The sequence below is a fragment of the Triticum aestivum genome, chromosome 3A (genome assembly GCF_018294505.1).
Source record: "Triticum aestivum cultivar Chinese Spring chromosome 3A, IWGSC CS RefSeq v2.1, whole genome shotgun sequence".
NCBI classification, from domain to species: Eukaryota; Viridiplantae; Streptophyta; class Magnoliopsida; order Poales; family Poaceae; genus Triticum; species Triticum aestivum.
Genome location: NC_057800.1, coordinates 719,975,535 through 720,047,623, shown reverse-complemented (window position 1 = coordinate 720,047,623; position 72,089 = coordinate 719,975,535). Strand labels below are relative to the sequence as shown.

The 72,089-nt window shown below is 45.6% G+C and overlaps 5 protein-coding genes, 1 non-coding gene and 1 pseudogene across 6 annotated transcripts; 4 read left to right on the top strand and 3 right to left on the bottom strand.

Moving 5' to 3' along the window:
- Positions 1 to 3,737: 3,737 nt before the first annotated feature.
- LOC123059422 (putative calcium-binding protein CML19) lies at positions 3,738 to 4,296 on the bottom strand. Its single transcript, XM_044482000.1, has one exon. It carries the CDS (start codon positions 4,192 to 4,194, stop codon positions 3,748 to 3,750), a length of 447 nt encoding a protein of 148 aa, XP_044337935.1. The 5' UTR covers positions 4,195 to 4,296; the 3' UTR covers positions 3,738 to 3,747.
- Positions 4,297 to 32,862: 28,566 nt separating this feature from the next.
- On the top strand, positions 32,863 to 33,636 carry LOC123059421 (probable calcium-binding protein CML31). Its single transcript, XM_044481999.1, has one exon. The coding sequence runs from the start codon at positions 32,990 to 32,992 to the stop codon at positions 33,443 to 33,445; it is 456 nt and encodes a 151-aa protein (XP_044337934.1). The 5' UTR covers positions 32,863 to 32,989; the 3' UTR covers positions 33,446 to 33,636.
- A 5,979-nt stretch (positions 33,637 to 39,615) lies between these two features.
- On the top strand, positions 39,616 to 40,324 carry LOC123059420 (probable calcium-binding protein CML31). The gene has a single exon (XM_044481997.1). It carries the CDS (start codon positions 39,713 to 39,715, stop codon positions 40,169 to 40,171), a length of 459 nt encoding a protein of 152 aa, XP_044337932.1. The 5' UTR covers positions 39,616 to 39,712; the 3' UTR covers positions 40,172 to 40,324.
- Positions 40,325 to 43,615: 3,291 nt separating this feature from the next.
- LOC123063477 (probable calcium-binding protein CML31) lies at positions 43,616 to 44,403 on the top strand. Its single transcript, XM_044487269.1, has one exon. It carries the CDS (start codon positions 43,718 to 43,720, stop codon positions 44,171 to 44,173), a length of 456 nt encoding a protein of 151 aa, XP_044343204.1. The 5' UTR covers positions 43,616 to 43,717; the 3' UTR covers positions 44,174 to 44,403.
- A 9,868-nt stretch (positions 44,404 to 54,271) lies between these two features.
- LOC123057254 (uncharacterized) lies at positions 54,272 to 56,264 on the bottom strand (annotated as a pseudogene).
- A 104-nt stretch (positions 56,265 to 56,368) lies between these two features.
- Positions 56,369 to 57,156, top strand: LOC123059419 (probable calcium-binding protein CML31). The gene has a single exon (XM_044481996.1). The coding sequence runs from the start codon at positions 56,471 to 56,473 to the stop codon at positions 56,927 to 56,929; it is 459 nt and encodes a 152-aa protein (XP_044337931.1). The 5' UTR covers positions 56,369 to 56,470; the 3' UTR covers positions 56,930 to 57,156.
- Positions 57,157 to 59,942: 2,786 nt separating this feature from the next.
- Positions 59,943 to 60,015, bottom strand: TRNAK-CUU (transfer RNA lysine (anticodon CUU)). Its single transcript has one exon. It is a non-coding gene; the product is annotated as a tRNA-Lys (tRNA).
- Between the last annotated feature and the right edge of the window lie 12,074 nt (positions 60,016 to 72,089).

Here is a 72,089-nt window from a genome sequence, read left to right as displayed (position 1 = left end):
GTTCAGGCTTGGACTACGCATGAATTGCCTGGTGAACTTGGTCTTTTCTATATGTGGCCGCTTTATCTAGATACCAAGTCAGACTGGGACTACACACGAGTTGTCTGGTGAATGCATTGGAGTTGCACAAAAATACCGTAAAAATTGTTGGCTTTTTAAGTACCACTCCAGTGCATATAAGTCACATAGTATCGAGGTTTAATCATTGAGTTGTAAATAAATAGAAGTGTGATGATCATCATTAATAGAGCATTGTCCCAAAAAAAGGCCAAAAAAAAGAAGGCCCAAAAAATATAAATAAAAAGGGGCAATGCTACTATCCTTTTTCGACACTTGTGCTTCAAAGTAGCACCATGATCTTTATAATAGAGAGTCTCTTGTTTTGTCATTTTCATATACGAGTGGGAATTTTTCATTATAGAACTTGGCTTGTATATTCCAACAATGGGCCTCCTCAAGTGCCCTAGGTCTTCGTGAGCAAGCAAGTTGGATGCACACCATCTTAGTTTCTTTTGTTGAGCTTTCATACAGTTATAGCTCTAGTGCATCCGTTGCATGGCAATCCCTACTCCTTGCATTGACATCAATTGATGGGCATCTGCCTAGCCTATTGATTAGCCGCGTCAATGTGAGACTTTCTCCCTTTTTGTCTTCTCCACATAACCCCCTTCATTATATTCTATTCCACCCATAATGCTATATCCATGGCTCACGCTCATGTATTGCGTGAAAGTTGAAAAAAGTTTGAGATTACTAAAGTGTGAAACAATTGCTTGGCTTGTCATCGGGGTTGTGCATGATGAGAGCATTCTTGTGTGACGAAAATGGAGCATGTCCAAACTATACGATTTTGTAGGGATGAATTTTCTTTGGTCATGTTATTTTGAGAAGACATAATTACTCAGTTAGTATGCTTGAAATATTATTATTTTTATGTCAATATTAAACTTTTATCTTGAATCTTTCGGATCTGAGCATTCATGCCACAATAAAGAAAAATTACATTGAGAAATATGTTAGGAAGCATTCCACATCAAAAATTTTGTTTTTATCATTTACCTACTCGAGGACGAGCAGGAATTAAGCTTGGGGATGCTTGATACGTCTCCAACGTATCTATAATTTTTGATTGTTCCATGCTATTATATTATCTGTTTTGGATGTTAATGGGCTTTATTTTACACTTTTATATTATTTTTGGGACTAACCTATTAACCGGAGGCACAACCCAAATTGCTGTTTTTTGCCTATTTCAATGTTTCGTAGAAAAGGAATATCAAACGGAGTCCAAACGGAATGAAACCTTCGGGCGCATGATTTTTGGAACAAACATGATCCAGGGGACTTGGAGTGGACGCCAAGAAACAATCGAGGAGGCCACGAGGCAGGGGGCGCGCCTACCCCCCTGGGCGCGCCCTCCACCCTCGTGAGCCCCTTGTTGGTCCATCGACCTACTTCTTCCTCCTATATATATTGACATACCCCGAAAACATCCAGAAGCACCACGAAACCCTTTTTCCACCACCGCAACCTTCTGTACCCAAGAGATCCCATCTTGGGGCCTTTTTCGGAGCTCGGCCGGAGGGGGCATTGATGACGGAGGGCCTCTACATCAACTCCATGGCCCCTCCGATGATGTGTGAGTAATTTACCTCAGACCTTCAGGTCCATAGCTAGTAGCTAGATGGCTTCTTCTCTCTCTCTTTGAATCTCAATACAAAGTTCTCCTCGATTCTCTTAGAGATCTATTCGATGTAATCTTCTTTTGCGATGTGTTTGTCAAGATCCGATGAATTGTGGGTTTATGATCAAGTTTATCTATGAACAATATTTGAATCTTCTTTGAATTATTTTATGTATGATTGGTTTATCTTTGCAAGTCTCTTTGAATTATCAGTTTGGTTTCGCCTACTAGATTGATCTTTCTTGCAATGGGAGAAGTGCTTAGCTTTGGGTTCAATCTTGCGGTGCTCGATCCCAGTGACAGAAAGGAAAACGACACGTATTGTATTGTTTGCATCGAGGATAAAAATATAGGGTTTATATCATATTGCATGAGTTTATCCCTCTACATCATGTCATCTTGCTTAAGGCGTTACTCTATTCTGATGAACGTAATACTCTAGATGCATGCTGGATAGTGGTCGATGTGTGGAGTAATAGTAGTAAATGCAGGCAGGAGTCGGTCTACTTGTCACGGACGTGATGCCTACATATATGATCATAACTAGATATTCTCATAATTATTCGCTTTTCTATCAATTGTTCGACAGTAATTTGTTCACCCACCGTAATACTTATGCTTTCTTGAGAGAAGCCACTAGTGAAACCTATGGCGCCCGGGTCTATTTTCCATCATATATGTTTCCAATCTATTTTATTCTACAATCATTACTTTCAATCTATATCATAAAAATACCAAAAAATATTTATCTTATTATTATCATCTCTATCAGATCTCACTCTTGCAAGTGGCCGTGAAGGGATTGACACCCCCCTTATCGCGTTGGTTGCGAGGTTCTTATTTGTTTGTGTAGGTACGAGATGACTCGCGCGTGGTCTCCTACTGAATTGATACCTTGGTTCTCAAAAACTGAGGGAAATACTTACGCTGCTTTACTGCATCACCCTTTCCTCTTCAAGCGAAAACCAATGCAGTGCTCAAGAGGTAGCAGGTGGCAGTAGAGTAGCTTCCTCGGCAACCGCGTGTCAATAAGGTGGTCAGCAGACGGACGGACGGACGACCGTCGTGTCGTTTGAACACGGAGCAATCACCTGCATCGAAAAGCGGTATGGGCGACACTCTCTCGGTGGGCGCGCCGATTCAATGTCTGTGCCAGTGAGAGGTCGTGTGCGTTCTAAACAGGTATGAATGCGACATTGACGCTATGGAGCGCCGCTGAGCGTTTCAGATGGAAAGCGTGCGCAAGCGAGGGAGGTGTTTTTTTGTGGGTCAGGGTGATCAGACACAGGCTTGGCAGCGGTCTGAACGCACGCGATCCCCCCCCCCCCACACGTTTGTCTCTGATTTATGGAATAAAACACGTGTGAACCGCTCAGCGGACAGATACAAATATGTGTTGAATGACACAACACGTCCGGACGGCACCGCTCGAACGTAGATGCCCTAATAGATAACTCTACATTGTCGGCGTTTCTACTCCCGAGCTCATCTGCACCACCCCTGACGAAAAAAATCAAAACAAGTACTTCAAAAAATTACAATTTGTTGTGTGGTAGATAAGTTTATCCGTAAGGTGCGCTCCAAGTTTCAACTTATTTGGACATCTGAGCAACTCTCAGCAAAAAAGACAAAATCAGGGTCTGTAAAAAGATTTACTGTTCACACACTGTTCTGACCCGATTTGTTTTTTTGCTGAGAGCTGCTCGTATGTTCAAATAAGTTGAAATTTGAAGCGAACCTCGCGCACAAACTTGTCTACCACACAAAAAAAATTGGATTTTTTTGGTATTTTAAGTATTTGTTTTGAAATTTTTTTCTTGCCGGGTGCAGATGAGTCTGGGCACCGAATTGGTTTTCGTAGTACTTTATCCATTTCGGTTTATAAGATCCATGGCACTACTACTCCAACCAAACGGAGCAAGCCAACATAGTGCCAAGTATTAGATGAATCTGTTCAATATTCCCTGGCAAAAAAGATTAAGTACCTAAATTGTGTACGGGTTAAAACTATAGCCAAGTATCAGGATCTGTATTCAGTAGACTGGCCGATGGACAAAAAGCTGCTAGGCATCCATCATGACCTTGAACTCGTCGAAGCAAACCACTCCATCTCCATTCAGGTCAAACCTGCGGATCATGGCGCGGCACTCCTCGATGCCCTGCTCGGACCCTAGCCTGGCGAGCATCCGCATCAGGCTCGCCGGCGTGATGCACCCTTCGCCCTTCACCTCGTACATCGCGAACGCCTCCCTCAGCCCCCGGCACCGCTCCTCCTCTTCCTCTGGTTCCGGCGGCGCCACCAGCCGGAGGAACTCCTGCTCGTCCAGCAACTGGTCTCTGTCGGTGTCGGCCAACGCCACGAGCGCCTCGCCGTCCTCCACCGACACATCCTCGCCCAGCGCCGCCTTCATGCACAGCCGCAGCTCCGCCGCCGAGATCCTCCCGTCGGCGTCGCGGTCGAAGGAGGCAAACACGCTGCTGAAGCGCTCGGTCGTCGCGGCGTGCACCATCTTCGCTTGCTTGCTACGGTGATCACCTGAGAATCGTGGCTGTGGTAGCAGTGTGTGACCGTGTGTTAATGTGCGGGGAGCCTGAGATTACTGCAACGCTAGCTTAGCTTCTGGTTCTGGTGTTTAGCCTCAAGTGCCTATGCGTGTATATATATATACAGGCGGCACTAGTACGTACGGACAAGCGTGCAGCTAGCCGGTTGTGTTGATGGATTCAAGGCAAAATTATTGATGAGGCCGACGAACGGGTCGGTTGACGGTGTCAATTCGTTTTCAGCCGTCGTCGAGGAGGGAAACTGCAAAGTTGAACGAGCACATCGAAGTATATAATACTCCTGCATGCATGGGCCTTTTGTGACGGTATATTCCATGCAAGCCAAGCCAGCCAGCGACTTTCGTCGGTTGCTGCTGACATATAGGAGTATGTTATTGGAAGCCTATAATATCCCAGAGCTTTGGCGTGTCAGTATCCCCCCTCCCGGCATGCAAGGTGCGCATATAATACACTCACCTCGCCGCCGGCGACGACCAAGTCATGTTCGGGCCGTTCGGTCATGTTTGGTCTTTCCCCATGAGTAGGTAGCTGGAGTGCTGGACAATGATTCTCAGTTAATTTGTTTGAAGCTGTTCTACGGTAGATTTCATTAATCACAAAATGGTATGTACATAGCAACGCAAAGAGAAAAGAAACAACCCAAATTCTTAATCGCGCAGCTGCACGATTTGGTTGTGCTGAGCGCACGCGCTACCCGACAAGGCCGTTAGAGACCAAGCACGTCGCTATCTTCCGCTTCAGAAAAAAGCCTTATCCCGATTCCCTTTTCCTCGTTTCCATTTAGTCCGAGCAGGTGCTCAGGGGAGCTGAGGGCCTCCGGCGTCGACGCCCAGGCGGTCGTGGGGGAGGTAGTCCGCCGGAGGAGCTCGGCGAGCAGGTCCGTCGGGGAGCCGGAGCAGCAGGGCCGCCCCTCCTTCCCCCTCTTTTCTAGGAGCTGGAGCTGGGTCCGGCCCATAACTCTGTGAAGGAAGGGTAAGAACGGAGCCCACGCCGGAGGGCAGACTATGCTCAGGTCAGCTCGTCGCGGCGCAGCCGTGTAGTCTGCCGGCATCAAGGTTCGGTCTGTCACCGGGGTGCGCATCAGTAGCAAAGACAGCTTGGTGAGACAGCGTTCAGCTGGAGCTATTCGACTAGGCAGCGAACGACCAGTCACCTGACTCACCTCACGGTAATGCCATTCTCTAGTTCTACTCCTTCTGTTGCTTGCAATTGAATTGAGCCCTTTGTGATGTTAGGATATTCATGTGATGCATGCTGCTTGACATAGTCTTTTCACTGTGATGCATTGTTTTGGGCGAATTTGTTGCTGTTATGAGAGCGTCAGGACTAAAACATCTAGTTGATGTTAAGCCTCTGGCCTAAAACATTGTGGTCTGTACAAGGCACACATCCCATGTGTTAAGCCTCTAGCATAGAACACATATGATTCTGTTTATGAATTGATTTCTTGTCTTGTTCAATGGATTTTTAAGCTACAGCTATTGTGCTCGTAGTTTTTTTGTACAGTGTGCTATTCACTTTGCTGCATTAGGCTGGCATCCTAAGATTTATGCTATCTAAAGCACAGTGACAGCCGCAACAACTAACACACAAGCTTCTACTCTCGATGTGGGGTTGTTTTCTGAAATGTGTGCACATCTTGCAACCCCTGGGATTAGTAGTTGCTGCACATTTGCGAAGAGTTGCTCAAAATCAATCAGGGAAAATCCATCTATAAGTTTAGTTTTCTTTAGCCTCTCTTCTCAGTCAAGGTAGCAGATATGTGATTTTTTTTATGAGATGAGTGGTGAACTAGATTCAGAGATAGTTTTACACAGGTACAATCAACACACACCAAGCCTGATTGAAATTGGAGAGGAACTTTTAAGATTTCTTGATGGAATAAGCACAATGCCATGTTGATCTTGGTTCCAGCAGCCTTGAATAAAGGATTGTAGTGGGGCTTTTGTTTGTTGGAATGTATACAGATGTTTTGCAATCTCTGGAATGTACACATGGTGGCATAAGAGTTTCCCAAGATCAAGACATAGTGCACGGAGTCGTGTGTGTTGGGGAGATATAGGTGCAGGGCGGCGAGGTGTGAGATAGGGCGCGTGTGACGGGGCAGACGAAGGTGGTGGGCGGCGAGGCAAGAGAGAGAAAGTGTGTGGGGTGGATGAAGGTGGAGGGCACTGCCCAGGTTATGACTGGAGGTGCACAATTAATATGTTAAAAGGAGTTGCCTAGGAGTGGATCAGAAGTGACTCTCTATTTTTTTTCCTTTTTTGTTTGTCGAGTGGAGTTTCCCAACATTTATTATAAGTGTTTTGGCAGTGCTCTTCATGATTGGATAGGTTGGTTCAGACGAGTGTTCTTTTCGCCCTGCTATTCTTGGTTGCATATGTTAGTTGAGAATTTACTTTGGATCCTGCACATAGCCACACAGGTATTTCATTTATTTTTGCCTGGGGTCATCGACTGCATTGATGAATACATAGAACATCGTGTGATTTCGGAGAAACTATCACACAACAAAAGCAACAAAAACACACGGAAAAAGATACCATAGTTACCCTACATAGTTTGCATCCCTTTTTTATGCACAATACATGAGCCCACAATTAACCATACAGTTGCCTAAAATGAAGTATCCCGTTTCCCAATTCTCATGGACATAAAAATTACCAAGACCATGATTTGGCCAATATCTAATGATTTTAGATACCTTTCTATTAAGTCTGTGTCATAGTCATGCGTCAAGAATTTCTTCTCTTCGGGTGGGATCCCTTGGTATGATTCTAAACACTTTGTTGAATGATCAGAGAGGGTGGCGAGGTGGAGCTGCTCATGGGGACATAACTAAGACCATGAAGTTTTTTTAATGGGATTAAGTTTAACTGTGAACCCCTAAAAAACAAACATTTGTATGTTATTTATCCCTTTTTTTAGGAGTCATAGTTGCCCACAATCAGCCATACAGTTGCCTAGAACCATGTATCCAGTTGCGCAATCCTGACGAATACAAACATTACCAGGACTATAATTTGGCTAATATGTAAAGGTTTTAGATACCTTTCAATTAAGGTTGTGTCATAGAGATGCATCAAGAATTTCATCTCCTCTGGTATGATCGTAAATACTAGGTGAATGATCATAGAGGGGGAGCGGTGTGGAGCTGGTCATGGGGACATAATTAAAACCACGAAGAGTTATTAGGGGATTAAATTCATTTGAGACCACCTCCAAAAATGAACATGTGTATATTCTTTATCCCTTTTTAGGTGTCAAAGTTTCCTACAATCAACCATACTATTGCCTACGACCATGTATCCAGTTGCCCAGAATCAATCATACAGTTGTCTAAATCCATGTATCCAGTTGCCCACAATTAACCATACAGTTGTCTAAAACTATGTATCCAGTTGCCCAATCCTTATGAACAGAAACATTACCAAGACCATAATTTGGCTAATATATAAAGGTTTTAGATACCTTTCAAGTTTGTGTCATAGAGATGCATCAGGAATTTATCTCTTCGGGGTGGGATGCCTTGGTATGATCGTAAATACTTGGCGAATAATCATAAATGGGGACTACGTTGTAGTTGGTCAAGGGGACGTAAACTAAATTGTGAAGTGTTTTTAGGGGATTAAATTTATCTGTGAACCCTCCAAAATTGAACAGGTGTATTTTCTTATATCATTTTTTGAGGTGTCATAGTTTCCCACAATCAACAATACAATTGCCTAAAACCATGTATCCAGTTGCCCACAATCAACCATACAGTTGTCTAAAACTATGTATCCAGATGCACAATCCTCATTAACAGAAACATTACCAAGACTATAATTGGCTAATATGTAAAGGTTTTAGATACCTTTCAAGTTTGTGTCATAGAGATGCATCAAGAATTTATCTCCTCGGGGTGGGATGCCTTGGTATGGTCGTAAATACTTGGCGAATAATCATAAATGGGGACCATGATGTAGTTGGTCATGGGGACGTAAACTAAATTGTGAAGTGTTTTTAGGGGTTTAAATTTATATGCGAACCCTCCAAAAATGAACATGTGTATGTTCTTATATCCGTTTTTCAGGTGTCATAGTTTCCCACAATCAACAATACAATTGCCTAAAACCATGTATCCAGTTGCCCACAATCAACCATACAGTTTGCCTAAAACCATGTATCCAGTTGCCCAATCCCCATGAACAGAAACATTACCAAGACCATTATTTGGTAAATATCTAAAGGTTTTAGATACCCGCAATTAAGTTTGTGTCATAGAGGTGGAGTAATTATTTTCCTCTCCTCAAGTGGGATCCCTTGGTGCGACTATAGAGGGGAGGGGTGGAACTGGTCAGGTTTCCTAGATGGAGATGTGAGGCCCGTGACTGTTGTTAGCTAGATTAGCAAGAGTAGTATCTTAGTTCGGTAGTGCACACTCAGCTTTCAGGAAATATAGCTACAACCAATATGGCTAACACACAAGCTTATACTCTCGATGTGGGGTTCTTTGCTCGAATGTGTGCACATTTTTGCAACCCCTAGGATTAGTAGTTGCTGCACATCTGCAAAGAGTTGCTCAAACTCAATCATGGGAAAATCCATGTATAAGTGTAGTTTTCTTTAATCTCTCTTCTTACTCAAGCTAACAGATAGGTGCTTTTTTGTGAGATGAGCGATGGACTAAATTCAGAGATAAGTTGTACACGACAACATTCGCCAATGCACACCAAACATTACTGAAACTAGAAAGAAACTTTTTAAGATTTCTTGATGGAATAAGCTCTGCTTGATTGGATAGGTTGGTTTAGACAAGTGTTCTTTTGGCCCCTCTATTGTTGGTTGAATATGTTAGTTAAGAATTTCCTTTGGATCCTGCACATAGCCACATAGGTCTTCCATTTATTTTTGCCTGTAGTCGCCGGCTGCGTTGATGAATACGTAGAACATCGTGTGATTTCAAAAAAATTATCACACATCAAAAACACACAGAAAAAGATACCATAGTTGCCTTACATAGTTTGCATCCTTTTTAATGCACAATACATGAAAGATAACATAGTTGCCTACAATAACCATACAGTTGCCTAAAACCATGTATCATATTGCCCAATCCTCATGAATAGAACATTTACCAATACCATGATTGTTGGCCAACATCTAAAGGGTTTAGATACCTTTCAATTAAGTTTATTTGTGAATCCCTAAAAAGCAAACATGTGTATCGAAAATCCATCTCTGCACCCAAGCTCAAATGTGCCTGCACTGACGAAAAAAATCAAAGCAAATACTAGAACAATTCAAAAAATTCCAATTTTTTGTGTGGTAGACAATTTGATGCGTGGGGTATGCTCCAATTTTCAAATCATTTGGACATCTGAGGAGCACTCAACAAAAAAGACAAATTGAGAGTCTGTAAAAATGTTTACTGTTCATATACTATTTTGACCTGATTTGCCTTTTTGGTGAGAGCTGCTTAGATGTCCAAATGACTTGAATGTTGAGCGGGCCTCACGCATCAAATTTTCTACCACACAAAAATATTGTGGAATTTTTCGATTTTCTTTTGATTTTTTACGAATTATTTTCTAACCAAGTGCAGATGAGCCTAGGCACCGAAACACTACTAACGTGTGTATATTCTTTATTACTTTTTTAGGTATCATAGTTGCCCACAATCAGCTATACAGTTGCCTAGAACCATGTATCCTGTTGCCCAATCCTAATGAATAGAAACATTACCAAGACCATAATTTGGCTCATATGTAAAGGCTTTAGATACCTTTCAATTAAGATTGTTTCATAGAGATGCATCAAGAATTTCATCTCCTCGGGGTTGAATCCCTTGGTATGATCGTAAATACTAGGTGAATGATCATAGAGGGGAGGGGGCAGTGTGGAGCTGGTCATGGGACATAATTAAAACCACGAAGTGTTTTTAGGGGATTAAGTTTATTTGTGACCACCTCCAAAAATGAACATGTGTATGTACTTTACCCCTTTTTTAGGTGTCATAGTTGCATAAAATCAACCATAATATTGCCTAAAACCATGTATCCAGTTGCCCACAATCAACCATATAATTTTCTAAAACCATGTATCCAGTTGCCCACAATTAACCATACAATTGTCTAAAACAATGTATCCAGTTATCTAATCCTCATAAACAGAAACATTACCAAGACATTATGAGGCACATGACTATGTGTGGGTGTGCGTGCGCGCGTATGTGTGTGTGTTTTCTCCTCTGCTACTGCCTAGGTGCCCAAGGAAAACTCTGGAGTTGTTCAGGCTTGGACTACGCATGAATTGCCTGGTGAACTTGGTCTTTTCTATATGTGGCCGCTTTATCTAGATACCAAGTCAGACTGGGACTACACACGAGTTGTCTGGTGAATGTTGGAGTTGCACAAAAATACCGTAAAAATTGTTGGCTTTTTAAGTACCACTCCAGTGCATATAAGTCACATAGTTGTTTTTCTTTTCTACCCCCAACAGGCTCTGTTGGGTGAACTTAGTATTTTCTATATGTGGCTGCGCTTATCAATATTCGAAGTTGTTGTTTTCACCTCCTTGTTACAACAGAAATGGTTGGCATAGTGGGGACGACGTCTCCTCCTTTACATGGCATCTAGTTTTGGGCGTCGTGTTTGCTCGGGAGTGGCATAGAGGGCATCGTCAAACCGCGGTCAGAAGTTGACCGTTGGGTTGGCATCTCCATTTGTAGTGCAGACTCTTTGTCCATCGCTGGGACCTCGGCTAGGAGGGACGGATTCGACTCCTCTTGTCGTCTGAAGAGATGGGATCCAGCTTGATGTCGGAGGGAGCAATGGACACTAAGGGGCCATGAGAATGCCCCCTTGTCGTTCGGTTTAGAGGATTTCAGACATACGGACTTGCTCAAACAAATTAGGTGGCCGTCATTGGATGGTTATAAGTGTCTAAAGAGGCTGATCCCGACATTTGGGGCTATTTGGTGATCCGCGTTGGAATTGTCCTTATGGTAGATGACTTAGAGGTGTAAGTCAATTGGTAGTCATGGTAACAAACTTAGAAGGATCCTCCGTTGATAGGTAGTCATACTAGGGGAAAAAAGGAGTTGCTTTTGTATAGCACTTAAGTTGCCTCAATAGCACACAAAGTTGCTCGGAAAAAAAAATTCGTTGAAACCTGTTCATATGAGATCTAGTTTTGAAGAACTCGTCGCGAGAAACCCAATGATGAAAACGGATCTGGATTTTGACACTTGAATCAAAAGTTACAAATTTTTAAAGTTTTTGATCCCCCTAATAAATGCAAGCGAGATATATAGTGTGAGCACATGGGACCTGACGCTTTCCTTTTCAATTCAATTGAAGAAGACCAGGTGCTTTTTTTCCTTTAAAAGGAAAGTGTGCTCAATCCGACAAACGAGTGCATCGGCGCCGGCTAGCTATGTCCAACAAACAAAGAGGGTCCTGCTCAGCCAGTTCCTATTTTTTGGCACGTACTAAACTAGTGAAAGAGTGTTCTCAATCCAAGCTTTAAGAATTTCCATATAAATATCCTTGATTTTGTGACACACAATCTTAAGATCTTGTTTCCGAAATATCTTTCAGGAGTTGATATTCGGGGTAACGTTTTTGAAGATCTTGTTATTTTGTTGCATCCATATATTACAGTAGGCCATGATAAGAATGTCAATAGCAATTTCTGGAGGCAGAGCTACAACAACATATAGAATGAACAAAAGTACTAAGTACTCCTCCTCATCGCAATAATGTTATCCCAACAGTTAAGAGCGGGAGTACAATCCCACAATAAATGGATTGAGGACTCGGTACACCCACAGTTACAAATAACACATGAATAGGACTACAACCAAAATATTTTCTTTGAAACATATTCCTAGTGTTCAATCTGTCATGCATCAAAAGCCAGAAGAACACCTTGTATCTTAGGATCACAACAAATTTACAAAGCTTCCTAAAGAGAGGGTGCGCAGGGACTCTACTCTCGAGGACTTACATTTTGATGTCAAAGAAGTTCTGGGAACTACAAGAGTAAGCCCAAATATCCTTGGATGTAGAAAAGTGAGTATTGTGCATTAGATTTTGTAATTGCTGGAAGGCTTGCAAGGAGAGTAGCCTATGAAAGAGGTTTTCTAGATTGGGCGATTAGATGTCCTGCCTGACAGAAATTTGGTCAGTAATAGCAGAAGATCAAGTTTTGGGAATATTTCAGATCATGTTCTATGCCCTCCCCCCATTTATCAGACCAAAGCAAAACTGAGTCACCCCCATTTGGCATGAGGCCACAATTCTGAAGTGAAGCAGCGGCTTAAGGTCACTTTTCCACTAGAATGAGCTAACCAATCTATGTTGGGGTGGACCAGTAGATATAATAGAATTTCCAAATGAGATTAACCCACGGCAGATCACAATGATTGCAATATTTGTGCAAGTGCATCATTAATAGAGCTGTATTGTGAGTTTCCATCTCCAGCACTCCTGGACAAGCACATTCTTTAGAAAGACAAACTATATCACAAGCACTTAGGACAACACCTTCATTATCCATTCCATATTTCCTCCAAAAATAATGCTTCGAATATTTGTTGATTTGGTCAATCACGGACCAAGGAAGATCCAAAGAGCACATAAAGAAAGTAAGCAGACCTGTGGAGATAAATTTGACTAACTGAATTTGTTCTCCATAGGGAAAGATCATTGAACATATAGTTGTTCTTTTGTCAGTTCTCTGCATCACAGGCACTAAATCTTCCAATCTTGGCTTTGATACGTCTCCAACGTATCTATAATTTTTTATTATTCCATGCTATTATATTATCAACCTTGAATGTTTTATATGCATTTATATGCTATTTTATATGATTTTTGGGACTAACCTATTAACCTAGAGCCCAGTGCCAGCTTCTGTTTTTTCCTTGTTTTTGTGTTTCGCAGAAAATAAATAGCAAACGGAGTCCAATTGACGTGCCAATTTTTGATGATTTTTATGGACCAAAAGAAGACCCGGAGTAAAAGAGTTGGGCCAGAAGAGTCCCGGTCCATCCACGAGGATGGGGGCGCTCCCCCCCCCCCCCGGGGCGCGTGGGCCTACCTCGTGGAGGACTCGTGCACCTCCTTGATGTGAGACAAACGCCAAAGATTCTTGTAAATACAGAAACCTCCAAAAAATAACCTAGATCAGGAGTTCCGCCGCCAGAAACCTCCGTAGCCACAGAAAACCAATCTAGACCCGTTCCGGCACGCTGTCAGAGGGGGGAATCCCTCTTCAGTGGTCATCTTCATCATCCCGGTGCTCTCCACGATGAGGAGGGAGTAATTCACCCTCGGGGCTGAGGGTATGTACCCATAGCTATGTGATTGATCTCTCTCTCGTGTTCTTGAGGTGGTACGATCTTGATGTATCGCGAGCTTTACTATTATAGTTGGATCATATGATGTTTCTCCCCCTCTACTCTCTTGTGATGAATTGAGTTTTCCCATTGAAGTTATCTTATCGGATTTAGTCTTTAAGGATTTGAGAACACTTGATGTATGTCTTGCATGTGTTTATCTGTGGTGACAATGGCATATCACGTGATCCACTTGATGTATGTTTTGGTGATCACTTTGCGAGTTCCGTGACCTCGTGAACTTATGCATAGGGGTTGGCACACGTTTTCGTCTTGACTCTCCGGTATAAACTTTGGGGCACTCTTTGAAGTTCTTTGTGTTGGTTGAATAGATGAATCTGAGATTGTGTGATGCATATCGTATAATCATACCCATGGATACTTGAGGTGACATTAGGATTTTGGTTGATTTGTTTCTTAAGGTGTTATTCTAGTACGAACTCTATGATAGATTGAACGGAACGAATAGCTTCGTGTTATTTCACTACGGACTCTTGAATAGATCGATCAGAAAGGATAACTTTGAGGTGGTTTCGTACCCTACCATAATCTCTTCATTTGTTCTCCGCTATTAGTGACTTTGGAGTGACTCTTTGTTGCATGTTGAGGGATAGTTATATGATTCAATTATGTTATTATTGCTGAGGGAACTTGCAATATCGTTTGTGCTCACTATTATCAGTTGCCTTACTATTTTTATATTTTTCGGATTACAAAAACCATTATCTACTATCCATATTGCACTTGTATCAGCATCTCTCCGCCGAACTAGTGCACCTATACAATTTACCATTATATTGGGTGTGTTGGGGATAGAAGATACTATTTGTTATTTGGTTGCAGGGTTGCTTGAGAGAGACCATCTTCATCCTATGCCTCCTACGGATTGATAAACCTTAGGTCATCCACTTGAGGGAAATTTGCTACTGTCCTACAAACCTCTGCACTTGGAGGCCCAACAATGTCTACAAGAAGAAGGTTGTGTAGTAGACATCAGGCTTCATGGTGCATAGAGGCAATCTTGGATAAGTGAAAGGTAAATTACCCAGAACATAGCCAGGAATAGAAGTGAGCATCTAGATTTTGCTGCCGGGCACATTGATGGTCACCAACATGGATTTGTCGCAGTTGACTCTAAGCCCGATAAAGACTGCAAAATACATCAAAAGATTCTAAGTTCGCAGCAATTTCACAGGGTGGGCAGGCATGATGAGGATAGTCTGCATACTAAATTATAGGGAAATCCCGACAAATGTTGTTCGATGGAGGGTGCTGAATAAATTTTTTAGCCAAGGGTTCATTAAAAAATGGATTGCAACAGGTCTGCACCCAGCACAACAAGAGGAGAGAAAGGGAGGGTAACCCTATGCGACCCCTCCTTTACACAAGAATTATTTGCCTGGCACACCATTCAATCGGACATATGCGAATCTAGAGGAGTATATCATATCAATCCACTTAATCCATGAAAATGGATTCTTAGTTAATGAGTTTTCAGTATGTTTGTAGTAGTATGTTGCTGTTGAAGGCAAATGCCAAAGCTATCACCAATAGAAAAGGGGACCCTTATCTGCAAAATAATGACATTAACATTAGAACAAATAACTCTACATACTACTTGTACTTTCTCAATTTTGGTTTATAAGGCCCACACTACCAATGTTGCAACTAAATGGGGCAACTCAACATTGTACTGAGTACTTGAATCTGAAAAATTAAGTAGCTAACTGTGTATAGGTTAAGATTCACTAGTAGAAAAAGGGTCAAACGTGAAGCACATTAGTGCCGGTTTGAATTTGAGCTGGCACTAATGTGTACATTAGTGCCCGTTCCAACGGCTAGCCGGGCCGCTCTCATTAGTACTGGTTCGTGCCACGAACCGGTACTAAAGTGAGTGGTGGCAGGATGTTGTCAGTCCAGGGCCCCTCCAGCACCTTTAGTACCGGGTCATATCACGAACCAGTACTAAAGGTCGTCCTACATAGACCCTTCGTCCACCCGAGCTCGCTCTGTTCTTCCCCTGTCCCCTCTCCTCTCTGTTCTTTTCCCTCTTCCTCACACATTTTGCCCAAGATTTGAAGGCCCCCATCCATTCAAATGATCACAAAGTTTAGCAACTTTTTCCTTTCATCTCTCATTGCTAGATTAGCTCGTGCAATGCTTTATATAGTGATTGATTTTTGAGTTTAGTAATTTGGGAGGAATTATATATATGTGCTAGTATTTGATTTATATGCAATTTGAGGTCAAAAATAACACTTAGTTTTGCATATGTAGGTGTGGTTTACTTAGTACCTTCTAAATCTCCGTCGTAACCACCGTCGATCGCTCGCAACGTCCCGTCGCCGGCAACACCTTGTGGTGAGCCTCTTGTTCATGAAGTTTTATATAAAGAAATGATGTTTGTGTGATTTGGATATATAGTTACTCATATAATTATCTTACCCATACGTTGTTTGTTATGCATAGTGCCATGGTTTTGATATCCGTCCCCGTCGGCCCTCGTCCGGGTTATGATTCGGATGTGGTATATTCTCTTTTAAAACTATTCATTGCATTTCGTGTTTATGACAAATTATGCCCATCAAGTTGACATAGATATTTGTATGTAGGAGGTAGTTGAACCGGAAATTCCAACCGACCCTATTGTCGAGAGGTTAAATTTAGTTGAAAGAGAAAACGAGGATTTGAAGGAAAAATTGAAAAGAATTGAGGGGGAGAAGATGGAATTGGAGTTGCATGTTGCCGATGTCGTCGATGATCACAAGATTAAGATGGAGAAAATGCGCTTGAAGATTAGAAAGATTAGAAAATATGCCATTCATAGTGAGGCTTGGTATCATTATGCTGTTGGATCAATTGTTACCTTAGTTGCGATCTTGATCGCATTTGTTGTTGCATTTAAATTCTTTAGCTAGAGAGTTATTTGTTTGTTGCATTTAAGTGTTGTATGATCTTTATGTATGAACTTTCTGTATTGTATTAATTTGATGTTTACGGTGCTGTGTATTGAAGATGAGCCGGCAATGGATGTACGATGACCGATGCTCTCCCAAGTTCATTAATGGCGTGCGTACTTTTTTGCTTGTGGCTGAGGCAAACAAGCAAACGGATGGTTTTATGCATTGTCCATGTGCTGTCTGTAAGAATGGTCGCAATTACTCTACGTCAAGAACCATTCACGTCCACCTGTTTGAGTCTGGTTTCATGCCCCACTATAATGTTTGGACCAAGCATGGAGAAAGAGGGGCTATGATGGAAGACAATGAAGAAGAAGAGGACGATGACAGCTATCCTGGCCATGGATTCCCTGAATACGATGATACAACAATGAGGGAAGAAGCTGAGCCAGTAATGCGGGAAGAAGCTGAGTCGGCAATGCGGGAAGAATCTGAAGAAGAGGCATCGAATGAGCCCGTTGATGATCTAGGTCAGGCCATTGTCGATGCAAAGAGAAACTGCGCAAGTGATTTGTAGAAGAAGAAGTTGCAGCGCATGTTAGAGGATCACAAAAAATTGTTGTACCCAAATTGCGTAGGTGACAAGAAAAAGCTGGGCCACACACTGGAATTGCTGCAATGGAAGGCAGAGAATGGTGTATCTGACAAGGGATTTGGAAAGTTGCTGGTAATGATAAAGGATATGCTTCCAAAGGACAACGAATTGCCCGAAAGTACGTACCAAGCAAAGAAGGTTGTCTGCCCTCTAGGGTTAGAGGTGCAGAAGATACATGCATGCCCTAATGATTGCATCCTCTACCGCGGTGAGTACGAGGATTTGAACGCTTGCTCAGTATGCGGTGCATTGCGCTATAAGATCAGCCGCGATGAGCCTGGTGATGTCGAGGGCGAGTGCCTCAGAAGAAGATTCCTGCCAAGGTGATGTGGTATGCTCCTATAATACCACGGTTGAAACGTTTGTTCCAAAACAAATAGCATGCCAAGGCGATGTGATGGCACAGAGAAGACCGTAAGAAAGACGGAAAGTTGAGAGTACCCGCTGACGGGTCGCAGTGGAGAAAAATCGAATCTTCTTCTTTTTATTCTTCTTCTTTTGGTTTTCCTTTTTTTGGTTTTTTTCTTCTTCTTCTTTTTATTCTTCTTTTTTTCCTTTTCCTTTTCTTCATATTTATTTTTTTAAATCTACATAAAATTTAAAAATGTTGTATTTTCAAGTATTTGTCCCAAATTTAAGAATTGTTCCCGTTTTAAATTCTCTTCGGATATGTTAAAAAAATTGCTTATGAAAATATTCAGAAATAAAATAATACTCACAAAATAAAATAAATGCTCGGATATTTCAAAAAATGTTCTCGTTTTCCAATTTTGTTCATAAATTAAAAAATTATTCATGTTTAAAATTTGTTCGCAAATACCAAGAATGTTTGGTGGAGTTTGAATATTCTTTGGGAATTAAAAAAATATCCTTGTTTTCAAAGTTTGTACACAAATATCAAAACGAATAATTTAAAATTTGTTCGAAAATTTCATAAAACTCGGGGAATTTAAAAAATAACTCGTTTAGGAAAAAGTCACAAATTAAAAAATTCTGGATGTTTTAAATTTTTTCCATAAATTCAAAAAAACGAGGAATTTTAAAGAATGTTCACATTTGCAAGGAAATTCTCGTTATATTGGAAAATGATCTAGTTTTAAAATTTTGTTCCTGTTATTTAAAAATCTTGGAACTTTCCAATAATGTTCATGTTTTTCAAAAAATGTATAGAAATTTCAAATTTTATTCTGATTTGTTTTTCAGAAACCTGGTCATGTTTTCCGAAATGTTTGTAAATAATTCAAAATTCTGTACCATGCAGGAAGGAATTCTGCGACATTGAATGTGCCGTTAGTGTTAATTCATAAACTATTTGCGCCTATAATAGGTACTAGTTAGCATGCACGTGCAACGCACGTATTTTTTAAAAAGATAATACATGTTCATCCTAGTTAATAGATAAACATTAAAATAAAAAATATAGTGATGCACTACTTATAAATATTACACATTCAATAGATGATAATAATGTACTAATAATAAACTAACATTTTTCATTTAGCGGAAGAATATTGAATTTATTTGTTGTATTGAAGGGAGGATATTTTCTTTTTTTTAACACGGGAGGATATTTCCTTTGCGGAGAGGAGTAACTAACCTATACAAACTTCTGATGCAATAAGTTTATAGGGCACATCTAGATGTGCTCTAATTATTGCACATCTAAGTGAGTGAATCAAGTATAGAGAGGAAAAGAAAAAAGAAAAAAATATCCACACGAATCTCAACGTAAGATCAATGACATAGGACTTAGATGTGCAATAATTATGGCCATCTAGATGTGCTTTAGCAAAACTGTATGGAAGGCAGAGAATGGTGTATCTGACAAGGGATTTGGAAAGTTGCTGGTAATGATAAAGGATATGCTTCCAAAGGACAACGAATTGCCCGAGAGTACGTACCAAGCAAAGAAGGTTGTCTGCCCTCTAGGGTTAGAGGTGCAGAAGATACATGCATGCCCTAATGATTGCATCCTCTACCGCCGTGAGTACGAGGATTTGAACGCTTGCTCGGTATGCGGTGCATTGCGCTATATGATCAGCCGCGATGAGCCTGGTGATGTCGAGGGCGAGCACCCCAGGAAGAAGATTCCTTCCAAGGTGATGTGGTATGCTCCTATAATACCACGGTTGAAACGTTTGTTCCAAAACAAAGAGCATGCCAAGGCGATGCGATGGCACAGAGAAGATAGTAAGAAAGACGGAAAGTTGAGAGTACCCGCTGACGGGTCGCAGTGGAGAAAAATCGAAAGAAAGTACGGGAAGGAGTTTGCAGATGACGCAAGGAACGTATGGTTTGGTCTAAGCGCAGATGGCATTAATCCTTTTGGGGAGCAGAGAAGCAACCATAGCACCTGGCCTGTGACTCTATATTTGTATAACCTTCCTCCTTGGTTGTGCATGAAGCGGAAGTTCATTATGATGCCAGTGCTCATCCAAGGCCCTAAGCAACCCGGCAACGACATTGATGTGTACCTAAGGCCATTAGTTGAAGAACTCTTACAACTGTGGAATGGAACAGGTGTACGTGCGTGGGATGAGCACATGGGGGAAGAATTTGACCTAAAGGCATTGCTGTTCGTGACCATCAATGATTGGCCTGCTCTCAGTAACCTTTCAGGACAGACAAACAAGGGATACCGCGCATGCACGCACTGTTTGAATGATACCGACAGTATATATTTGGCTCTAAGAAGAATGTGTACCTGGGACATCGTCGATTTCTTCCGAGCAGGCATCCCATAAGAAAGAAAGGCAAGCATTTTAAATGTGAGGCGGATCACCGGACGAAGCCTCGCCACCGTACTGGTGCTGATGTACATGATATGGTCAAGGATTTGAAGGTGATCTTTGGAAAGGGTCCTGGTGGACAACCTGTTCCGAATGACGCTGACGGAAGCGCACCCTTGTGGAAGAAGAAATCTATATTTTGGGACCTGCCCTATTGGAAAGACCTAGAGGTCCGCTCCGCAATCGACGTGATGGACATGACGAAGAATCTTTGTGTGACCCTGCTTGGCTTCTTGGGCGTGTATGGGAAGACAAAAGATACACCTGAGGCATGGGAGGACCAGCAACGTATGCACGGAAAAGACGGCATACATCAGGGTCATGCAAGCTACGCTCTTACCAAAGAAGAGAAGGAAATCTTCTTTGAATGTCTGCTTAGTATTAAGGTACTGTCTGGCTTCTCGTCGAATATAAAGGGAATAATAAACATGGCAGAGAAAAAGTTCCAGAACCTAAAGTCTCATGATTGCCACGTGATTATGACGCAACTGCTTCTGGTCGCATTGAGGGGGCTTCTACCGGAAAACGTTCGATTAGCCATTGTGAAGCTATGTGCATTTCTCAATGCAATCTCTTAGAAGGTAATCGATCCAAAAATCATACCAAGGTTAGAGAATGATTTGGTGCAATGTCTTGTCAGTTTCGAGTTGGTGTTCCCACCATCCTTCTTCAACATCATGACGCACGTCCTAGTTCACCTATGCATAGAGATTAACGTTTTGGGTCCTGTATTTCTACACAATATGTTCCCCTTTGAGAGGTTCATGGGAGTCTTAAAGAAATATATTCATAACCGTGCTAGGCCAGAAGGAAGCATCTCCAAGGGCCATGAAAATGAGGAGGTCATTGAGTTTTGTATTGACTTTATTCCTGACCTTAAGCCAATTGGTGTTCCTGAAACGCGGCATAAGGGCAGACTGGATGGAAAAGGCACGCTAGGAGGGGAACAAATAATATGTATGGACGGACATTCTCTCACTGAAGCACACTACACAGTTTTACAGAATTCCGCCTTGGTGGCTCCGTATATGGATAAACACAAGAATTTTCTACACTCCAAACACACGGAGCGGTCTGATGACTGGATTACACGTGAACAAACCAGGAGTTTCGCCAGCTGGTTGCAGACACGTACCATGCATGACACCTCTATTGAAGATGACATGTACTTGTTGTCCCGGTTACCATCTTCGAATATAATGACTTTCAAAGGGTACGAGATAAATGGTAATACATTTTACACGATCGCCCAAGATAAGAAGAGCACCAACCAAAACAGTGGTGTCCGCTTTGATGCAGAAACCAAGATAGGAAAGAAAACATATTATGGTTATATACAGGACATATGGGAACTTGACTATCGACGTGGTTTGAAGGTCCCTTTGTTTCGGTGCAAATGAGTCAATATGACACGAGGCAGGGTAACGAAAGACCCGCATTACGGAATGACAATAGTGGATCTCAACAATCTTGCGTATGCAAACGAACCATTCGTCCTAGCCAATGATGTGGCACAGGTTTTCTATGTGAAGGACATGTCTACCAAGCCAAGAAAAAGAAAAGATAAGGAAGAGAATGCATCGTACGATGAGCCAAAGCGGCACATAGTTCTTTCTGGGAAGAGAAACATCGTGGGAGTGGATGACAAGACAGACATGTCAGAAGATTATGAAAAGTTTGATGAAATTGCTCCATTCACAGTGAATATTGACCCAAGCATCCCGTTAAATGATGAAGATTTTTCATGGTTACGGCACAAAGGGACACACGCGAAGAAAAAGTTTCACACCCAAAGATCTGGGATGTGATCGGCTTCACTATCATCACTTTCTTTTGTGTTTCACACCCAGGAGGGAATCTCTGTAATATTTAGGGTAGTTATGTGTTTTGTCATTTGAAACACGAAGAAATTTTATGTGCAAACAAATTCTTTCATGCCTTTACTGATTTTTAAAGTTAAATTATTCACAAACTAGTGATTCACAATAATTTCAAATAATTCAAAATTTAAACTATTCAAATTTGAAAACTATGGGCACTAACAGAAAGTTTGTAATTTTTTGTACCTAAAGCAAAAATATTCACAAAGAAACTCTAAATACACAAAAAACAACTCAAAAATAAATAAAGCAAAAAAATAAAAATAAAAAAGCCCGCCTACTGGGCCAGAGCGGCTTGCATACGACTAGAAACCCAACCTGTTGTTGGGCCAGGATGCAGGCCCGCAAGGCCCAGTAGGCCCACAGGTCAGCACAGAACATGTAGGCCCAGTAGGCCTGCTTTGGAGAGGAGCTCGAGAGAGCTACCGCACATAGGGTTATAAACCAGTGCGAACGCCCCTCAGCTAGCGAGGTGGGACTAAACTTGCCGCACAGCACCTTGCCAGCGCACTCCCTTTAGTACCGGGTGGTGGCTCCAACCGGTACTAAAGGCCCCCCTTTAGTACCGGTTGGAGCCACCACCCAGTACTAAAGGGTGTGCGGTTCCCGCCGCTTGGCCTGGCCAAAACAGGCCTTTAATATCGGTTGGTGGCTCCAACCGGTACTAAAGATACATCCTATATAACTAAACACTTCAAAAATTTCAGTTTCTCATCTGCTTCTTCTCCTCTGCCCCGTCGCCCGCCGCCCCCGTCTCCATATCCCTCGTCGCCGCCCCTGTCACCGTCCCGTCCCCGTCCCCGTCATCACCGCCGCGCCGTCCTGGCCCGTCCCGCGTCGTCCCCGTCCCCGTCATCGCCGCCCCGTCCCCGTCGTCGCCGCCCTGGCCCGTCCCCGTCGTCTCTGCCCTGTCCCTGTCCCCGTCGTCGCCATCCCCGTCGTCGCTGCGCCCATCGCCGTCCCCATCGCCGCCCCCCGTCGCCTCTCGCCTCGCCGGTGAGCACACACACACACACATACAATTTTTTAGTTTTTTAGTTATAGAAATAGTTATAAAAATGTTAGAAATTTTTCTTTTTTAGTTATAGAAATAGTTAGTTATATAGCATTGTTAGAAATGTTATAGAAATTTTAGAATTGTTAGAAATTTTTCTATTTTTTAGTTATAGAAATAGTTATAAAAAGTTAGAAATTTTTTCTTTTTTTTAGTTATAGAAATATTAGAAATGTTATACAAATGTTAGTTATATATATAGAAATGTTATAATTTTTTTCTATTTTTTAGTTATAGAAATATTAGAAATGTTATAGAAATGTTAGTTATATAGCATTGTTAGAAATGTTATAGGAATGTTAGTTATATAGAAATGTTAGAAATTTTAGTTATCAAAATCCAATCATTAAAAAAATGTTACTTTTTGCGGGCATATAGCTAGTATTTGTTCTCGATGATGCCCGGCCCGCATCCTCGCCGTCGACTCGTCCGCGACGACGTCCGGCTGACCCTTGTCCGGGACTGGGCTCCGCCGGGCTGGCACTGGGAGGTGCTGCCTGGAGGGACGCGCCGCTTGATTAGGAACCCGGCCCCGGTCGTCGACCCTGATCTCGTTTGGTGGCGTTCGCATGGGCCAGTTTTGGTGTGGAGGGAGCCAGCCCCGCCGGAGGTGGTACGTCGTCGTGTCAGGGAGGAGGACGAGCACGTCCATCGCTACATGGTTGCGTTAGAGGGCGGCAGGTTCTCCAATACCTGGCAGTTTCTTTAGGGATCTCACTTCAGCTATGATCCTGTGAGGGTTCCTTCTCTTTGGGTGTCCACCGCCCGCGCCGCATGATCCGACGATGTATTCGAGATTATATCTATTATTTGAGACGATGTATTCGAGATTATATCTATTATTCGAGACGATGTATTCGAGATTATATCTATTATTCGAGACGACGTATTCGAGATTATATTCGATGATGCTTATTATGTACTATGATTGATTCGGTTTTTCCTTATTAATTGATTGCATCCATGCATTGTAATTTGAATATATTTCTTTTGGATTAGTTAAACAAAACCTATGGCGGACAATACCGGCAGAGAGGGAGAAGAGGCCCTGTTAAATATCATACGCAATCCTCGCGGGCCAGATGATGATCAGAATGAAGAAGATTATGACGGCTCTAAATATCTAAAAAAACACCGGGGAGGGTGATATGATATTCGATCGCGACGACCGAATTGATGCAGTCATGAACTATGAACATGACGAAGAAAATGTTGATCTTGAAACAACAAAGACCGGCGAGGTATATATATTTATATAAGCAGGCATCTGGTGATCATCACATGTTTTAAATGACTTGAAGATATATTAACGAATCGATCTTTCTTCTTTAAGCCATCCGGATCGAGCAAATCTTCAGGCAACAGGACGAAACGAGGCCCGAACAAAAAGTTGAAGGAGGGCGTAAAGTACAATATCGAGGCAATCAAACCTAATGGCGAACCATTCGCGCCTAAGAAGATTGCGGACAAGTTCGTTCGTCAGTGCGGAGTTCTTGTGAAGGACCAACTCCCGATCTCCCTTCAAGAATGGAGAGAGCCAGCAAAGCCACGTCCAGGAGTTACTTTTGTCGATGACAGACAAAAACATTTGCTTTGGGAAATGCTCATGGAACATTTCACCCTACCAGATCATTTCACAGATGCAGATGTGGAGAAAGTCAAGGACGCTGCTCTTAGGAAGATGGCGGTTGCATTCAAGAACCACAAGATTTGTGAATGGGCCAAGTACGTCAACGGAGGAAGGAAGACTCCAGTATTCGAGGGAAAACTAGAGAACCAAAGTGTTCATTGGGACGATTTCGTGAAATTCAAGGATTCGGAATTATCTAAGGAATGGTCGAGAATAAACAAGGCCAATGCCGCAAAAAAGGATAAGTTCCATAAGCTGGGGCCAGGTGGCTATGCGGTGGGAATGCCTAAGTGGGATAAGTCTGAGAAAGAGATGTTGGATGCAGGTGTCACTCCAGAAATATTGAGCTGGCCCCCCAGGTGTAGGACTTGGTTCTATGCGCATGGGGGGGAGTTGGACCCGAAGACAGGCAAAGTTTCGAAGAAGGCATGTCTGGACGGAGCCGAAGATAAGCTACTTGTTGCAATAGAAGAGGCTCGATCTGGGTTGTTCGAGCCCAACAGAGAGAACGACGATCTTACGCGTGCCCTGAGAAATCCTGAACACCCGGGAAGAACACAAGGCATGGGCGCTATTCTGTGGTATGAGGGGTTTTCGGACTAGAACGCCGACTACAGAACCCATGCGAGAAAGAAGATTGCGGAGGAGAAGAAGAGGAAGATGGAGGAGGAGCAGAGGAAGCTAGACTATGAACGCCTTCAAGGCCTAGAATCAGCGCACGCGGACTTGGCAATCAAATTCCAGCGGCAGCAGGAGCAGATCGACTCACTTAGCCAGCAAAGGGGGTCTCAGCAGCTAGTGGATGATCCACCAATGGATAGCACCGTCCCATCCATGCCGAGAAGCAGCATGGGTTCCGCCCCGGGCGACGCATTGCTGGATAGCTACCAGTGGATGACATCATGGAGAACACTAACTGCGAGCTACACTTCAAAATGAAGAACATATCCATGAAGGTGGTGGACGCCCTTGCTTTTACAAATCCCCCCGAGGCAACCTTCCATTGCAACCCGATTCCAGCGGGCTATGCTCGTGTCTTGGTTGATGAGGTGGTGGACCAATATTCGGGGCTAGAGCTTGACATTCCTGGAGGTGGCGATGAGCACACACTAGGAGAGGCCAATCATCGTATCATCCTATGGAGAAAGGATTGCATCATCTTTCGAAGGCCACCGACACCGCGTCATCCGACTCCTCGTCGCAGTCCGCCACCGAGTCAGCTGACTCCCGCTCCTCCAAGTCCACCAACGCGTCAGGCCACTCCTCCTCCAAGTCTGGCACAGCTTCAGGCCACTCCTCCTCCAAGTTCGGCAAAGCGTCAGGCCACTCCTTCTCCAAGTCCGGCACAGCTTCAGGCCACTCCTCCTCCAAGTCATGCACAGCTTCAGGCCACTCCTCCTCCTCCAACTTAGCCACGTCAGCCGTCTTCGCCGCCTCAGCAATCACGGAAGAGAGCCACCTCAGCTATGGTGCATAGCGGTACAAGTCGAGGTAGTACTGCAGTTACAGGCGGAGGCAAGCGATTTCAATATGGTCCAAGCCTCCCGCCTCTTCTGCAGAGGCCTTACGACAAGTCCGAGGAGGAAAACGTAGCCATATCGAAGGCCGAGGTGGAAGCCCATTTTGCACCGAAACCGCCACCGCTGCCAAGGGAGAAAGTGCTTGTGGAAAAGATTGACCACTTCATTCGTATGGCTAGACCACCAGCTCCCAAGCCTGTTGACACAGACTATGAGCGCCACCTCAGGAATTTAAATCGAGCATGTCTATAGAAATAGGCGAGCTCGAGCTCGAGCAAATCAGCTGGCAAAAGGAGCGGTAAAACCGTTCCCCAGCTGGGAGAACAGGCGGCGCAATCATTCCCCCCGCTTATTGTGCCAACAACACATGAGAGTAGGCGCGCCCAATATTATTGTGGGCAAACCGTTAACGTTCCCGGGGTGGGCGATGTGGTAATAACCGAGGAGCATATTGCGCAGGCTGAATCGATCGGGATCACTGTTGGACAACTCCTCGATATCGAGCCCATGTCTCCGACTAGAGAGGAGAAAATAAAACGAAAATATGCCCGGGGCCAACCTTTGGTCGAGCCAGAGGAGGTCAATAAGCTCCCAACGAGAATGTATGAATTGCATCAATGGTACATGGACATTACCAAGATTTCCAATCGAGAGTCCCTCATGGTGAATGTCAACAAGGAGCAATACTACCATGAGAAAGCTGTGACCGTTGAGTATTCAGAACTATTTCAGCTATACAATAAAGACGCACTCGACAAATCTATCATCAGTTGCTATTGTCTGTAAGTGATTTCTTTCTGTAATTTAAGTCTCAAGCTAGCTGTAGTGATCATTTTGATCAATCATTACCTGTAATTATCCTCACTATATTCTTTTCTGTGGTATTATGCAGGATGAAGATTTATGAAATGAAAAAAGGTGGATGCTATGGCATTGGGTTCGTTGACCCAAATACCATTAATGAATACACATGGAAAATAGATCCATATCACGAAAAAAGTGTAGAGGAAAGCATGCTACAGTTCTTCAAGGAACTCAAATACAATGAAGATATACTACTTCCTTACAACTTCCAGTGAGTCACACTGTCTTGTACTACAAATTCTGTTTTTCCCTACTAGCTATAGCTACATGTTTTTGCTTACATATGCCCGCTTAATTAAGACATGCAAACGTGTGCGCATGCAGATTTCACTGGATCTTGTTAATCATTAAAGTTGATGAAGGAACAGTTGAAGTACTAGACTCACTACTTAAGAAAGCAAGTGACTACACCATCGTGAAGGGGATAGTCAACAGGTAATTTCAATCATTATTAACTATATCTCGGCCTATTTAATTAGTTCGTCATTTCCTGATAACAACTATTTAATAAGCCATTTATTCATTTTCTTTGTCGGCGGGCAGGGCTTGGGCAAAGTTCATCAGGGTCACTCCAGGCCCATGGAAACAAAGTCTGAAATGGTATCGACCCAAGGTAAGTAATTAAGTAGTACTAGCTAGCTGCCATCTCTTTAATTATCATGCTTGATTAATTATTATCTGATCAAATTCCATTCTCGTAAAGGCCCTGAAGCAGGCGCCGGGGAATGATCTATGTGCATACTATGTTTGCGAGAACATTCGCATGATGGCGTCAGAAAGGAGCAAATCTCAAAGACAGGAGTGGGTACGATATCGATTGTCAGAACACTATTCATAATTTTTACACCATTATCAATATCTAGTCACACAACTATAACACATGCATATTGATCTCCTTCTTAACAGTTCAAAGAGGTGCGGGACAAGCTCCTAGCACAGGACCGCATAGAAGCAATTCAAGAGGAAATAGCGGGATTTTTGCTCGACCAGGTCATAGATCCCAAAGGAGACTACTATTACCCGCTACCGCCCCCATGAACCACTTCCAATTGTTATCGTGCTCCGAAGGCATCAATTAGCTAGGCTAATGCCACTGGCTCCGAAGGCACCAATTAGGAGAAATTATATATATATATATATATATATATATATATATATATATATATATATATATATATATATATATATATTATGATCGTTTCTACTAGAAATTCTATTTATATATATGCATAACGTGTATAATATGTAGTATCGTAAAATACCAGCAAACGAAAAATAATTAAATGGAAAACACAAAATTAAATGAAAAAGAAATCATAAACCGAAACCCCCCCCCCCCCCCAACATTTTAATACCGGTTGGTGACACCAACCGGTACTAAAGGGCTCCCTGCCCCCGAAGCTGGCTCGTGCCACGTGGTTTCTCTTTAGCACCGATTCGTGCTGAACCGGTACTAAAGGGGGGGGGGGCTTTAGTGCCTACATTTTAGCGCCGGTTACCAAACCGGCACTAAAGGGCCTTACGAACAGGTGCTATTGCCCGGTTCTGCACTAGTGATTGTAGTCCTAATTCTTAGCCAATCAAAATTTCATGCCCTTGTTGTTATCCTATCGGAAAGCTTCGTGTTGAACTTAACCTAATTGCAGTATGTGTGCTCAACTGCATGTACAAACCGACTCCCCCGTCTTGATTTATAAGGCCTAATGTGTATTTCGAGATTTACTCACCATTTGTTCAACCAATAATCTACAGCATATATGCTATAGAAGTCCATTGTTTGGAAGTTTTCACATGTGAATTTGACGATGTACCTATTTGTTGCAAAATTATGTTGCTTGAAAATAAGATGGTACACTTGGGCATATTCGGAACATCCTAACATTATGCCAAGATAATGCTACTATGAGTCTGGAAATGTTCTTAATTAACACGCACAACCAATATCATTTCAAGAAGATCACATCTATTAAATTTTGTAATGTGTACCAACCAATGTGGTTGGATATGGTAACTCTTGTTTTTTCACAAAGTCCTTGCTTCCTCCACTTATTGTAGATTTCTGCAATTAGACAAGAATATAACAGAATTGCAATTCTCATTCTTATCTATTTGTGGTAAACTTTTTTATTCATCATATTTGATATTTTCACTAAATGTGTTATGTATTAGTTTACACATCATTATATATATGTATATAGTCCTAAGTAATAGTTTTATGTTTTTTGCGCGTAAAATTCTCATGTAGCATAATTAATAATGTAAGCATGCCCATGCACATTGTTGTTAAAAAAATTACGGTTCTAGCATTTATCATTATAAACTATATTGTCTTCTATTAAAGTGAAATTACATATTGTAAAAAAGGTCTTTTAACTTTATAGGTTGAGATGTTTAATGAGATTCTTTGTTATAGTGGATCACTCTAAATCTAAGCAAACCCATAAGTGTCGAATTACTCCAAAACTTAATTAGTGCCCCTTATTTATTAAAGTGAAACTCTACACTTACTTGTCTATAGTATCCTTATATATCTAGAATCCTGGTAGGGGTGTTTTAAAGTGTTTGAATCTAACAACTAATTTGGAGGTTTCCAATATATAAGACTATGAAGTTTATGTGTAAATAAAAGCATAGTTGTTATCTATCAAGTGTGAACAGTTAGATTTTCCTTGAAACCCTTATTCTGCCCTGGCTTGGAGATATGTTCCCGAGTAATTTTTCCTTGTTTTTGAGCATGCATTCTCCATTCCTTGTATGAAGATATAAGATCATATTATTTACATAGCATGCACAAGTATGTTAGAATACAACTCATGTATGTTGTTTTATTTATTAGTTTTTTTTATCTTTAAAAAATAAACGTGGTTATTCTCAAGTACCCAACTAACTAAGTACCGACGAATTAATCTCTCTCAAGTCAGCTCACAAACCAATCCAATGCAACCGGATTTGTATTACAAAAGTAACAACAACATAAACTATGAAAGTAAAGCCATACTAAATTTTCCTTGCAAAAAAAGTCATACTACAGTTTTTAGTTGTTTGGTGCTAGTGCTCGCTAATTTGTATGCATGCAGAAGTTTCATTTCGTTGGTGTCCTGTAATGCAACTGTCCGCATACATTCTAGTCAAAACTGGAAACATTAATTAGGTACCATGTCAGAGTTCCAACCATGTACTGTGGGAATCACAATCATGGTTGAGCAGTGTCTAATGCAGAAAAACTTACACGGTGAGTTTAAAAATGGCGTTGTTGAAATGGTTACAAACACTACACATTTGCAACACAATGTTCCTTTTTTCCAAGATTTTGATAGGATTTTTTCTTGCGTGGTTTAGGTTTGCTAACTATGTATAATCCTGGAAATTTCCACTCTCGCGTTTTTAGGTGAATTATCCGAGAATTTAACTCTTTTCCGACAAAGGGTGGACTTCATCGGCTTAAAATGGAGCATCAGGAAGATACATAACATGAGCACACACCCGACCTCTGCATAATTAGGATGCAAACAACCAACACAAACTCAGACACGTGAAAACACACCGACAACTAGCAAAGTCATATAAGACCAAAGCTATGTGTAGGCGACGAAAAAATAAAAAAGCCCAAAGTGGTCATATCTATGATCGGCAAACTACAACTGTGACCATATCTGCATCAACCATGTCATGACACAACATAGACGACGAGGTTCTTCAACAGCAACACCTTCAGAAAGGCTGTGAAAGTCGAGCACCACTGTCACCAGATCCAACCATAAGGCCAAAATCTAGGTTTTCAGTCTGAAAAATAAGTCCAAGAATATCCGAGCAAAGACGTAAGAATTAAACATTGCCATTACCTGGTATAACCACTCGGGTCTGACCTAGGCTTTAGCCTCGGAGCTCGAGACCGGGTGCTCCAGTAGCACCATCATCGAAGTCACTCAAGTATTGTCGCCATGACTTTTCTGCGATATCGGCAACTACATGCAATGAGACCGCCGCCACGGCACAACCATCCCTCCGTGTCAAGCCGTCTTCCATAATCTGTATCTCACCGCCAAAGCCAACTACTGGATCAGGAGAAATGACCCCTCTTGAAGACCTTTCGATGACCACCGCTATCGTGGAGCTGTAGGTAGTAATACAGTATAGTTTCCAGTCACCGCCATCCGACCGGTCAGATCTCGATCACCCGCTCCAAGTCATGTACCGAAGCACCGCTGGTCAGCCACCGCAGGAAAGCAAGGCCAGCACCTCGCTTCTGCAGTCCACATCCAACAAAGAGCACGATGCGCACCGGGCCACCGATGCCACTTCCGATCAGATCTGGCTGGAGACTACCCACACACGAAGGTCCCCGGGCATCACCACTCATCCCACCACGACTCCACGACTCCACATCCGCACCACCGTACCCAGCCATCAGCTCCAGGCGGACGCCCTATGCCATTGCCGGGACTAGCCGCCGCACCACCATGGATTAGGTCGGGAACACACCCCCGTGAGCCTGGGAGTCCCGTGCCACCTGACTGCCACGAGAGGGAGGTGTCCCACCGCCACCGTCATCGGCCTTCCGGGCTTAACCCGGCGGCTTCCTCCGACGGCGACGGAGGGGAGGAAGGGAGGAGCGGCGGGAAATGGCAGCTAGCGTTTTTGTGCCCTCCCGAGTCGCCCGCGCGGGGGACGACCCGTGGAGCTTATCAGAACTCTAGGATGATTAGTGCCATCTCTTGTTGATTTTATCGGTTCTGTGTCAGCAATACAACACACGATAACAACTATTTTTGCCAAATCCCTTTGGCTTAACCTCCCTTGGCCACACACACACCTAATTACTTTGTCAATGTCCAGTCTCTCAGCACACCAGCAGCTCTACCGAGGTATTGGTCTTTGGCTTCGCCGTTGTCGCACGGGCAAACCTAAATATCACACAATTTTTCTTTTGGGGAAGAGGACTTCCGATCTATTCATCAACCGTCAAGATAGTACAAAGAGCAGTAGAAATAAAAATTACATACACGTTTGTGGAGCATTTATTAACAACTACAAGCACTAGAGTGAGCCGAAGGCATGTCGCTGTCGTTGCCCCTCCATCACCGGAGTCTGGCAAACCTTTTTGTAGTACAAAGTCAAAAAGTCGTCGTGATAAGGCCATAACAACAACTGCTGCTGACGAAGAGAAGTTTAGATCAAAAGGATCCAACCAGTATACACACGAACATAGACCGAATCCACCGAAGACAAGCATCAATCGACTCCTACAAGATCCGCCGGAGACAGACCTCCACACGCCCTCCGACGATGCTAGAAACATCTCCGAGATGGGAGCTAGGCGGAAAGAATCTTATCCTATTTTCAAAGAGCTGTCACCGCCTCACCTTACTGAATAGGACACAAATCATAAAGAAACTGAAAAACACGTAGAAACGGAGTTCTCCCACTGGCTACGTGCTGGGTGAGCCTTGGTTTTGCATCAGCACTCCCAAGCAAACCGTTGATGAATACCACTTTTCCATCCGACGACAGTGGCACGATGTCGACATGGCATGAATAGCAAGGAATCCACGCACGCCAACGCGGAGGCGCCACCAGTTTCCCGGCAAAGGACACACGCGTGACTCGGACGTCCACCCTGCCAAGTCGGACCAAACGCGGGGCCAAAATCTAACTTTTCCGTCGCCGAAGCAGATTTCCCCCGTGCCTTCGCCTGCTTTTCTCCTCCAGGAGAACCATCTCGGCCGTCACGCCAAAGTCACGTACGCCCCCACGAAAACTTCGCATCCATTTCCTGGAGAAGACTACTGACCCGCCGTGGTTGACCACCCAGAAGAAAAACCTCCGCCACACGGCATGTACGTCCACGACGACGACCACCGCATCTCTCCCCCCGCCCTGCATGCTGCCGTGAAGCTTCCAAGGATCGCGTCGCGCCACGAGTATATATGCACACGCGCTCCCACAAGATCATGCAGCAGCAAAGCAGAGGATCTAGGAAGCACAGGCAGGATCGACCAAAGACAAAAAGCGTCTAGTTCACCGGTTAGTTAGCCCGACCGATCGATCGATCATCCGGCGAGAATGGTTGCGACAAAGTCGGGCGAGCTGAGGGCGCTATTCGCGTCGCTGGACCAGGACAGCGACGGCCGGGTCTCCGCGGCAGAGCTGCGGGGGTGCATGCGGGCAACGCTGGGCGAGGACGTGCCGGCAGAGGAGGCCGAGGCACTGGTGGCGTCGGCGGACGCGGACGGCGACGGGCTGCTGTGCGAGGCCGAGTTCCTCGAGCTGGCGCAGCAGGCGGCCTGGGCGAGCGCCGAGGACGAGGACAACGAGCAGAGGACCCGGGCGCTGAGGGAGGCGTTCGGGATGTACGAGATGGAGGGGCAGGGGTGCATCACGCCGGCCAGCCTCGGGCGGATGCTCGGCAGGCTCGGCACCGAGCGGGGCGCCGGCGAGTGCCGCGCCATGATCTGCCGGTTCGACCTCGACGGCGACGGCGTGCTCAGCTTCGACGAGTTCAAGATCATGATGAGCTAGCTACCTAGCTAGCGCGTGGGCCCAAGCATACAGTACCAGTTTAGTTTCGTCTTGCATATAGCCCCTTTGCTCATTCATTCATTCATTCATTCATTCAATTGTTACGTGGTAGTAGCAGTAGTCCAAAATTTGTACTCTTGGAGTTGATGCACAGTAATTGATCTATGTGAATACCTTTGGTCTCGATCGATTATCGGTGCTCCAGGAATTGGATTGTGGGTTTCTTAAGGAATTCAGATGCCCGAAATGAATGGAAAACATGAATGTGAAGGGGCTGACTTGTCATCCTTGGCTCCAAACCCTTTAGACCTTGTTCGGTAGTCAGGAGACCAACCCCCTAGGGCATCCAATCCACCCTGAGATTGGGTGATCCCCACTCCTTCAACCAATCCATGTCAGGATTAAACCTCTAGATCCCCTCAATCCCTCGCTCATCCAATCATGTTCGGTTAAACCCCTCCTGGAAGGTAGCCGTTGCCGCCGAGTTCGCATTGGGCTTCGCCGTCGCTCAGAGTTCACCTACTGGTCCCGCGTGGTTTGTTTTCATGGGTGAGGTGACGATTATGTTTCCCCGTGTTTTTGCGTGGATTGAGGGGTTTCGGTTGGGAACAGCCCACTCGATGCTTAACCGAACCTGCATGAACGGATGAGCCGAGGTACGCCCCGGCGGAGGTGCTCCCTATGGACCCGTGTGGATTGAGCAGGGAACACCGCGTGTATGGGTGTAATTAGACAAGGACTTAGAGGGCTGCATATGAATAGTTTTTTTCTCAATTAAAATCTGGGAGTAACCAAATACACACTCGGGTTATATGGTTTACATTTGAGAGTCATAGCACCCAATATACCGAAAAAGTCCCTGCTATATTATTTAGGCACCAAATATGTGTAAGTTACCAAAAATTTACTTAGGGCTTCTATTGAATTTTCTATGCCGGTAGACTAAGATCCAACAGTCGTCTTTTTTTCTTCTTCCTCCAGCTTTTATTTCGTCCGACCGTTCCTCCTTCCACAAAACCGACTTACCCAAACTGCAAATTCAATGAACTTACATTTTTTAAGCAAAAGAGAGCCTTCCTCTCTGATACCAATTGTTGTTGCCACTCTCCCTCACGCAGGACTGGAGGTAGACGAAGCACTTTTTCTGGCAACCAACGCCCTGGCGCTCAAAACGCCCCGATTTTTCTTTGTTCCAACTGGATAGCTTCGCATATGCGGTTACAATGAATGGTATCATGAGCTGGTTCATCTTGGGTGTCGCCCCCTTGCCGGAGGCGAGCCGGTGGCAGCGTTCGCCGGCGGCTGCGCGGTGAAGCTTCGGGCCGTGTGTCGGACTATGGAGGTGCGCGGTACAGCGAGGAGGCCGCGGTGGCTGCGGCGGCACGATGAGGAGGCCGCGGAAGACCTGCGTGGTGGCGGCTCGAACGACACACAGCGGCATGGCAGCATGGAGGTGATGCGCTGCAGTTGAGGCCGCAGCCGTGCAGGGCAATAAGCCGTGGCGGCGAGCCGGGCGCGACCGGTGCGTGTTATGGTGCGCACTGAAGGCCTCGGGCACGCCGGGACCACGGGCGCGCGTACGAGCGTGCGATTGACGTTGGGAGGAGGCGTATGTCGCCGTTGTGCTCGAGTCCGTGCTCGAGTTCGGCTACATCCTTCCGGCATTTGTCGCTAGCGGCTGCCATGGCGGACGCAGAGGCGGTGCGCGGTGAGTCCACGACGTGTGGTGTGGTCGGGCTCGTCGGGCGCGTCGGGTGCGCGCGGGACGTGCGGGACGCACCGGTGCGGTCGGGCTCGTCGGGTGTGCGCGGGACGTGCGGGGCACCGAGAGACGTCAGGCGTGTGTCGCCGGCGGAGAAGGAGCTCGGCGTGTGTCGCCGGAGTCGTGATGAAGCACGGTGCGACCGGCATCATTGCGTCAGGTCGGGTCTGCGAGCTGGGTCACGCTCGTGACGACAACAACGACGGGAGCTGCAACAACTCCGACGATGACGAGGTCATGGCTTAGGAGGAGAATGTTAAAAATAAGCCATGTCACTGCATGCGTCGTGCGCGCCGCCATAGCTCTGTGTTTAGTCGTGTGTGTAGTAGAGGCTGTAGAGGTCAGTTGGACTGGCCGCGTTGAGTGGCGCAGCCGTGGCTGATTAGCTACATGCATGGCGGGTCATGTGGCTGTTGGAAGAGGCTGGATCTGAGCGTGCATGCAGGTAGTGGCTGGTGCGATGGGGACGAGACTTGTCTGCTCTTCAAGCGTGCGTCCATCCGTGCTCTCGCATACGTGGCTTTATTTGATTGGAATAAAATAAGGCCCGGCCCCACCCCTTTAAAATTTGAGGGGATGATTAGATTAGAAAAGAAAAGGGAAAAAAAATAGATGTAGGATGAAATGGTAGCACAGATGGGAGTATAAGGAGGGAGCAGGCAAGCCGGATTGATGCGGTGAGCGTGTAGTTGGTGCATGCGTGAGCTAATTAGTCAGTGTTGTTAGTGGCCACGTGTGACGGACGGTGCGTGTGCTGGTGTGTGTGTGTGCAGCCGGGTATAAAAGACCCCCTGATGTATTGATCTAGGTGCGCCGGTATGAGCCGAGTGTAGCTATGTAGCCATTGTAAGGAAGAAAAAAGATTGGAGCATTCGTGCGCTCTTGGCGGCGTTCGTGCGCCGGCCAGAAAATCTTATGTCCAATGTTCTTCTTCTTCCACCTCCGTTCAAGTGAGAGAAGAGGTAACTAGAGGGCTGCAGTTCCAACAAAAAAATTATTTGGTTCGTATCTTACAAACTAACTCCCCACCAGCAACTACAACAAAGCTAAAAACATCATCAAAGCAAGAGGCAAAACATCTGGGGAAGAAACAGCTCACCAGATGAAGAACCTAGACTGCAACACCACAAACAAGGGCGGATACAAACATATTACACAAACCACTAAAGTTTTAAACTCAATAACATTAGAAGCTACCAGCACAAAACCTAGAGCCAAACCACAATTACAAATACAGAAGATAAATTCAAAGCGAACATCAGCATCCATGGGAAAGACATCACCAAGCAAAAGTCTGCTTCCAGAAAAATTCCAAAGCATCGTTACATCATCAACCACTGATCCCTAAGAAGTCCTAGTCTCCACCCTTGTGAAGCTCTATACACCTCATTTGCTACATTCTCTATGATTCTTGCCCCAGCATCAACACCCTTTAATTTTCCTCAATTATCTACAGAATGGACCAAGAAGATATCCTGTGATATATCAGTTTGTTGAGAATAAAAGGATCATAATTGCAGCGGAGGAGAAGCGGCATGGAGCTCGGGTGTAGCATTGGAGGAGATGGAGTCGTCGAGTTCCAGCAAGGGTGTGACCGGGCGGCAGGAGTGGTGGAGCGGCGGCGGAGGCAACATACAAAACAGATGTAAAGAAAGATGGGAGGATGGACGCATGGCGTCCGGGATGAGTTTTGAGTGGCCGGGGTGTCGGAGTCCTGCATGGCTACTGTTCGGACTCCCGCAAAGCCTCCCACGTCTGTTTCGACTTTGCAGAAAATGCGTCCGGCTCGATCGGCGGACCGACGCAGACCCTTGTTAAATGGCTAAATACGTTGGGAGGTCTGAATGGTTGTGGGTGGTGGTCCGCTTTGTAGATGCCCTAACGAAACCAAGCAAGTCTATCTCGAAAATCACGCACAATTATTGAACGGCGGCAAGTGAAATGTGTACGCGTTGCATCAACGCTCCCAATCAAACAGTTTGACAAAATACAATTGCTCCATCCAACAGCAGTGGCATGATGCCGACATGGAATGAATTTGATTACGAACCCACGCACGCGAACGCCGAACGCCGGGCCGGCCAGAGTAACACTCCACACACGCGACACCAATCGACGTACTAGTACGCGCAAACAACACTCATCTTTCCGGCTTTTCTTGTCCCGGAAGGAAGCAACAGATTTCGCCGCGTCTTCCCCCGCGTTATTTTATTTGTTTCTTGAATTAATCGACACACGGACGCCAACACACGAAAGCTTCGAATCCATTTTGTGGAGAATACTGACCTGCATGCCGTGGTTGATCACGAAGACGAGACCAAAAGAATGACCCCCAGTCCAACCCAGACTCGTAGACGACCTTGACTTTGGGAGCGTAGCAGGGGCAGACTCCTTGGCGCTCTCCGATCGACTCACGCGAGGGTGTTCCGGCACCGGGGCGTGATCGCCCATGGTCGCCGGCTCAAACCCTAACCCTAGCGCAACCAAACACTAGAATTGTTACATGTTCTGATTGCATGACTAAGGTGATCTTTTTTCCAGTTTTGGTATGGATAGCTAAGCCCTTCTATTATTTCTAGAGACTAGTGTGTAAGCAGTCAACACTATTTACATGTAAATGTTTTAAGATATAATATCATTTCTAGCAGCCTGTGGTTCACTCAACAACAAAAAAAGGACTGTTTCACATATGGAATGTTTGCAAATTAAATAAAAAACAAAGGAAATTCAGTTTCTGATATTGTATTACAATTGAGACTTGTTTGTCTTTTGTAGGAAGCAAACAGAAGGACTGCACTCACAAGGGACCATGAAGCCAGTGCTCCACGTCAACTGGATATTTTAGCTTTCATTTTGTACAACTGCGTCTTATTTTAGAACCTTTTGTGAAAATTATGTATGTTTTCTTGGTGGCTATGTTTAGAACAGACTGAAGTATATGTATGTGACAGCTTTTTAACGGAATAAAAAAATGTTTGGTGTAGCTGATGTATGGTGTTTTGTGTTTTATGTTTTGAAGAGAAGAAATATATGTATGTGACAGTTAGTACCATGTGTTAATTAAAGTTGTGGTTGGCTAAACAAAATGTTGGCGTAATGTTGGTCGGGAAAAGAACACACTGTCTGATTGTTGGTTGGCAAAGGCTCTTGGCAGGGCGGTCGGAGTGTTGCTCAGCAAAACAAATGCCATCAGGCAATCAGTCGGGAAAGGGGCCAACAGAAAGTTGGTCGGTAAAAAACATCAACTGACAGTCAATCGGGAATTATTCTTAGTTAGCCATCAAACAGTCGGTTGGCAAAGGTATGCCGGTCGGGAAAAGCTTTTCCCGCCTGAACTTTCCCCAACAAACATGGTTGATCGGCAATAGTTTTTCCAGAGCGACTGTTTGTAGGCAGAAGTTGTTTTCCCGACCAATCTGGATGTTGGGGTTGCAGTGTTGTGGTGTAGTGATATGGCAGAAATCTCAAAGCACGAGTGGACAGCGGATACATGTACATTGTATCCGATGCACGGTAAAAAAATCCATCTTTTTCCAAGAAAAAATGAATCTATGAAAGAGATGAAACAGGTGAAACTGATGCTTACATGTTGGAGTATTTAACAAAAACTACCACATTTAAGGTCTCGATCTTACAGAACTACTACTTTAAAATTGTGAGCAAAAACTACCAGCTAGACCTATTTTTTTTTAAAACAACCACGGATAATGGCCGGTTTAGACGATTTAAACGCATTTACAGCAGGAGGAGCCTGCTTGTTAGGGGGGGCGTGACGGGAAAATCAACTCCATTGCGATGGACCGTTAAGTTGACTGTTATGACTCGTGGGGGCTCACATGTCAGCATGAACTTTCTTCCGCCTCTCTTTCTCTCCTTGACAATTCAACTGGCACCTTGTGTGCATCGGGCAGCACCACCGCACCGACATCGGCGAGCAGCGGCAGCCCGTACTCGAACGTCCGTGCTGAGTGAGCCTTGCTTTTGCGTCAGCGCTCCATCCAACTACAGCGGCACGATGGCGACATGCATGAAAAGGAAGGACAGTTTCCCGGCAAAACAAACGCACACGACTCCCACGTCAACCCTGCCAAGTCGGACCGCACGCGCAGCCAACCTCGAACTTTTCAGTCCCCGAAGCAGATTTTCCCCGTGCCTTCCCCTGCTTTTCTCCTCCACGAGAACCATCTCGGCCGTCACGCCAAGTCACGTATGCCCCCACGCATCCATTTCGAAGACTACTGACCCGCCGTGGTTGACCACCCAGAAGAAAAAGAAAACCTGCCGTTGTCCAATCCGCCACACGGCATGAACGTCCACGGCGACCAGGGCATCTCTCTTCCCGCCCTGCATGCCGTGAAGCTTCCAAGGACCGCGTCGCGCCATGAGTATATATGCACACGCGCACCTCAAAGATCATGCAGCAGCAACCTTCAGCTCTATAGCAAAGCAGAGGATCTAGGAAGCACAGGCAGGGTCAAGATCAACTACTAAAGCATCCGGCGAGAATGGTTGCCACAAAGACGGGCGAGCTGAGGGCGCTGTTCTTGTCACTGGACCGGGACGCGGACGGCCGGATCTCCGCCGCGGAGCTGCGGGGGTGCATGCGGGCGACGCTGGGCGAGGACGTGCCGGTCGAGGAGGCCGAGGCGCTGGTGGCGTCCGCAGACGCGGACGGCGACGGGCTGCTGTGCGAGGCCGAGTTCCTCGAGCTGGCGCAGCAGGCGGCCTGGGCGGGCGACGCGGGGGAGGAGGACGACGAGCTGAGGATCCGGGCGCTGAGGGAGGCGTTCGGGATGTACGAGATGGAGGGGCAGGGGTGCATTACGCCGGCCAGCCTGGGGCGGATGCTCGGCAGGCTCGGGGCCGAGCGGGGCGCCGGCGAGTGCCGCGCCATGATCTGCCGGTTCGACCTCGATGGCGACGGCGTGCTCAGCTTCGATGAGTTCAAGATCATGATGAGCTAGAGCTAGCTAGCCTGACCCCAGACCCAAGCGTATACCCGTTCCGTCTTGCAAATAGCCCCTTCGCTCATTCATTCATTCATTTGATTGTTACATGGTAGTAGTACAAAATTTGTCATGATGAGGTAATTGATCTATGTGAATACTTTTGGTCTCGATCGATTGTCGGTGCTCTTGGAATTGGATCGTGGGTTTCTCGAGGAATTCAAATGCCCAAAATGAATGAAAAACATGAATGTGAAGCGGCTGACTTGTCATCCTCGGCTCCAAACCCTTTACAACGCGTTTGGCAATATTTGGAAAGGGGAATGAGAGTTTAGAGTAGGAAGTTGTATTGTGATTAGCCCTGAGATGGGTCGTTTATTCCCAATCATATGTTTGGCGCACGATAGGAAGTCCCATGACTATTCCCTTATGAATTCTCAATCCCTTCAACCAAACAATAGATTTAAAGTCTCGTACCTCTTCAATTCAGATTCCCCAGCTCTAATTACCCCCAACCAAACACGTTGTTAGGCCTTGTTAGGTAGGGACCAACCCCCTAGGCCATCCAGTCCACCCACGGATTGGGTGATCCCCACTCCCTCAACCAATCTGTGTAGGGATTAAACCTCTAGATCCCTTCAATCCCTCGCTCACCCAATCATGTTCGGTTAAACCCCTCCTGGCAGGTCATCGCTCCCGTCGAGTTCACATTGGGCTTCGCCGTTGCTGAGAGTTCACCTGCAGGTCCCGCATGGTTTGTTTCCACGGGTGAGGTGACAATTATGTTTCCCCGTGTTTTCGCGTGGTTGGAGGGTTTTGGTTGGGGAACAGCCCATGCGGGGCTTAACTAAACCCGCACGAACTGATGGGCCGAGGTACACCCTGGCGGAGGTGCTACCTATGGGCCCATGTGGATTGAGCAGGGAACACCGCGTGTATGGGCGTAATCGGACAAGTACTTAGAGCGAGGGCTGCATCTGAATAGTTTTTTTTTCAATTAAAAATATAGGAGTAACCAGATACACACTCGGGTTATATTGTTTACATTTGAGAGTCGTAGCACCCAATATACAGAAAATGTCCCTGCGGTACTATTTAGGCACCAAATATGTGTAAGTTACCAAAAAATTATTTAGGGCCTCTACTCAATTTTCTATGCCGGTAGACTAAAATCCAACCGTCATCTTTTTTTTTCTTCCTCCAGCTTTTATTTCGTCCGGCCGTTCCTCCTTCCACAAGACCGTCTTACCCAAATTGCAAATTCAATGAACTTACATTTTTTTAAGCAAAAGACAGCCTTCCTCTCTGATTTTCTATTAAAGAGTTAATTTGGTTCGTATCTTACTAACTAACTCCCACCAGCAAATACAACAAAGCTAAAAACATCTTCAAACGAAGAAGCAAAACATCTGAAAAAAAAACAGCTCAGCAGAGGAAGAACCTAGAGTCTCCAACACCACAAACAAGGGCAGGCACAAACATATTACACAAACCACCAGAGTTTTAAACTCAACAACACTAGAAGCTACCAGCACAAGACCTGGAGCAAAACCACAAATACAAATACAGAAGGTAAATTCGAAGAAGACATTGGCATCCATGGGAAAGACATCACCAAGCAAAAGTCTGCTTCCAGAAAAAATCCAAAGCATCAGTCCAGTATTAGCCACTGATCCCTGAGAACTCCTAGTCTCCGTCCTTGTGAATCTCTATACACCTCGTTTGCTACATGCTCTATGATTCTTACCCCGCATCAACACTCTATCATTGATGAGAATAATTGAATCATGATTGTGGCAGAGAAGAAGGAGCGTGGAGCCCGGGTGTAGCATTGGAGGAGACGGAGTCGTCGAGTTCCAGCAAGGGTGTGACTGGGCTGCTGGAGTGGTGGAGCGGTGGCGGAGGCGAGATAGAAAACGGATGTAGAGAAAAATGAAAGGATAGATGCATGGGGTCCGGGATGAGTTTTGGGTGGCCGGGGGTGTCGAAGTCTTGCATGGCTACTGTTCAGACTCCCTTAAAGCCTCTCACTTTTGTTTCGACTTTGCAGAAAATGCGTCCGCCCCGATGGGCGGATCGATATAGACCCGTGTTCAATGGCTAACCACGTTCGGACCATGCCGTCCGAACGGTTGTGGACTATTTAAGGACCCGTTTTGAAGATGACCTAACGGAACCAAGCATATCTCAAAAATCATGCACAATTATTGAACGGAGGCAAGTGAAATGTGTACGCGTTGCATCAACGCTCCAAACGATACAGTTGACAAAATACAATTGCTCCATCCAACGGTAGTGGCACGAGGGACTGTGGTATCACAACCCATCAGGGTTCAAATTCTGGTGTTCGCATTTATTTCTGGATTTATTTAAGGATTTCCAGCGATGCGCATTCAGTGGGAGGAGACGTTCCCGTCGACTACGAGGTGCCTATGGTGACTTCGTAAATTTCAAGATGATATGCCGGCTCAGTCTTTCATAGATGCTCATAGAGGCAGGGTATGTGTGTGCGTTCATATCGGTGAGTGTATACGCGTGTATATGAGCGCTTGTGTCTGTATTAAAGGCTAAAAAAACAGCAGTGGCACGATGCCGACGTGGAATGAATTTGCTTCCGAATCCACGCACGCGAACGCGGGGACGGGCCAGAAGACTACACGCGACGCCAACCGACGCCGACCCCTTTTGCCAAGTCGGACCGCACGCACGCGCAACCAACACACATCTTTTCAGGGGAAAACAACTTTTCGGGGGGAAAAAACACTCATCTTCCGGCTTTTCCTCTCCCGGAACGAAGCAACAGATTTCGGCTTTTCTTTGTTTCTCAAATTAATCGACACTCGGACACCACGCGAAAGCTTTCAAGGAATGTGTTGACCACGGAGACGAGAAGAATAACCCGCAGTCAAACCCCGCGACACGGGGACGTGGAGTTTCTACACCCAGGAGCAAATGCTCCTGGTGTGAACAGTAAAATCAAATAAATTCAAAAACAATTCGAAAAATTCTGAAAAATTTTTGTGCCATACTTTCGCAAATGTTTGTTGTGCCTACAAAATTTTATCGCAAAATCACACTGATGGAAGGCGTGGTAAAAAAAACAAAATCGATGCTCTGAAAATGTTACTTACAAAAGCATTTTGGAGCTCTGATTTTGTTTTTTTTGGCACGCCTTCCACCAATGTGATTTCGCAATGAAATTTTGCATGCACATCAAACATTTGTGAAAGTATGTCAAAAAAAAAGTTTCAGAATTTTTTGAACATTTTTTTAGTTTTTAAATTTTACTATTCATACCAGGAGCATTTGCTCCTGGGTGTAGAAAGGTACTTCCGGCGACACGGCATTGTCCATGACGACCACGGCATCTCTCCTCATGCCGGGAAGCTTCCAAGGAATGCGTTGCGCCCAGAGTATATATGCACACCCGCACCTCCAAGATCATGCATGGCTGCAGCGCAATCTTTATAGCAATCAGAGGATCTAGGAAGCCCAGGCAGAATCAAGATCAACTAGTACTAAACTCTTACTAAGAGCCTCTCTAGCGTCAACCATCCGGCGAGAATGGTGGCGTCGTCGGGCGAGCTGAGGGCGCTGTTCGCGTCGCTCGACAGGGACGCGGACGGCCGGATCTCGGCGGCGGAGCTTCCGGGGTGCATGCGGGCGACGCTGGGCGAAGACGTGCCGGCGGAGGAGGCCGATGCCCTGGTGGCGTCGGCGGATGCGGACGGCGACGGGCTGCTGTGCGAGGCCGAGTTCCTCGAGCTGGCGCAGCAGGCGTCCTGGGCGGGCGACGCGTTGGAGGAGGACGACGAGCTGAGGATCCGGGCGCTGAGGGAGGCGTTCGGGATGTACGAGATGGAGGGGCAGGGGTGCATCACGCCGGCCAGCCTCGGGCGGATGCTCGGCAGGCTCGGCACCGAGCGGGGCGCCGGCGAGTGCCGCGCCATGACCTGCCGGTTCGACCTGGACGGCGACGGCGTGCTCAGCTTCGACGAGTTCAAGATCATGATGAGCTAGGGACCTCGCGCCTGGAACCAATGATACATCAGTTCCATCTTGCATATAGCTTCTTCGCTCGTTCGTTCATTCATTCGATTGTTATTGTCAGCCCAGAACTACTCGCTAGCACTCGAGTACACTGATAGATGACCGGTGGATGAGCACACACACGTACTACTCACACACTCACTAGTGTATCACACACACACGTAGTAGTAGTAGTAGTACTAGTACACATCACTTGAGGCTTGGAGCACACACGGTGGTACTAGAAGAAGGAAATGCCTTGTAATGAAATTGGAATGGCCTTCTCCAACCGGGTGGAGTGGTGCTCTTTATATAGCACTTACAAACCGACCTACTGTTCTAATTGATCTAAGCACATACGTCATATCCTATGACACGTCACTGCTTACATCTAGCATTTGCTTAGCTACTAAGTTACGGCAACTGAAGTAACTTCTCTCCTCTTTTACTGCTGCCGCTGGTGCTGCATGCTGCCGACATGCCCAATACTTCCTAGCAAAGTATTTGCTGCTGCTGCCGCTGCATGCATGCCTCCGAGACAAGGTTTGACCCAACAATCTCCTCCTCAACCTTGTCGAAGGAGCTTGTTTCCATGATCCCGATCTTGTCGTGTGGTTCCTGACGTCACAATGCCATGGAACTCCCTTCCCGCGGTCATCGTGTCGGACGTCATGCTACCCAGGAACTCCCTTCTTGGGGATGACTTGTCGGACATCGCACTACCCAGGAACTCCCTTCCTGGGGTCATTGTGCCGGACACCGCACTGCCCGGGAACTCCCTTCCCGGGGTCGTTGTGCTGGACGCCACACTGACCGGAGTGGCTCCTCTCAGGGTAGCGGAGTCCTTGGTGCTCTTCCCATCAAACTTGCTTGTCGGATCTCCTCCGACAGTTGTGAGTCGTGCCTTCTGCACGGACTCGATGGACCCCGAGCGCGTCAGGGTTGCTGCATGGCTGACCATAGAGCACCGCGCCTCCTGCACAGCCTCGATGGTCGCCAGAGTCACGGTCGAGGCCTTGCCGCCCCATGACCTTCTCTTCATGGCCTCCCAGCTGTTGAGGCCCGTCGAAGACTGCCGTGTTGCCCACACGGGCTTGCAGAACCCCGAGAACCTGGTTGTCGGGGTATGGCCGACCTGAGAGTGTCGTGCCTCTTGCACGGTCTCACTGGTCACCAGCATCATGGTTGGGACATGGCCCACCATATGCGTCGTTGCCGTGCCTCCTGACACGGGCTTATTGGGTCCCGAGGATGTCGGGTACGCCTTTGCCGTGCCAACTTGCATGGGCTTGTCGGGTCCCGAGGATGTCGGGGCCGCGATTGCCATGCCAACTTGCACGGGCTTGACCAGCGTCGCAGGGAACGTGGTTGCCGGGGTGTCCCCCCCCCCACACCCGGGTCTTCATCTCCTCCCAATCGTAGTCTCCCGAGAACGTTGTTGTCGGGGAGAGCGCTACCGATGTGGGGAGGGGATTAGTTGAAGAGCTTCGTGCCTCCCGCACGGACTTAACGATTGCCGGCACCGTGGTTGCCGGAGGTGTTGCGCCCTCCTGCACGGCTTCGATGCTTGTCGGGGCCATGGTCTCCGAAGGCGCTAGGCCCTCCTGCATGGTCTCGACGCAAGCCATCATCATTGCTGGCCCATCGTCCTCTTCAGCCTCGACGAGGTTCGCCGCGGCTGCGGCATCCTCGTCAGCCATCCTCTTGCGGCACTCACGGGCCCAGTGGCCCTTGATGCTGCAATATCGGCACTTGTCTCGGTCGTCGTTGCCGGCACCTCGTCCGGCTCCACCCTGGGTGCGACCGCCGCCTCTGCCGGTGCCGCCTCCGCTGCTCTGGGCACCGCCACCACGTCCTTGACGCTTCCTCGCCTCCCACTTCTTCGAGAATAGGAGTTGTCCGCCGCCGAAGCTCTCGCGGCCGTCATCAAGGCGGTCCTCGACCACCCGCAACCGGCCCGTCAGCTCCTCGATGGAGAGCTCGCTCAGGTCAAGCAAAGTCTCGATGGAGACCGCTACCTGAGCGAAACGAGGTGGAACGACGCGGAGAAATTTCCGCACGACTCTCGCGTCGTCCATGGTGTCGCCGAGCGCGCGGAGCTGTGACGCAAGGCTGGAGATCCGCATGGCGAAGTTGTCGACGAGCTCGCCCTCCTTGAAGGCGATGTTCTCGAAGTCCGCCCGCAGCTTCTGCGCGTTCGCCTCGCGCACGCGGTTGCTGCCGAGGCGCTGGGTACGGATGGCTTCCCACGCCTCCTTGGCGCTTGCCTTCGCTGCGAGCATGCCGTGCATCTCCGGCGGCGTGGCGCGCATGAGTGCCGCCACCGCTTTCCTTTCCTCCTTTCTCTCGACCAGGTCGTCCTCCATAGGAGCCCAGAGGCTCGCCGCATGGAGGTTGCACTCCATGATCAACGCCCACTCGCTGTAGTTCGAGCGCGTGAGCATCGGGAAGGTGATGGGTACGCTACCACTGACCGCGGTCTCGCGCACGACCTCCCTAACCACGACCTCACCGCGATGGCCGCGCCTGGAGCGGCTGCGCCCTCGCCGCTCCTCCGGAGCCGGCGACTGGGAGCCGTCCTGTGATGGCCGCGCCTGGGAACCACCCGAGGTGGTGCGCTGCTGAACTCCTTTACCACCGGCCATGGCTACCACAACCAGAGGCTCTGATACCAATTGTCAGCCCAGAACTACTCGCTAGCACTCGAGTACACTGATAGATGACCGGTGGATGAGCACACACACGTACTACTCACACACTCACTAGTGTATCACACACACACGTAGTAGTAGTAGTACTAGTACACAGCACTTGAGGCTTGGAGCACACACGGTGGTACTAGAAGGAGGAAATGCCTTGTAATGAAATTGGAATGGCCTTCTCCAACCGGGTGGAGTGGTGCTCTTTATATAGCACTTACAAACCGACCTACTGTTCTAATTGATCTAAGCACATACGTCATATCCTATGACACGTCACTGCTTACATCTAGCATTTGCTTAGCTACTAAGTTACGGCAACTGAAGTAACTTCTCTCCTCTTTTACTGCTGCCGCCGGTGCTGCATGCTGCCGACATGCCCAATACTTCCTAGCAAAGTATTTGCTGCTGCTGCCGCTGCATGCATGCCTCCGAGACAAGGTTTGACCCAACAGTTATATGGTACTAGTACAAACTACAAAGTTGTAATGGTGATGCACAGACAGTAATTGATCTATGTGAATATCTTTGGTCTCCATCGATCGTGCTTTTCGAATTGGATTGTGGGTTTCTTTGCGAATTCAGATGCCCAAACTATTTATTTACGCTAATGCTAAAAATCCGACATCTGATTTTTGGGTCGTCCCAGAGAACGAATTTTTGGCCGCTACATCCGCTAGCACAAATCTTGGCACATGTTAGGTCATGGCCAGCCTCTGGAGGTCGTTCAATACCGAATCGAAGCAACTGAGTGAACCTCCCCCACCCCCGCAGCACCACCTTATCCCTTCACCGACAATTCAAGGAGCTATGCTCTGGCATCGGCGCGCGGACCACGGAGGACGTCTTGTGGCAATAGGGGCGGCTGAAGCAGTGTGAGAGGCGGATGCGGCGGCAGGAGCGGCTACCCCTGGCCAACGACACCTTCTGCTCGTTGCCGGGAGCTGCGACGGTACGGTGGTTGCCCATGGCCAATGTCGAGTGGAAGCCCCTACTCCCGGTTTTTTCTGGCGTCTTCACAGCGCCCCGGCCTTCTCCCGCACCCGAAGAGCTCGAAGGCGGCGAGGTCGTCCACCCGTCCACTAGGTCTCCCCACACAACGTCAATCCTCCTATGTCCTTTTTTCCCAAGTGTGGCTACTTTGAATAAATCTCTAGATGCTCTTTTGTGCTAACTCCCACTAGAACATGACAATTTAGTTGAAAATGTCGATGTGGCAAATTGAGTAGAACATGGCAAATTGTTGAACATTTAGCATATTCCGATACTATTTTAGTGAATTTAGATTTTGGACTTATTGTTGTCTTTGGTAAATGTTGAGTCGAACATGACAATTTTATTGTAAATGTCGAACATGGCAAATTGAGATAGAACTTGGCATTTGTGTAGGACTTGGCAAAAAAAGTTGAGCCCGCAGCTGTGTGCGCGCACATGGTTGATGTGCTCCGCCAAATGCTTGTCCTCCAGCTAGCTCTGATCTGCACGTGGGTGATGGTGAATCATTTTTATGCTTCATCTATCATCCGGGTAACATGTCAAAATGCCATGGCAAATTTGCATAAGTACATGGTTTTTAGTTGGCAAAGTTCACAATCTGTACATAGCTTTATGTTTTCTTCCCATGGTTCCTTATATTTTTTGACAGGTTTAGTCACTATTTCGTGAAGGCAAATTCCACCAGAATTTATAATATGTAAAATGCCATAGCAATTAGTCTTATTTTGATCGCAATTTTCACCCAATTTCACATTCTGCAAAATTTCCATGCCAATTAGTATGCATTTTTGGCCATGATCATATGACACTTTTTATATGTTGCATTGCAAAATTGCCATGGCTATCAGTCTACAAAATTTCCATGGTACTTATATCTTCTTTGTATATGTACTACGATCTTTATGGATTTGCAACAAATTATAGAAAAAAAATCCTAAATTTTGCATGACCACATTTTTATCACTTTTGCCATGAATTAGAGATTGTTCCTTTTTCATACACATGGCAATGTTAGAGATCGTCTGCCATCAAATAGAGATTGTTTTGCCATGTCAACAAACTATGTTCATGGTATTTTTTAAAAGATTTCCCATGTCAATGTACTTTTTGTTTTTTCTCATTTTTTCCATCAGCTAGAGAATATAAATTCAAATGTTCCATGAATAAGAGTTCACTTAATTTCATAGCTCATGAAAAATTGAAATACTCAACCATGGCAAATTTATATTCAAATCCATCACAATTTTTTGTTTTCCATGACCATGGCAAATCTATTTTTAAAGACATGGTAAATTTATTTTTATACAGATGGCAAATTTATTTTCATATCAATGGCAACTTTAGTTTTTTCATGGTCCCATGCATGGCAAAAAAAAATCATAACCATGGCAAAAAACATATTTTTCTCTTTTTGCAATGTTTTTTATTAACCAAGACAAGTTTTCTTACATCACATGGCAATTATATTATTTTTCTACCATGGCACGTTCATTTTCCCCATGCATGTGAATCTGGATGTTATGACAAATAGCATGGCCTTTTTGTTACTGCCGTGACTAGCACGGGAGAGACAGAAACCAACTTATATCTAAATCTTAACTCCTAACGGAACCAATTCTATTGGAAAACATGCATAATTATTGAACATAGACAAGTGATTTTTTTAACAAACCAAGAGGCAAGTACGCGTTGCATCAATACTCCCAACCAAATTGTGACACGAACCAATATGTGGTTAGATGATTAGGAGGACTGTGGTATTTCAGCCCATTAAGGTTCAAGTCCTGATGCTCGCATTATCTTTGGTTTATTTAAGAATTTTCAGTGATGCGTGTTCAGCGAAAGAGACATTTCCGTCGACTACGAGATGCCTGTGGTGACTCCATAAATCTTAAGACGATATGCCGGCTCAGCCTGTCGAAGGTACTCATAGGGGTAGGGTGTGCGCGTATATTCATAGAGGTGAGTATACACATGTGTGTGTATATATAAGCGTCTGCGTCGTGTCTAAAAACCCAAACCGTTGACAAAATACAATGGCTCCATCCAACAACAGTGGAAGGATGTCGACACGGAATGAATGTGCTTACGAACCCACGCACGCGAGTGCGGGCGCAGCCAGAGTACTACTAGTACTCGAGTAAAGTCTGTTTTAAACCTTAATTTCATATGATTAGTTGGAATTAAACCCTAACCTCTTAATCCTCAAAATTGATACCTTGTACTCACGGATTCTGATCAATCCAAACCCTGAATCCGCTTAGATCAATTTGGTACGTCAGAAAATTGACAATCCCGGCCGGGATCACTCTATGCACTTACTGATTACACAAATCACATGTCTTTAGAATAACGGGCAACAACGCTAGCCAGTCGGACACGCAACACATTTGTGATGGATAGCAGGGCGCCACCGGGTGGATGCTTTACGTTTTTCTTTTTTTTAAACGGGTTATGTTATTTTTATTCCTATTTCTTTTTCTTTTTCGTTCTTTTTTTTCTTTTTATCATATGCGTGAACTTTTTAAAATAAAAAATCAAATTCGTGAATTTTTCTGAAATTTCTCAGTCTTTTTCGACTTCTAAAACTTTTTTCTGCAACTTCTTTAGGTAATTTTTTACAAAATCAACATAAAATTTCAAAATTGATGTTTTTTTTTTCAAATCTGCGAATGCTGGGGCAGGCCCAACAGGCGCCGGACTGGAGCGAGGCCACCATACTTGGGCAAAGGTCTAAGCGTTTTTTCTCCTTTTCTATTTTTTCATTATTATTTGATATTTTCGTCAATTCATTTTTCTCTGTTTTGAAATTTATTATTCTGTTTGAAATTTCTTCAAAAACTTGAAATATTGTTTCAATACCAAAAAATGTTCTTGTTTTCAAATATTATTTACAGTTGTAGAAAATATTCTAGAATTCTAAAACATGTTCCCGTTTTTGAATTTATATTCACAAATTTAAGAAATGTTTTTGTTTCATAAAAATTTGATTTTTTAAAGTATGTCGTTTCAATTTGTGTTCAAAACATTTCATCTATTGTTGGGAATTTTTTAAAAAGTGATCAAGTTTGTAAAATTTCATACACAATTTTAAATTCAGAATTGTTGATAAATTTCAAGAAGTGGTTAGGACATAACAAAATGTTCATTGGCAGTGACAGAAATTGCAAATAACAGAAGCATTCTAATTAGGGAAAACATTCGAATTGGTCATACAAGGCCATCAAAAAAATTGGGGACATTTAAGGGATGTCGAGAAACGAGGTACTCCCAAACGAACCCTTCTGGTCTACCCAAACACTCTATGTTGAACATAGTATTTTTCGGAAATCTGAAGACTGGCCCCAACTTTTGCAAGCATGTGGTCATGCCCATGTTAGGCATCCATGCCTAATTTGAACGACTTCTGACACCATACGCACGTTGCAACACGTCCGACCATGTATTTGCCTTTTTTCACCGGAAAAAACCCTAGAAAATGCAAAACATGTCAAAATCCAAACAACTTGGTATGGTGCCTTGAGTTAATCATACAAGCTAGTGGAAAAAAATTGAGGCCATTTGACAGATTTCCAAACAATGTGCTTTCAAATAGACCCTTCTGGCCTACCCGAACACTCTCTATTGAACATGGTGTATTTTAGGACATCCTTCAAATGACCCGAACCTTTGCAAGCAGGTGGTCATGCCCATGATAGGCATCCATGCTAGATTTGAACCACTTCAGGCGTCATATGCATGTTGCGATATGTCTAGCCATTTATCGGCCTTTTTTAACCGAGAAAACTTTAGAAAATGCAAAACTTGTCGAAAATTCAAACAACTTGGCATGGTTTTTAAAAAAGTTCATACAAGTCCATGAGAATTTTTGGAGTCATTTCGAAGGTTGTCAAAAAACAAAGTGCTCTTAGACAGCGCATTCTATCCACTCGGACATCCTCCGTTGAATATGGTCTATTTCTTGCCATTCTTGAAATGAAGCCATTTGTTGCACGCAGGTGGACATGCCCATGGTAGGCATTCATGGCTGGTTTGCACGATTTTCGATACCGTATGCAAGTTATGAATATTTGTATTTAATGAACAAAATTAAAATGCAAAGATTTTTTTGAAACTTGGAACATATTTTTAAAAGCATGATTTTTTAGAAATAAAAAAGAAACAAAAAAAAGGAAAAATCAAAAAGAAACAAAAACATACAGAAAAAAGAGAAAAGAAATGGTGGGAATAGACCAGTTTGCTACAGTAAACTGGTCGCTGAGGGACCTTTTGCGAACCTTTATCGATGTTTTTACCTTAATGTTTCTTTTCTGATATTTTGGTTTTCCTTTTTTTTTCAATTTTTCTTCTTCTTCTTTTTATTCTTCTTTTTTTCCTTTTCCTTTTCTTCATGTTTATTTTTTTAAATCTACATAAAATTTAAAAATGTTGTATTTTCAAGTATTTGTCCCAAATTTAAGAATTGTTCCCGTTTTAAATTCTCTTCGGATATGTTAAAAAAATTTGCTTATAAAAATATTCAGAAATAAAATAATACTCACAAAATAAAATAAATGCTCGGATATTTCAAAAAAATGTTCTTGTTGTCCAATTTTGTTCATAAGTTAAAAAATTATTCATGTTTAAAATTTGTTCGCAAATACCAAGAACGTTTGGTGGAGTTTGAATATTCTTTGGGAATTAAAAAAATATCCTTGTTTTCAAAGTTTGTACCCAAATATCAAAACGAATAATTTAAAATTTGTTCGAAAATTTCATAAAACTCGGGGAATTTTAAAAAAACTCGTTTAGGAAAAAGTCACAAATTGAAAAATTCTGGATGTTTTAAATTTTTTCCATAAATTCAAAAAAACGAGGAATTTTAAAGAATGTTCACATTTGCAAGGAAATTCTCGTTATATTGGAAAATGATCTAGTTTTAAAATTTTGTTCCTGTTATTTAAAAATCTTGGAACTTTCCAATAATGTTCATGTTTTTCAAAAAATGTATAGAAATTTCAAATTTTATTCAGATTTGTTTTTCAGAAACCTGGTCATGTTTTCCGAAATGTTTGTAAATAATTCAAAATTCTGTACCATGCAGGAAGGAATTCTGCAACATTGAATGTGCCGTTAGTGTTAATTCATAAACTATTTGCGCCTATAATAGGTACTAGTTAGCATGCACGTGCAACGCACATATTTTTTAAAAAGATAATACATGTTCATCCTAGTTAATAGATAAACATTAAAATAAAAAATATAGTGATGCACTACTTATAAATATTACACATTCAATAGATGATAATAATGTACTAATAATAAACTAACATTTTTCATTTAGCGGAAGAATATTGAATTTATTTGTTGTATTGAAGGGGGGATATTTTCTTTTTTTTAACACGGGAGGATATTTCCTTTGCGGAGAGGAGTAACTAACCTATACAAACTTCTGATGCAATAAGTCTATAGGGCACATCTAGATGTGCTCTAATTATTGCACATCTAAGTGAGTGAATCAAGTATAGAGAGGAAAAGAAAAAAGAAAAAAATATCCACACGAATCTCAACGTAAGATCAATGACATAGGACTTAGATGTGCAATACTTATGGCACATCTAGATGTGCTTTAGCAAAATTTTATTAAAAAATTCCAACAACTGAAAAAGCTGGACAGTGGTAATAAATAGGAACATCGTGCGTTCGATTTTCCCAAAGAACAGAAATATGAATGTTTCAATAAAACTATATTTTCTAAATTTACATATAGATGTTCTGTTTGTTTATAAAATATCCATTAAAAATGGAAAAATAATTAGGCTATGTTGTTGTCTTTGATTTATCCAGATTTCCACGGAAACAAAGCACTCAAGAGAATCAAAAGGCCAAAGCTGTTGCCTTTTTTTTTCTGCCGAGCGACACAACCTGCACCTGATCAGGCCCTGGGACCTGGGTATCTCTTGGTTGCTTTTAGGAAAAATATTCCAAACTTTTATGCTCGGCTTCAACTTCTGAAGGATTCTGACAAAAAAGAGAGGAGTTAAGTCGCTAACATGACCATTCTAAGGAATCTGTGTCAAATATTAGTATTAGAGGTGAGATTAGGATTTCCCCTAAAACATGAGATTATGATTGATGGGTCAAATAATGTCAAACTTTTGGGAGAAATCAAGGAGAGAAGGTGTCACATCAAGTTTGTAGTGATGTAGTGTCTGTCACCACGAAATCTTATGCAGCAGAATATCTAACAAAGGATCAGTGCACACCAGCGTGCATCAAAAGTTCAGGGCACAACCCACTATTCAGTACACAGCACGCAGACACAACATAGACGCCGCCGTCCTCAACCTCCGGCCATGCACACTCTCCTTTGTCTGCACCCGCGTTCTCCTCAAGCAACATTCGCATTGCCTCCTCAAGCCCCGTTCGGGCGTCGTCCGTGCTTGCCCTCCTCAAGCTCCGGTCCGCATGGCCCGTACTCGCCCTTTGCTGGAAGGAGGAGGAGAGAGGGCACGAGCAGAGAAGGGGACTCACTGGCCTCTTGCTCAGGCCACTGCGCGCCCCTCTGGCCGCCGGCCACGCACGCCCATGCTGAGCCAACTCCCTTACCTCGCATCCAGCATCTACCCGACGAGCCTCTCTTCACCTGGTCAAACACCCCGCTCGCTGCCCCGAGGCTACGGCTCACACCCCATATCTCCCGCATGGCGAGCAACTGGCCACATGTGGCCGTGGCAACGACCTCTAACACGTCGCCCATGCCGCCGAAATCTAGCGGCGCCGAAAGCGGTGCGTAGGTGGCGGTATGCTCGAGCGGCCCCTCGCTCTCGTCCCGATTGCGCCCGACGGTGACCCGGCCCTCCGCGTGACGATTGCGGCGATGTCGGCCAGTCGCACACACACGCCGCCCCGCTCCAGCGCGGACTCCGCCTCCAGCCGCAGCTCCTTCGCCTCCGGGATCTTCAGGGGTAATTACTAATTAGCGGCCGGGTGTGGTGTGGAGGCCTGTTCACAGAAGGAAATTGTTGACGTGATTTCAGGAACTCCTTGGATCGGGGGGCGGAAATCGTTGAGGTGATTTCAGGAACTCGTTGGATTGGGGGGCGGGTGGTGGAGTACGGTCAGTCATTAAAAATTACTAAGTGCACACCGTAAAACTATTAGATCAATGATGGTCGTTAGATTCAGATTTGTGGGACTAATCGTGCGGTGGTGAATGGGTCGTCCGGTGTTCTGGGTGTAATTACGGGGTGCACTTAAGAAAGTTTATGTTGGCTTGTTTAATAGTAGTGGAGATTAGCAGCCGTTGAGTCTAGTGGCTAGCAGTACTCTTTTTTTTTTAGGGAAAATATGGTCGGCCTTTATTCAATAACAAAGAGTTTTGGGTACAATAAAGGGATCTGAGGGCTCCATGAGCCATACATGCCAACCAGAATCTAAATTTACCGAGTATCTAGCTAGCAGGCGAGCCTCTCCATTTGAACACGCCCTTCATAAACAGAGATCACCTCCTCAAACATGCTCCTGCCTTGCTATTTCATGTAGCACTGAACTGTAGCTGCACCGGCTGGCTCCAGTAATATCACGTACCACCCCCTGAGCATCCGATGCCACTCACAACTTCTGCAAATGTAAATCTTCCACCAAACAAAGCGCCTCACAACATGCTATAGCTTCCAAACTCGCAGGGTCCGTCACGTCTTCACAGACTCATGCCGACGAACCAAGATAGTTTCCAAAAGAATCGCAAGCTATAGGCGCTGCTGCCCCTTGGCCCAAGTTCTTCGAGACCGCACCATCGACATTGATCTTTCTAATACCGGCTGGGGGCGGTATCCACTTCGGAGCTTCATTGCCTGTGCATCCCATAGTTTGGTGCTGAACCGGTGAAACCTATTCAAGTTTTGAAATATAGTTCTGAACGGTTGTAGGCGGTTTAAAGATCCGCTTTGGGATGCTCTAACGGAGCCTATCTAAAAATCACGCACAATTATTGAACGGAGGCAAGTGAAATGTGTACGCATTGCATCAACGCTCCAAACAAAACAGTTGACAAAATACAATTGCTCCATCCAACAGCAGTGGCACGATGCCAACATCGAATGAATTTGCTTACGAACCCACCCACGCGAACGCCAGGCCGGCCAGAGTAACACTCCACACACGCGACTCCAACCTACTCTATCTGTTCCAAAATAGATGACTCAACTTTACGCGCAAGCAATAGATTTCGCCGCTTCTTCCCCCGCGTGCTTCTATTTGTTTCTCGAATTAATCGACACACGGATGCCACGCGAAAGCTTCGAATCCATTTCCTGGAGAATACTGACCTGCATGCCGTGGTTGACCACGCAGACGAGACCAGAAGAATAACCCGCGACGCGGCATGTCCACGACGACCACGCCATCTCTCCTCTCTCCCTGCATGCCGTGAAGCTTCCAAGGACCGCGTCGTGCCACGAGTATATATGCACACGCGCACCTCCAAGATCATCCATCGCAAGAACGCAAGCTTTATAGCGAAGCAGAGGATCGAGGAATCCCAGGCAGGATCAAGATCAACGACTAAAGTCATCTTAATAAGAGCCTCTCTATCGTCGACCATCCGGCGAGAATGGTTGCGAGGAAGTCGGGCGAGCTGAGGGCGCTGTTCTTGTCATTGGACCGGGACGCGGACGGCCGGATCTCGGCGGCGGAGCTGCGGGAGTGCATGCGGGCGACGCTCGGCGAGGACGTGCCGGCGGGGGAGGCCGAGGCGCTTGTGGCGTCCGCGGACGCTGACGGCGACGGGCTGCTGTGCGAGGCCGAGTTCCTCGAGCTAGCACAGCAGGCGGCCTGGGCGGGCGACGCGGCGGAGGAGGACGATGAGCTGAGGATCCGAGCGCTGAGGGAGGCGTTCGGGATGTACGAGATGGAGGGGCAGGGGTGCATCACGCCGGCCAGCCTTGGGCGGATGCTCGGCAGGCTCGGCGCCGAGCGGGGTGCCGGCGAGTGCCGCGCCATGATCTGCCGGTTCGACCTCGATGGCGACGGCGTGCTCAGCTTCGACGAGTTCAAGATCATGATGAGCTAGCTACCTAGCGCCTGGACCCAAGCATATACTCCTAGTATCGTCTGGCACATAGAAGCTCCTTCGCTCGCTCGTTCGTTCGTTCATTCGGTTGTTATATATATAGTCCTAGTACGAAGTTGTAACGATGATGCACGGTCGTTGATCTATTGTCGATGCTCTTGTAATTGGATTTTGTGTTTCTTGAGGAATTCACATGCCCGAAATGAATGGAAAATGTGAATGTGAAAGGGTTGACTTGTCATCATGGGCTCCAAACCCTTTAGAGGAAACTTGCACTGGTGCTCAATGCTTGGTTGTCTCAAAAAATGTGTAAACCAAAGAACTGTGGTGGTCTAGGTCTAAAAAATCTTCATCAGCAAAACAAATGGCTACTTATGAAATTTGCTGTAAAAGCTTTCTTGCCAGACAAAACACATTGGTTAGAGTGGATTGCCTTACAACACCCAAATGCCCTCATTGCTCCACAAAATAGCCACTCCTTCATTTGCCGAACAATAAATCAACAGCTGCCAGCACTCCATGCCATCTCTTTTGTACTCACAAACTCTGGCACTAATACGTACTTCTGGCTTGATACTTGGATACACAACCAACCCGTTGCTACTTTATTCCCCTGCCTGTATTCACACACCACTATACCACTAGCTCGTGTGGCTGCTGTCCTGAATCACGGTTTGGAAACAATCCTACGGAACCGCCTAACATCTGATGCTACTACCGAGTTGTGCGCTTTGTTGTCTCTCTTGCAGGATTTTCGGTTGTCGACAGGACCGGACGAGCGCTGCCTCAATGGTAGCCTGCGCTTCTCCATGAGGGCGGCATACGCGCTAACCATGGGCTCCCACGATGACGACGACGATGTGCATGCCGTTGCCATCTGGTCTTCACGCGTTCCAAATCGCGTGAAGATCTTTGCATGGCTCCTGTTTCGGGATCGACTCAACTCAAAAAGCAACCTTCAGCGCAAGCATATCGTCACCGACTCACTATTGCCCGCGCTGCGGGCATGATGGTGAAACCAGCTCACACATATTCCTAGACTGTCCGCTTTCACAACGTATTTGGCAACGGATCGGCCTCTCTCCCTCGAGTATCATTGATGGACTCTGGGACTGCCGTCTACCTACACAAGTGGATGTGGTAATCTGGCACTCCGTCCTCCTCATCATCCGATGGAAGATTTGGGATTCCAGAAACGCTATGACTTTCAAGCAATAAAATCATCACAGTATCCTCACCCTCAGGCGAATTATGGATGATCTCATGCTCTGGACGCACCGAATGAAGAAACCGGTGCACAAGCAGGGCGCCTCCTCCTAACGTTCCTACCTCTTATCACGACTACACGTGCTCATGTAATTCCCCTTTGTAATCAGTCTCGCGATGGGTTACAAACTTGAGAAATATATTCAGGTGGGGAGCTCCCCCCCCCCCCCCCCGTGATTTTTCAAAAAAAAACCTTTGGAGGGATGCAGGACCTGCTATTTCATTCATGAGGGAGTAACCAAATATCCGATAGTGTTATAAAGTATTGTTCAGAGTTTAGACTCATAGCATCCAATATAACAAAACACATCCAAATGGCCCCTACTAAATTATTTAGGGACCGGCTATGCTTAAGTTGCCTGAAAGTATATTTTGGGTAAGCCAATTTTTAGGCCTGCTAGATTAAGATTCAACTTTCTTCTTCCTCCAACTTTCTTCCTCGACGGACCGTTCCTCCTCCCATAAAATTGACTTACCCAGATTGCAAATTCAATAAACTTATATTTTTGAAGCAAAAGAGAGCCTTCCTCTTTGATTTCTATTGAAGAAACAATCTGCTTCAGTTCTCACAAACTAACACCCACCAACAAATTTAGCAAAGCTAAAAACATCATCAAACCAAGCGGTAAAACATCTGAAAGAAAATTAGCTCGCCAGATGAAGAATCTAGCCTCCAACGCCACAACAAGAGTGGACACAAACATTACATAAAACACCAGAGTTATAAACTCAGCAACATTAGAAACTACCAGCACCAAACCTAGAGCCAAATACATAAGATAAAACCAAAAGCGGACATCAGCATTTAGGGGATAGACATCACCAAGCAAAGTTCAGCCTCCAGAAAAACTCCAAAGCACTAGTCTAGCATCAGCCCCTGATTCCTGTGAACTTTTGGTTTCCACCCTTGTTAAGCTCTATACACCTCATTTGCCACATCTTGTATGACTCTTAACCCCATCATGAGCACCCTTCAATTTTCTTTATCTATAGAATGGCCCAATAAGATATCCAATGACATATCAATTTGATGAGAATAATAGGATCATAATTAAGTTTTCTCTCAAACACAATATTATTCATGCACCTCCATATATATACCAGATTCTTATTTATCTTTGAAAAACATATAATCCAAACACGAAGACAAGTGATTAAGCTGTCAGGAAGATTTCTCAAATCGAAAGCACATTTGAACAAACTCCAAACCATTTAGCAACTAAGTGTTTGAAAAAAAGATGAACAATACCACAAAGAACACAACATTTGCTAACCTATCCAACCTCTCATCAGAAAATTGTCTTTGGTTAATATGCTCTTCTTAACCATCAGCCATAAAACACTTTAATTTTAGGAGCAACTTTTATTTTCCACATACATTTCTGTTGGAAGCCATTGTCTACAATAACAAGTTGTCTGTAAAAAGATTTTATATGAAGACACCATCAGATGTCAACATCCACAAGATGGTATCTTTTTTGTTGGACATTTTAATTTAATCAAGATGCAAAAGGCGATTATAGAGATCACAACTTTAAATATTTTCATTTTAACTTTCACTTTTATGACGCATATAACCAGTTTGTATTTGTTCCGCCTTATTCGACCTAATAAACGATAAAGTGGGGTTATTTAGTAAAACAATACGAAACATTGAACTTGCGAATTAATTGAAAGCAAAAGGGCAGAAAGTTTTTTGAAACAACTTCAACTATTTTTTCCTATTAAATGCAGCAAAAAAGGTAAACGCCCACCTTGGGGCTCGAACCCAAGACCACAAGGTTAAGAGCCTTGCGCTCTACCAACTGAGCTAGACGGGCTATTTGATAAAGTTTCAAAATTAGGAAATATATCAAGGCATGTTTTAAGTGATGTGTATTATAAACGGAAGGCCCCCATTGGCCACATATCCAAATCAACTCACATACACTGCAGTATAAGGGCATGTACAATGCATAGCCTCAAGGTGATGCCTCGCATGCCATGTAGGATCGGATATGACGTAAAGTAGGTTTGGATAGGAAAGCAGGATCCTCTCCAGGAGGCGGCTGCTTGAAGAGAAAAAGTGTGGTCCGGTGACAAAAGCTGAAAAGGTTGGAGTAAAAAATAGAGATGCATGTGTATTAGAGTCTTTATTTTTTATTTCTTAATGAGGTCCACTGGTGGTAGCTTGCATTGGGGAGAAAAATTAAATGTAGATGCCTCAAATTACTTTTTGTCATGGGGCATATGTAACCATATGCCACCATTGTACATGCCCTAAGGCCTTTTCACCAATTTCAGGTGATGCCAGCATAAAGTACTATACGTGGAAGGTCCCCCTTGGAAGCTTTTTGAGCAGACGAACACCGAAAAGCAGTCGGCCGCAAGTAGGCACCAACCGAGGTGGCCAACGCACCGGAGAGCTCTGTGTAATGTAGTGTGTACCAGGTGCCAACCGAGCTAGGAAGAGGATCCTAGCCTCCTGACTTTTCATGGCTTTTTAGATCGACATGTTAATTAGCTTTGCTAATTAGGTCTATAGTCACAAGTCTCAACCAGCCAGTCGACTCCACGGTGATGGTCAGGATGAACTATATATTGGCCCTGCTTGATGACAATTCATAAACAGCATGCAGGTCGCTGCAAGGATCCAACATATTCGGTCTGTGTCAGCAGGGGACGTTGCCGAATGCTGACTGGTGGAATGCTGCATTTAACCCTGGGAATAGTTTGGACTGAAACCTTAATTTCAATTTAGTTTCTCTATTAGATTGTGTTTGGTTGGTTTAAATGGGCTGAGAATCTAAAATAATCTGGTGTAGTTTGGATTCTGTCAACTACTAGATTGGACTGGTTTGATCTGGACACAGATGATTTGGTCTCAAACCATTTCAATCTGTGGACAGAATTCAGTTTCTCGATCAAATAGTACAAGACGGCCATCTACCAGTTCGCTTCACTCAATACACACGCACGTACTTAACTCAATTCAGTCCATCCATCAATGGCGTGCATGGAGGCATTGAGCATGAGTGGTCTGTCCGTGATCCCGATGAAGTACGTGCGGTCTGAAGATATCGTCGACGTGGCTGGTTTCGACGCCACCAACCCGGACTCTCCCTTCAGTGTCACCTGCGTGTCCGACGTGCCCGCGGCCGTGTCATGCATGTGGCCGGCCGTGGCATCCCGGCGGACCTCATCAACGCACTGCTCCCCGCCGGCTCCGGCTGCGGACTATGCACGCTCGCCGGGCACTCGCCCGTGTCCGTCCATGTCAACAAAAGCTTACGAGTGCACGTCAGCGTGCTCGCGCCTTGGCTCCTCGCATCCTCTCCCTCGGATGGGTGGGCGAGCACGTCGATCCTCACTAGCATGGGTAGGCGAGCACGCCCGCTTCTTGTGTCCATGGTTTCAGACCACAGATTCAGTCCAAAAACGAAATATAGTTTGGACGGGTCTGGTTAGAAAACGTACATAGTTTGGTTTGGTCTGGATAATGATGGTGAAATTTTGGATTGGATTGGTTTGGATGGAAGAGGTAGAGTCGTATGGTTTGGGTTGGCTTCAGTTTGGTTTTGAAACTATTACCAGGTTTGCCCTGCATTGCTTGTATACCACAGTAGCAATGTTTGGTTTTACTACAGCCCATGTATTGCCGAAGATATTGAATACAGGCCGTCTTATGGCAAAGATCCAAGGGTAGTTAGATATCTGTACTAGTGAAACCGGATCAGCAGTATTGCTAGTATTGCGTGTCTCTCGTTCACCGGTATATGTGCTTGCAGTTTATTATGGGGAGATCACAGTCTTCACCCGGCGAGATTGATCAACCTGACCCAGCCGTTCTCCTTGTTAAATCGGTGACTCTCTGCACCTCCGAAAGATGCCCCCGGCCGCTCGTCTCCTCTTCGACCGCACGTCCGCCGGCCCGCCGCGCCACCATGATCGTGGACAGATGCTTCTACGGTTATGACGTTATGGCCCGTCGCCATGCACCCCATCATCACCCATAGCATCACACTTACTGTGCCTCGTGCATGGCGGCAGCACATGGCAAACCACCCTGTGTCGCGGACGAGCTCGCCGCCGTTGACGACGAGGTCAGGATACGCCCGAAGAGCTGCGGCTAGGTGAGTGCCCGAGCGTGGTGGAACCGAGGTGGCAGCGACTAATTCATCCCACTCCCCTCAAATCCTGGGGTGGGGCTCCATTCCCTCCAATCTTTTAATGACACCCCTCTCCGTAAGCTTAAGTCTGTTAAAAACTGCCTGTAAGTGTATCATTGCTCGTGGTGGAACCTCGTGCTAGTTCGTGCTAACCCTGTCCTCGCTAGGCTCATGGTCGTCTTTTTTCATTTTACTAGTGCTCTACTTCGGCCGCATCTCGCGGGACGTGGAGCTGCTCATCTACCTTTGCTGTGAGATCGACAACCACATCGTGTGCTAGAATGCTCACCTAGGCATATTGCTCGACCTGCTTGTGTCCTGGTCATCACCGCCGTTGTCATCGGCGTGCACGATGGCTCACCAGAGCAATTCCCTTTATGAACAAGAATAGTTTTCAATGTAAGTTTTCTGATGAATCAGAGATGTATGTAGTACTATCCTTAAAAATCACGATGGGATCACACATATACTGCTCGCTTCCCAGTAGCAGTATAGGGTACCAGTATAGGGTACCGTAAAAACCCTCATTGCGGAATCCATCCATCCTACAGGTACAGCACTTCCATTCCATTTAGTGAGAGCACATCGTATATATGATACTGGCTAGGCTACGCTGGCTGATCTTCTATATTTAGTACTAGTAATATATCTCCCCCAACATCAATCAATTTTTCCTATGTACTATGTATGTATGCTCTCTACGGACGATCATCTTGGTCCGCAGTGGAGGTCCTGGTGGTGAGGGAGGGCCTCATCTTGACGATATGCTCGTCGTCGGCGAGGCCCATCCTCTTGGCCGACATGCCGGCCTCAAAGAAGCACCCACCGCGCTCCTCATGTAGGAGGTGCTTTCCCTCGCGTTTATCCTCTTCCTGATCCTCTCTTGCAGGCTGCTCAGCCGGTGGTCACCGTTCAGCTCGGGGGTGGACTCGTTAAATTCGAGAGCCGCCACATGTTCTGCTGCGGCCTGGATGGCCACAACATCCATGATCCAGCACTACAGCCGCGAGCGCTCAGAACGCTTGCAGCGGCGTGCGATGGGAGGGTAAGCGGCCACTCGGTACGGAGCCGAGAGCTGGTGGAGAAGGACTCCGTAGGAAGACGCACGAAAATGCTCCGCGCTGCGGACAGGCAGCGCCTTCACGTCCCGCGGGGCCTCGCGAAGCCACACTGAGTCGTCCACGATGAAGAAGAGCGTCCTGAAATGGATTTCCTCGCCGGCTAACATGATGATGGAGAAATCCACCTATGCCATGAAATTTTGCTAGACACCTAGCCCCACGGTGAGAACCAACTGTCGGGGTTACCATCTTGACAATGAGTGCTAGGGGTACGAATAAGGGGCAGAACCTAGCTACGACGCATGTGTAACACTCGGTGATTGACGAGTTCAGGCCCCTCTCGGCGGAGGTGACAACCCTACGTCTCGTGCCACGAGGCTTGTTTTGATTTCATGGGTATGGTTACAAAGATTGCTCGTGCCCAGTTATGGAGGGGAGTGCGGCTATATAGAGTGTGCCGCAACCCCATGTCTTCCATGTCGCCGGGGCATTAAATGACACTGAATGCATCAGTTACAGGTGTGATGAGCCTCTACTACGGCAGTTACAGGTAATGGGAGCCTTGACTCTGTTTAATGAATGATTTAGGATTCCTCGACCGTTGTAGCTCCCATCTGTCCGCTCGCCTCCTTGGTCCGAGTGATGGTTCGTCAGCCGAGTAGCGGATGGTCGTCCGAGTGCTGTCGAGCTGGCCTTGTCACTCAAGGTTTTGGATCTCAAGTGGACCTTTTTTCTCGAGGGGCACCGGTAACCGTGAAATTCCAAAAAAAAAAACAGACGGAATTTATAATCAAATTTTGAATTCAATTTTTTTGAAATTGATATAGATCGTTATTTAGCTCATAATTATCACGTACGTTGCCCTGGCCTTGTGTCTATTAGACCGCAGCTTGCAAATTGGCAGCTTTTTTTAAGTTTTGCACCCTCAAAAGGTAAATCGTGAGAGGCCAGAGTCGAACCCATGTCTCTCAGGGAATGTTCGCTTTACCACCGGGCCATGGTCAGTACTACGGCTAGGTAAGAGGTGGCCTATATTTAACTATAGAGCGAGAGTTTGAATTCAAAATTGTTTCAACTTATTCAAGATTTTTTGCTCGATACGAGTGTTACTCGAGGGGCGTCGGTAAATGCGATAACCGCGCAGAAGCTCGGAATTTGGCTCGATTACCAAAACGTGGTTGTGTGAACTTCGTGATATACGCATCCCAATGTTTGTATGGTCCAAGGACCTATCCATAGTGATGATGGCCCTATGTGGGTCCCATATAATGGGTTCTTGACTCTACCTGTAGTAGGTGACCTCATCAGTATCCGGATGTGGAATGCCTTTTTTTTAGGCGTTACCGGTCACTGTCCGCTGCCACGGGCATTTGAGAGGCCGAATTTGTCAAGTCGAACTGTAGATGCTCTTACAAAAAGTTTGAAGTAATAACATCGACCACCACCACCCCCACAAGGCAACCAACCGAGGCAGGCATGGTCCATCTCCCTCACGAGTAGGGATGAAAACGGAGCGGAAACGGACGGAACTGAGTGCTACCACATTTTTTTCATATATTTTTGCAGAAGCGGAAATGAATATAGACATCCCGAAAATGAATACGGAAACAGATACTACCAGAAACGGACATGAAGCAAATACAAAGCAAACACGGAAACGGAAGTGAGTGTTGACCGGAACTTAAACCCCCCCTGAATCATAGAGAAATACACGCAAAACAAACAAATTTAATGAATTGTTAACATGGCTACAAAATAATATCATTATGTTAGCAACTTAGTGTAATATTGTAATAGTACTTGACAATTGCGTATACGATCAAGCTGAGTACACGTGTGGTAGCAAATTCATTGTGTTATTGTATTGTTTGGTGGTTGGACTACAAAGTAGCCATAGGTCTATAGTAAAAACAAAAATTCCATATTTACGGAAACGGAACTTTCCGTTTCCACGTTTGTTCCACCGGAAAACACCGTTCTATTTTTGTTTCCGTTTTCGCATAAAAAAATCCATTTTCACTTTCGTTTTGCAAATTTCCGTTTTCGTTTTCATATTTTCTCTCCGTTTTCATTTTTCCTCCAGAAAAACGGAAAGTTTCCACTCCATTTTCATCCGTACTCATGAGCTCCCAAAAAATCCTCTGCTCTCCATTAGCACTGGGCACACATACAGACTAACCAACCAACCGATCAATGACGTGGTTTTTTTTTAAGCAGTGGCTCTGCTCCTCTCCTTCGCCTAGTCTAGCGATGGTTCGCTGAATAACATTACCCTAAATTAATGGGTCTAGAGATGTGAATATTCATGTCTGCATCCGAGCTTATCTGGTCTCGATGAACAATAAAATCGAAAAAAATGCTAGAATTTTTTTCAAAAGAAAATGGGAAACAATTGCAGGGAGGATGTTCGAATGTGTGATGTCGTGCCAAATTTTTGTGGTATTTGGATATCTAGCATTTTTGGCACGGACGTCACAAACTTATACATCTTCCATGCAAAACAATAATATGAATTTTTTTCTAGTATTTTTTTTACATTATTGTTCACCTTCGAAAACAGATGAGCTCAGAAGCCATTTCATCGCGTCCTAAAATACTACTCCCTCCATCCCATAATATAAAACGCTATTACATCAAATATAACGTGTAAGTTATATTATGGGACGGAGGGAGTAGTTTAACTAGTCGGTTGCACGCTCTCTCGGCGCACCATGATTAGTTGATCACCCTCAGTCGATCATTCAACATCCGGACGCATCACAAAAGTTGATACCCACGTACAATTAAGTCGTGACACATACATACATCGCCGGGGCGTGTACGTATACGCGGAACCGCGAGTAGGTTGGCGTGCACGGCACCACACGGGACGGCATGGACGCGTGCATGCATGCCATCGACGTGCCGTTGCTGCTGATAGCACGCACACGCGCATGGCATGGTGACTCACGCGAAAGGGAGTGGGCGACCGCAACGGCGACCGATCCAGCACCACCGCTCGGTCACATCAGCGATCGAGCAGCTGACCACGGAATGCACATCTTCAAATTAAAGCACCGATTCGCTTGTAGTATGCCTGCATGGCTCTCACCGCGGAATGCATATGCATCATGCGTGCAGGGAATTTGCCCGGTCGATCTGATCTCTTTCACCAGTATTATATCTACAGTTTTACAGCTTTACTCCCCGTGCAAATTGCAATATGGCCATGAGCTACGGATCTAGCTTACGGTCGAGCTCGGTCAACCCATCGGGATACGTAAGGCGAACAGTGATATGCATGCATGGCCTCACGGCGCCGAGTTTCGGATATGCCCTGCACTGCTGTATGGGCGCAGACTCGTCACTGTGGGCTGCGGCCTGTGAGGACCGGGACGACAGCCACAGTGAGGAGTGAGACGAAAGCGAAGCGCACATGTTCCCACATGCCCCAAGGAGCATACCAGACGACCCTACCCAGCTAGTCACGGGCGTCCATCGTCAAGCGTCGCCCATTGCATTGCATTGCACCGTACCAACCGGCCGCTGGCAGGCCGGCGACCGCTCTTCCTAGGATCGTTCACACCGCCCCCCGACACCTTTCTGCCAGACATGACGATTTGATCCATCTCTATCTATCTATCTACAACAGAGACGCGTCAACAGAATTTGAAAGCGGCGGATGATGTAGGTGCTTAATGCTCGAGTGATTTTTGTGTTTTCATCAGATTGATCTATTCTTTTACTGAGTGTATAAAACAAGTCATTGTATGTACTAGCCTAAAATAAATAAATTTTGAGACAAAGGTAGTAATTGATATTCTTGTGCAAACTAGCTACATATACACGGAAAATACCCTTTGGAACATGGTGGTAATTACACCTGATAATTGATTTTATTTTAAATTCAAAATACGTCAAAACTTCTCAAAACTTTTTTGCAACAAACTTGAGATGTCATTTCTGTCATGCATAAATACTACATAAAGAAATATTCTCAAGCAAAATTCTGACAAAAATCTCAAAATTATATATGTGCGGCGAGGTGTTGCTGGAGCGCGGCCGGTGTCGTCTTCTTTGGGGCCGTAGGAAGAAGACAGTTGAATGTGGAACAAGTCTTGTAAGCCCTTGGATTTTTTTGTTTGATGATCCATGTTGATTTGGTCGAACGCTCAATTTATATGAGAAGTCCTGGGCATCTTCAATGTGGGCCCTTAAATAGCCCGCATTCATCCAAACCGAATTGTGCAACACACATCCAATGCAGACCTGCATTTGTTGTGGACCAGCCCGTTCGTCTGTTTTTTCACAAACTGGAGACAAACCTACTGGAGCTTTGAGGTGTCTGTACATCCATATGACGGCCATAAGCCACTACATTGTCCGTACCCGCAAGGCCACTCCTATTCTAATAGTTGATCCGTGAGGATGGTACAGATCACAGTGAACAACTCTCATAGTCACTAGGAATGAACCTCTCAATCACAGGGAACAACCATTAGAATCACAAGGAACAAACACATAAAAAAGTTCAAAAGAGTGAGAAACAACTCTCTCATTCACTTGGAACAAGTCTCACAATCACAGGGAACAACTGTTAGAATCACACGGAACAAATACATAGAAAGGAGGGATTCAGAGTGAGGAGCAACTCCTCTCTCAATCGCATGAAACAACTCCCTCAATCACATGAAACAACTCCCTCAAGCACCAAGAACAAATCTCACAATCATAGGGAACAACTCTCAATCACAAGTTGTTATTGTGTGTTTTGGCGGAAAGCAACTTAACAAGTTGTATATCTTGGGGTAAGCCATTTCAATAAATAGAGGTGAACAATATTTCTTTGAGTTAATTGAGGCGCACATTCGAGGTATAGGGTTCGATGACCGGCTCATGTATCATGTCTGCGGAAGTGTTCGAACGTGGTCCATGGATAGATAGTGTCTGTCTTAGGGGATATCATAGGAGACCGCCTCATAATAGCCACACCGAAAAACACGGTATGTGCTATATTTTTGATAGAACAATATAAGTCAGGTATGAACAGGGACCAACTAGGCGTAAATCGATTCATAAACATTCGATCCCAAGTCGTTTCTTTCTAAACCCTTGGATCAAGATCCAACAGATCGTAGTGCCAACTCTTTTTTTTTTGCGGGATTTGTAGTTCCAACTCTAGCCGCTAGCACTGTTTCTCTTCTTCCTATGTGCACTGCTGTATCCAACACATACCGAATCGTCTGCCTCCGAAGCCCCACCCTCCCCTCAAACTTCCCCACCGTCGTGTTGGCGCCACCCTGGCCATATCCCTCTAACCCCGGTGAACCTACAGATTTTTCCGAAGAACCTGCAGCCTCGCACTACTAAGATAGACACTCGACGAGTCTGCACCCCCGCACCTGTAAGATATACACCCAGAGGCTGATACTTCCCCGATGAGCCGATGGCTGCTACTTTCTTTCCATCTGAAATCGACTGTGCCAAAAACATAATGGCACTATCAATAGTTTTGCGAACAGCCTGCATATGAATCTCTTCGCAAAGTGGTTAACTCTGACAAAATAATTTCCCCTCACTTAGTCTGCCTGCAATGAGAGTATCAAAAATGGTATCATGCTTGCCAACTAGATATTTTTATGAGATGGCACACAATTAAATGAAGAAAGAGAGAATTTGGTTCCATATCATGATATTGTATCAGATTGAATGTTGTTCAACAATCTAAGATAGTAACTATGATACCATTGCGGGCAGCCTTAACTAGATAAGATTAAATACACATACTTGGTATGATTTTACATCTTTTTACTATTGCCAAGATTAAATATTATCTTATTGCAATATATATATATATATATATATATATATATATATATATATATATATATATATATATATATATATATATATGGCAGCATATCTCGTGAATCCGAGCTTATTGTGTATCCATGTATCCCTGTGATCTCAGCCATTAACACTAAATCATGCGCCTCCCGTGCAGCAACAGGAACATTTACAATTAGCCGCCCGCTTTTGGACCTAACAACCATTTATTTTGCAGCAAACTCCCGAAAGTCCGTCCTCCACGATCCTCAACCGAGGTCTGTCGTGGTTCTAAGCCTGACAGTAGAGTGGGGGGTAGGTATGGAGAGGCAAGGTCCTAGCTATGGAGAGGTTGTAAGCACAAAGGATGTACGAGTTCAGGCCCTTCTCGGAAGAAGTAACAGCCCTACGTCTCGGAGCCCGGAGGCGGTCGAGTGGATTATGAATGTATGGATTACAAGGTGTCGAACCCTTCTGCCTGTGGAGGGGGGTGGCTTATATAGAGTGCGCCAGGACCCCAGCCAGCCCACGCAGGAGAGGGTTTAAGGTGAGTTAAGTCTGGGGCGTTACTGGTAACGCCCCACATAAAGTGCCTTTACTATCATAAAGTCTACTTAATTACAGGCCGTTGCGGTGCAGAGTGCCTCTTGACCTCCTGGTGGTCGAGTGAGTCTTCGTGGTCGAGTCCTTCAGGCCAGTCGAGTGAGTCTTCGTTGGTCGAGTGAGTCCTCGTTGGTCGACTGGAAGGCGACCTCTTCTAGGGATGTCCTAGGGTGAGTTACTTGGAACAGGTCCGTGACCCTACCCTAGGTACATGACCCCATCATTAGCCCCCGAATGGATTGAGGCTTCGAGTGAAGAAGGAGTTGATGTCGTTTCCGATTAACCTTTGCGCTCTAGTTGTGCGCTGTTCTGGATCAAAGAATCTCTTCGTTGACAGGGAGCAATTTGTCTTCGGTCGACTCGATCCATTCTATTTTTGCGTCGAGTGATCTTTCGAGCTTCGACGATCTCCGAGCGACGGATCGCCGGAAACACCGCGTCTGACAGACTAATTTGTTGCTCGCGGATTCTGCGGGGTGCGAAATTTGGGGGCGCGCGCGAAGCGGGGCAGACCGCGGCGTTCGGATGGGACGGGGCATAGACGCCTCGATCTCCGCGCCGCCTTTTTCGCCACGTATCCAGTCCTCATAACTGCTCCCAGATATGATTAGATCGACCGGGCCCACATGTCAGCCACTCGGAAGGGACCTTATAAATGTGCCCGGCGAGGATTTCTGTGCTGCGCCCCAGCATTCTCCCTCTCTCCCTCTGCTTCCTTCCTCCCTGCTCAGCGTGCTCGCTCTCGCCCCCGCACCACTTCCCTTCGTGCATCTCACCGGCGACCATGGCCAAGGAGAAGACGGCGGCGCTGGAGCGTGCCAAGAAGGCGTCGGCATCGGAGAAGGCGAAGGGGAGATCCACCAGCCGCAGAGGGTCCTCGTCCAGATCCCGCCTGCCAAAGGGCTGGGTCCAAGGAGACTGGATCCAGTCGACCATCACGGAGAAGGACCTCCTCGACATGGCCAACGAGGGCTTGATCCCTCACGGAGCTGCGAGGTTGCCGGGGAAGGAGTGGCAGCCACAACCAGAAGAGGGTGAGTGTGTGCTTCTGGCCACTCATGTTGATCGTGGGTTTTCCTTGCCGCCAAGCATTTTCTTCCGTGGCTTCTTGAATTTCTTTGGAGCGCAGCTCCACCACTTTACCCCAAACTCCATTGCCTACCTTGCTGCATTCGTGTCCATGTGTGAGGGTTTCTTGGGCTGTCGACCGCACTGGGGTTTGTTCAAACGTATCTTCACGTGTCGCTCTCAGACCGTGAAGAAGGCGAGCCCAGGTGACGAGAAGACCCGAGTCGTCCAAATGTGTGGGGGCCTGGGGATTCAGGTGAGGAATAATAGCACCTTCCCGCCCATGTCCTTTCCCGAGTCCGTCAGAGGCTGGCAGTCGACTTGGTTCTACTGCCAGGTCCAGTCGACGCCAGGGCAGTCGAGTGGACTCCCTCCGTTTACCATGGACCGAGTGAACAAGCCCTCCCCTCTGAAGCTGATTCCGGAGGAGAAAGCCGACGTGAAGATGTTGATGGAGCGCGTGGTGCAGTTGGTTCGGGAGGGGGTGACGGGCATGGATCTTCTGGAGGTCTTCCTCAAGCGTCGCATCCAACCCCTTCAGTTCCGGAGCCACTGCATGTGGTTGTACTGTGGGCCCGAAGACGAGACTAGAGTCCATCCAGAAGAAGTCGACGATGTCACTCTGGAAAGATGGATGGTAGCCGTTACCGGAAACAGGGACAACCCGCGCGGAGCCAGAAGGATTCCTCCACTCGACCACAACAGCATCCCAAACAAGGTACACTTGCTCTGCTTTCCATTGTGTCCTTGTTGTACTCATTTCTGCTAACCCTGCCGACTGGTCGACTGATCCTTGTTTGGGCATCTGCTAGGCCTTCACCGAGCTGTACTCGATGCCCAATGGGGCACAAGCTCCGACTGAGGAAGGCGAGGCGAGCGGGGGCGAGGCGAGCGGGGGCGAGAGCCAGGAAGAGGAGGAATGGGACTCGGATGCTGCAGGGGATGACGACGACGATGATGATGATGAAGGTGATGAAGATGACATCGAGGACGAGGAAGAAGAGGAGGAGGAGGTCGTTCCACCGCGCTCAGAAAGGCGGTCGAAGCTTGTCCACGACCCTTCGACCGAACGTGGTAAGGGGGTTGCGACTGCCACTCAGTCGACCAAGCGCCCTCGGACCACCTCTCCGGCGCCGACTGAAAAGGCGCCGAAGCAGCCCAGGGCGGCCTCCTCGAAGCCGACCAAGCTCCTGCCGAAGATGAAGGTGT

Coding starts and splice junctions, on each gene's coding strand:
- LOC123059422 (XM_044482000.1), bottom strand. CDS start 4,194: ATGGTGCACGCCGCGACGACCGAGCGCTTCAGCAGCGTGTTTGCCTCC.
- LOC123059421 (XM_044481999.1), top strand. CDS start 32,990: ATGGTTGCGACAAAGTCGGGCGAGCTGAGGGCGCTATTCGCGTCGCTG.
- LOC123059420 (XM_044481997.1), top strand. CDS start 39,713: ATGGTTGCCACAAAGACGGGCGAGCTGAGGGCGCTGTTCTTGTCACTG.
- LOC123063477 (XM_044487269.1), top strand. CDS start 43,718: ATGGTGGCGTCGTCGGGCGAGCTGAGGGCGCTGTTCGCGTCGCTCGAC.
- LOC123059419 (XM_044481996.1), top strand. CDS start 56,471: ATGGTTGCGAGGAAGTCGGGCGAGCTGAGGGCGCTGTTCTTGTCATTG.